Here is a 72,089-nt window from a genome sequence, read left to right on the forward strand (position 1 = left end):
GTACAATGCTATAACTAGGTGTATTTTTCAAAATTGAATTTTATAAGGGAAGCGACATGTTATAATAAAATAATAAATGGAAGTAGGTTGTTGTTTCTTCCATTTAGCCCATTTGTTTCTTATTGCATTCTACTTCCGTCTCTTGCTATTACAGTCAACCTAATTATAGAAAATCATCCAAATACAAAGCAATCTTCACACGTCTAATCAAATGATCAAAGAACTGACTAACCTGAGACTCCAAAGAGTGCTTAACAAAAACATCTATCCAAGGTTTTGTTACTTGAGTTTGTTTATCTTTTCAGCTTGCTTATTGCATAGCTTTCCACTCATTCTGACTAGATCGAATCATGAAGTATAGCCTAATACATGTAATCTACATCAGAGACTTCATATATGAAGACTTACCCATGTGCCACATGGCGATAGATCCTAGTCGGGCTCAAAATTGCTCCCCATATTGATACTCAAGTTTTGTGGGCATGTTTGTTATAAACTCATAAGCTTTGTCTAAACACCCTGCACGACCTAAAAGATCTATAACACATGCATAATGTTGATTTTATGTCACAATTCCACAGTATTTCACACTGTTGAATACTCCACAACCTTCTTCTACAAGTCCAACATGATTGCTTATTGTAAGAAGCCCAATGAACGTGATATCTTTTACACTCGTATCAACTTGTTTCATCAACTAGAAAATATTTATAGCTTCATGTGCTCTACCATGTAATCCATATCCAACAATCATGACACTCCAAACAACAATGTTTTTTGTTTTTGTTTCATTAAAAACTTTTCAGGCTAAGTCTATGCTTCCACATTTTGCATACATATCAATAAGTGTTGTGTTGACAAAACGATTGGTTTTTGTTTCATTAAAGTTTTTAATAGCATGAGTACAACCTCGTTTGACTCCTTTCAAACCCGCATCTGCTAGAATGTCAAGCACACACATTCTTGGATTCATATACAATCCTTGTTCAGTTTTTCGTAATTCAACCCGAAGAAAATAACTTTTTTGTTCTAAGTCTTTGATTGTGAACATTTTCTGCAAATATTCTTTTACTTCTTCGATTAACTGAAGATTAGGATATGTAATAATGTAATGCCTGGGAATTCGGACTAGATGTTTCAAGGATTATAAATTATAAATATTTGTTTTATCAAGCAATTAAATCATCGAATAGGATCATACATACTTATAAAGCTAGCATTTTTCCTTGAATCTCATGCATTTGAAACCCCCCATAAAAATTTGTCAACACCTCATGCATTTGAAACCCCCACACCCTTTCACCTTCAAAGTAATGAATCTCATTCATGTGAACCTTCCAAGACTATTCAACTTATAGGATTTAATTTGACTTTTGAAATTCCCTTCACACAAATGTAGTTAGCCTATAAATACTTATTTCTATAGAAACAAATATCCTAAACGAAAACAAAATACTTCTTTTGTCTAATTAGTGATCCTTTGTTCTCTGTTTTGGTGTAAATGAAAGTCTTATTTTGTCAATATAATATTGAAGTTCAATAATCTATAATAAGCAAGGTATGCATTTTGTGTTTTTAATCAAAACATTTGGTTTTTTTTGTTGGTTTGTTCACATATTGTATTTTTAATCGTGAATAAAAGTAGCTCTTAGGTTTGAGAACTTTCTAACATCTATTTTAAAAATTGACACATGAAATATTTTATTGAGCATATAGGTACGAGCAATTATTTTTTGAAAAGCAAGGCTCTACACCATCCATTTCTTATAAGTTTATATTATTGGGGGTAAAATTGAATTGGTGAATGGAGCAATCAAGGGTGAGGATTTAACTTCAAGTTTTATGATTCTAACTCTGCTTGAAATGTGATATGCATAATTTGTTGAACTTATTTATAAACACTCTGAGATTTAATGAATATTTAAGTTGAAGATTACCCCTCACATTTTGAACAATATGCAAGTTTTTGTGTTGAAGTTTATATTGAGATGTAGAAATTCACTTTAATGAGCTGCTGAGTTTATCTGTTTATGAGGAAATTTGTAGTTTTTAATGAGATGATGCATTGATGTTTTTAAAGATGATGCCAGAAACTTTACCATTTACGGTTGTTAATTGTTGTAGGTTTGTTGTACAAGTTGTATCTCTTGGTTTTTAATTCTATTGTTGTTATCCATTCACATGTTTCATATTCTTGAAAATGATCAATGCAGTGATTTTCTTAAATCAACATTAACAGAGTAAGGAGTCAAACACATTAATTGCAATAAAATAAAATTAGACTTTTATGAAGAAACACATAGCTCGAACAAGCTACCTCCACAGCTTAAACCTACAAAAAATTCTTTATAATTAATAATAGAAATGATAATAAATGTTGAAACTATAAAACAAACACCTAATAAGAAATATTAATACCAAGATTGTTAAAATGTGTATTTTTTTTAGTTATTCACTAATCTTGGTTTTTATTTTATAATAAATGTCATATTAATGCAAAATATTCATTTGAAAGTTACACAAACTCTTGATCTTTCAAGTAATTAACCAAACATACTCGGTTTTTTTAACTTAATTAAATCATTCAGTTTAACCTCCTTAATTTGATTTATTTAATACATTAAAATCAATTATTAGTCTAAGTTCAAACCAACTCTTCATTTTTCAACCTAATATATACATATAACTTATTGGTTAAAATAAAAATGGTTTTAAATCATAACCATAAATCAAAATATCATAAGACTATTTTTCTAATAGTTAAAAATTATGTATATTTTTAAATATAAAACCTAAACTGAAATATATATTTAATTAAACGTCAATGTGAGACTAACCCACTTAGTAGAGGTTTTTCTTTTAGATGGAAGGTCTTGCTTTTTAATCCGGACGTTGATGAATTTTATTAACTTGGTCATAGTAACTTCTAACAACTAAACACCCGTTATAAAAATCAAAATTTTAAACAATATAATTGCACACTGCGCAACGCGTGGGAATTCGTCCACTATACTTATAAATGAAGCATTTTTCCTTTCACCACATTCATTTGAAACTGTCATGACTTTTCAATTTCTTTCTAATAATGATTATAAGTTGGTTAATAAGGTTAAATAAATATCAAACCTAAAATGTAATCACATATAAACTAAATTTCAATATTAAAATAATATATGTACTTCTACTTACAATGTTATATGTTTAACTTTTAACATATTATACTTAACCTATTAGTTTTAATATGATGTTGTATGTAAACCTTTATCATTTTAAAGCTACAACTTTTGAACAGCTTGGACAAAATACTTAAATTGTTAATTTAAATATAACATTACAGTGTCAACTTAAATAACCCAAATAATATTTTTTAAATAGTTAAAAATGATAAATTTTAGTGTCTTTCTAATAATGATTATAAGTTTGTTAATAATGTTAAATAAATATCAAACATAAACTGTAATCATAAATAAACTAAATTTTAATATTAAAATAATATCTTTACTTCTACTTATAAAGTTATGTCTTTAACTTTTAACATATTATACTTAATTTATTAGATTTAATATGTTGTTGTATGTAACCATTATCAGTTTAAAGCTACAACTTTTGAACAACTTGGACAAAATACTTAAATTGTTAATTTAAATATAACATTACAGTGTCAACTTAAATATAAATTTCAGTTTCACTTAAAAACCCAAAGAATATTTTGTGAATAGTTAAAAGTGATAAATTGTAGTGCTAAATGAAAAAACTAAATTGTAATCTTATTTTAACTAAAATATTTCCTAAAGATATTTTTATAATCTATATCATCATACTATACTTATAAAGGAGGCATTTTTCCTATCACCTCATGCATTTGAAACCCCCACACAAATTTCCAAGCACCTCATGCATTTGAAACTCCCACACCTTTTCACCTTCAAAGTAATTAATCACATATCATGAAAGGTTTTATAACTTATATAATATGTTTAATTAAGAGTTAATGGATAGTCTACTATAAAAATGTCATTCTCTTTGAGTAGACACATAAATACAAATCACATACAACATTCACAAAGAAAACAAGTTTAAATGTTTTGTGTTGGTTTGAGGGATTTGGATCATTTTTCGAGCCATGTTATTATGTTAAAGTTTTTAATTTGTAAGTTTGTTATATACTAATTCTTTTTTTGTATTTTTCTTGGTTTAATTATTCTTTTAAAACAATCATTGTATGTTGTGGTTGAAACTTTAATATAAATTAGATTAGATTCATATTATAGATCATATGTTATGGAAAGTGATATAGATAATATTCAATTAAATATTGTATATATGTTTGTATGTTTGTGTTACTTCAAAGTAATAATTAATAAATAATCATGGATATGCAATATTATACATATAAGTCACTTTAAAATGTAAATTGTCTATCTTATCCCTTTATATTTTAGTATATGTTTAACATTTTAATTATAATAAAAAATGTCTTTTAAAAGTTTTATTTCGTTTATAATAGAAAATAAATAAGAATCATCCGTACGTGATACGAGTTACATAAATGATATTTATATATTGCGTACATATTTTATGGACAAATATTATGGGCTTATAATATTTTTATAAAACATTGTTATAAATTTAACAAATTACATTAAATAACATTTAAAAATAAAGTATTATTTAGGATAAATAATCTTAACGAAAGTTATAGTAGTTGTGATGACAATCTGCTTGATCTAAAGAATGCCAAAATCTGACTTTGTACGAAGAAACTATGATTTTTCGAAGTTTCGGTATGACATGGTACAACAGTGTGCAACACATAAATCGAAATGGAAATTGGTTCATTGTTAGCCGAAACAATGTAAACAGGAGTTGAAGTACTCGTAAATACAATACTGTCGATATAGAGAATGTCGAGAACGGAGTTCATGAAGAATTTATGAATTTTGTACGGTATTATCTTCATAGACTGTAAATTTAAAAAGGAATGACAAATAGCCGACGGACTCTATGAGAAAGTTGTAGTACTTGTCGATAGGAATGTGTGGATGTAATAAATGTCGAAAACAAAGCTCGAATGTGAAAGCTATGATTTTTTCGAAAGTTGCAAAAAATACTCGCGAAAACGATCACATGTCACCAGTGGCAGAGCTACATGGGGCGTTGGGGGTACTACAACATCCCAAAAAAATTTGTTTTATGTATATAAAAAAAATTATTTGTAAACATTTCTATATTATTGTACCCAGCTAAAGAAATTATATCATGTTTTTTAATTCACCGGATATCGGGATATGATAACTACATAGAATATTTATTGATAATGTTTGTACCCCATATAAAAATTTCTAACTCCGCCACTGCATGCCACCACCGGGAGGGCGCCATGTGGCACCATGAAGTTGTGCAATTAAAAGTTATGTAGATATAAGATCAGCCTACTCACATGGTTGATCATTCACAGTTTTAGTAATACGTGTAAAGTTAATTTAATGAGAATTGTATCCTTATTACATTTTTTTGTTTGATATGTTTATTTTAGTGATTGCTATCTTAAGTTATTTTTAAAGGGTTATGAACGATTTGAACTAAGGGATTTCTTTAGATAAATGAGTTACATTAAGGGCCAGTGAAATGAAGAAGAAAGAAAGATTATCAAAAATTCATGTTGTAATTGTATTAACATGACGACCAATTATCTAGTGTCATACTGACAAGATAATTGTGAATACAAGATGTTTTATATAGTAAAATAGAGATCATAAGAAACGGGAATGTGATAAATAATCTAGGATATTATGTACTAACTCTACTCTTATTAAATATCCAGAGATATTATACATCCTATATACATCCTAATAGTTGTATGGCATGTAAGCTCCCAAAAAACATGTTGGTTGCACGGTCTGTTTCTCAAATATGAAATGTTTCCCACATACTAAGTTACAGAGAATATAGTATTTTGTCTACGGGTGGGGGATATTGGAAAACTTGACCCATGTCCGACCTGTTCACAAATTTATTTTGTAACAGCCATCATGGGTGGTTTCGCAATAGTGTTTGTGGGAGTTATAGAGGTTACATTGACGGTTTTTAACCATTACAAAAGGGACTATAAATGCATGTTTTGATGTGTTTTTTGAAGTGAAGCCTTTTGGATTTTGAGAGAGACAAAAGAGAGCATTCAATGGCAAATATAGCAAGATTTAGGTTGCGATTTGTGAGGATTTTGCGATACGTGATTATCCTCCGCACCAATGAAATCAACGATCATCCGCTTCCGCATCGCAATCTGGGTATAGTCCGTAGTCGTAATCCTTCACTTGAGGTTAAATATAAAATGAAATTGTCTAAATTTCTCATCCTTGAGGTCAAATAGAATATGATATGGTTAAATTGAAGGTATACTTCTATGAAATGAAGAACATCTCAACAAGATGCTCTAACTTATATTCTCTATTAAAATACATCAATTTAAATACAAATCTAATTATCAAATATATGCAATTAATTGTGCGTGCATATCTGAATTTGGAACATTAAAAACCAACCAAGAAGAAATGGTTATAAATAACAAATATATATCACCAGACTCTTAGAGAATTTCTCCCATAACATATGTTGGACACAACTAAATTCCAAAATTGTGGCCAAGTTATGTTTTGTAAGCTTTTAACTTACCTATGCCTATATGTTAAAAGAACGAATGAGAATGCAATAGTTTCAGCCTTCAGCAGTACTACAGTCCAAAATGGAAATCCAACATGGTTAGTGTCATCAATCCTCTATCTAAACAACTTATACCGTGCGTTTAACTTCATTTTAATTAATATAATTAATATTAATATCATACCATCTGATCTTCTACGTACTTGAAAACATATATTTCATTTTTCAAACAAGGACAAAATCATTTCTTTCTATATAAAGCCAGCCTCTCAGCAAAGAGTTTACTCCAACTTATATTCATATCCCCTATTTCTTATATCTACAACCACTATGTCTATGTCATCCACAAACCAGACATCTCTGGCATGTTTGGTTTTACTCTTCTTCTCAGCAACTTTGCTTTCACACACTGCATCCCGGTTGCTCCCTGACATTTCAAGCTATGAGAGCCACGAGCAATGGATGGCTCGTTATGGACGTGTGTACAAGGATGCTGATGAGAAAGAACGGCGTTCAAAGATTTTCCAAGAGAACGTTCAGTACATACACTCATCCAACAATGGCATGAACAAAGGTTACAAACTAGCAGTCAATGAGTTTGCAGACCTTACAAACCAAGAGTTCACAAGCACAAGGAACCGATTCAAGGCACATGAATGTTCCGCATCCACCTCTGCTTTCAGATATGAAAACGTGACAGCAGTCCCCTCATCGATGGACTGGAGAAAGAAAGGTGCAGTAACACCTATTAAAGATCAAGGCCAATGTGGTAAGCTAGCTAGCAACAATTGTTTTAGGAATTTCACAACTGAAACGTATTGTTTCTTGCTGAATTAAAAACTTCATCACGATATGCTGTAGGGTCTTGCTGGGCGTTTTCAGCTGTGGGAGCAATGGAAGGAATAACCCAACTGACAACAGGTAAACTAATCTCTCTATCTGAACAAGAGCTTGTGGACTGCGACACCAGTGGTGTAGATCAGGGATGTGAAGGTGGTCTTATGGATGATGCCTTTGAATTCATCCTAAAGAATAAAGGCCTTACAACAGAGAGCAACTACCCATACAAAGCAGTGGATGGAACATGCAACAGCAACGAGGCATCAAACCATGCTGCAACAATTACGGGTCATGAAGATGTTCCTGCTAATAGTGAAAGTGCGCTGTTGAAAGCTGTAGCCAGTCAGCCTATCTCTGTGGCTATTGATGCAAGTGGGTCCGACTTCCAGTTCTACTCTAGCGGGGTGTTTAGTGGAGAATGTGGCACGGAACTTGACCATGGTGTTACTGCGGTTGGTTATGGAACGACTGGTGATGGAAGTAAGTATTGGCTGGTGAAGAATTCATGGGGAACAAGTTGGGGTGAAGAGGGGTATATAATGATGCAAAGAGATGTTGATGCGAAAGAAGGAATTTGTGGCATTGCCATGCAAGCATCCTACCCCACTGCATAATTTGTGGATGATCGATCAAGAGGAATTAATATTGTATATTATATCTATAATCTATTTGGGGTTGTGTTAATACAAGGAAACTTATAAACTATGTACATGTATCTGAAAACTAAAGTCTTCAAGCACCTAGAATTTTCAAATTATATATGCATCTCATGAAAATTTGTGAGCTTGGATGTCTTTTCCTAATGCCATTTGCTTGCTTCTCTGAGCATGGCAATTAATGTCAACATAAGAATCACCTATGCAAAAACAAATATGTTGAAGCTGGAAATTTTTCTGAAGGTACAAAGAAAAAAATAAAACATCTATAATTCCAAGCAAAGAGAATTTAATGAATTTTGTGTTGAAAATCAAACTAATAGACACGCAAGGAAACCGACAAATAATATTGAGAATTATATGTCGATTAGTTGCGAATTATAGATCCCATTATTATTATTATTATATTTACCAAGTTTCGTCCAAAACCAGATCAATCGTTCACGATTAGATCTGATTATAAGAAAGGAAGAAGAAGACTGTCATGTTGTTGGACGAAATTAAATGCAAGACAGAAAGTAAAACCAACCTGTAGATTGCTGATCTTGAACTTCAGATAACTGCACGGATCGAACTCCTGTCCTTAAAAGGTTTTTACTTCGCTTCTACTGGCTGTAAGCAACAGAGTAAAACCCCAGGATTTAATGCAGACCTATCGATCTTCCAACAGCACTGGAAATCGACAAACACAAAGCGAATACTCAGAAACCAGGAAAAAACGCAGAGAGTGGGAGAGAGGCTTTCAATTTTCGTGAGGTAGCCAAATGGCTCCTACGGAGCAGTATTTATAGGTATCGAAACCCTAGAAGGCATGACACGGGCCCCCATAGGCCGGCCCCAGAAACCCTAGGGCGACGATTTGCTCTCCAAGCAAGCCGTTTCCTGATCCTTCTAGAATGCCCCGATGACTTATCCTCCACGAAGTCAACGCCGGTCAACCATTTGACCGGATCGGCCTAAATCGCGCCATTTCGTGCACTCGCGGCGTCGGCTAGTGCTAGGCTAGGCTAGGCGCGCGCGTGGACTTGGCCCATTCCTTTGATCCACTAAAGCCTTTGAAGGCCTATCAAGGGAATAAGCTTATAAACCCACAAAAGTTTCTTCCCCCCCCCCCCCCCCACCAATGTGGGATACAAAGGAAATTGCCAACTTGCAAATGCTTTATATATATAAAGTTCCAACAATCCCCCACCAAGTTGGAAAGTTTCCTTTCACTCAGACAGATGATGTCACTTGGGTGTCACGAAGATTAAACCCTAGTTTAATGGGAACAAACAAGAAGAGACTGATTCAATGGTATCCTTATAGGTTTAAACCATGAACCTTAATGACCTCTCTGGTTTACCCCCACACATCACAAGTCATCTTTGTGTTCTTCCTGAGCGCTAATATGGCCATGCGTTATAAACCCTTTTCATGACCCTTTAGAAGATAAACCATTAATCTTCACTTGAGGCGGCACCACCTCTAGATCATATAGGCAAAGTTTTACAACATCTTCGTTGCTTAGATGTCTCCAAAACTTTGTTAAGAGTCGTAACTCAACCTCGTTCTCGGCAACGACGTACTATCCTACCTTACATGGATCTATCAATAATGATAGTACCTTCTACCGTTAGTGACTTCGTTGTTACCCTTTAAACTTGAGAATTAGGAGCACTAATGTCAAGTTGGGTTTCCATCACTAAGCGATTCTATTGTGGTTTTAGACCCATGACTCTCGTGCTAGATGTAACCAAATCTCTCGTCAGAGGTTTGGTAAACGGATCTACCAAGTTTCTACTTGTCTTGAAATAGACAACCTTGATGGTACCACTTTCAATTAGTTGTCTCACAAAATTGTGCCGCAAACCTACATGTCTCGACGTCCCATTATATACCGCATTATATACTTTAGACAGTGTGACCTCACTGTCACAGTACATGGGTATTGAAGGCATAGGGATATCCCACAAACGGATATCCATAAGTAGATCTCGATTCCACTCTGCCTCTTTGCCCGCTGCTGCTAAGGCAATTAGCTCTGCTTCCATCGTTGAATGAGCTATGCATGTCTGTTTCTTGCTCGCCCAAGAAATAGCACCACCAGCTAGAGTATAAACCCAACCACTTGTTGATTTTGAATCACTAGTGTGATCAATCCAACTGGCATCGGAATAACCTTCAAGTATTCCGTTAGATGACGAATACGTCAACTCAAAAGTACTTGTCCTTTTCAGGTATCCTAGTACTCTACCCACTGCCTTCCAGTGCTCCGTCCCTGGATTAACAGTATACTGACTCAGTTTGCTTACAGCGAATGCGATGTCAGGTCGAGTGCAGTGAGTAGCATACATCATGCTTCCAACTGCACTAGCATATTATAGTTGAGCCACTGCTCGACCAGAATTCACCTTGAGTTTCACACTTGAATCAAAAGGAGTGTTGAATTCTTTAATGTTCAAATGTTGAAACTTTGTCAGAACTTTCTCTATGTAATGAGATTGACTCAGAGAAATCTGACCACCTGTCCTTTTCACCTTGATACCAAGAATTGTATCAACTTCTCCAAGATCTTTCATCTTAAAGTTCGAGGATAGGTATTTATTCGTCTCAAGAATACCTTCTAGGTGAGTGCCAATGATCAACATATCATCAACATAAAGACATATAACAACTATGTAATCGGATGTATGTTTAGAATAAATACATCTGTCAGCACTATTGTGCTGAAAACCAAAGGCAGTCACAGTGGTGTCAAATCTCTCATGCCACTGTTTAGGAGCTTTCTTCAACCCGTACAAGGATTTAACAAGTCTACACACTTTGTTTTCTTGTCCAGGTATCACGAAACCTTCAGGTTGCTCCAAGTAAATCTCCTCCTTGAGATAACCATTTAGAAAGGCTGTCTTCACATCCATTTGATGAATGTACAATCCTTTCAAAGCTGATATTGCTATGAGAGTTCTAATAGAACTAATCCTAACAACTGGGGCATAGGTATCAAAATAATCAATACCTTCTCGCTGCCTATAGCCCTTAGCAACTAATCTTGCTTTATAGGCAGATATGGATCCACCTGGATGATACTTTCTCTTGAATATCCACTTGGATCCTATGGGTTTTCTCCCCTTGGGTAGATCAGTTAACTCCCAAGTTCCATTACCCATGATTGAATTCATTTCGTCATTTATAGCTTCCTTCCACAAAGGAGCATCTCGAGAGGGAATGGCTTCAGTAAAGGTCTTAGGGTCATCATCCAAATTAATGGCAAAGATGACCTCTCTCGTCACTTTCTTTTGTGTTCCTTCGACCAAATAAGAATAGAAATCGTCTCCAAAACTTTTCTCAATTCTAGCCCTAGTACTTCTCCTTGGTTCCTCCACAATAGGAGGAGGTGGTAGTAGTTCTCGAGAAGTACTTGTAGGTGTTGTATGACTGGAGTTTTCTTCATCCCTAGAAAACTTGTCCTCAAAGAATTCCACATCTCTGGATTCCACAACAACACCTGATTCAATATCTAATAACCGGTAAGCCTTGCTATTGTGAGCATATCCAATAAATATACTCTTATTAGCCCGTGCTCCCAATTTAGTTCGCTTAGGATCAGGAGTCCGATAATAAGCAACACACCCCCACACTTTCAAATAGTCTAGGTTAGGCTTTCTACCTTTCCACAACTCATAAGGGCTTGTAGGAATCACACGACTAGTGATCCTATTTTGAACATAGCAAGCAGTCAATAGTGCTTCCCCCCACAGATTGTTTGGTTGACCCGATTGGTTCAACATACAGTTGACCATCTCACAAAGGGTTCGGTTCTTTCTTTCAGCCAAACCATTCTATTGGGGAGTATATGGTGAAGTTCTCTCATGTTTGATTCCATTCTCTTCACAGAATGTGTCAAACTCTTGGTTGAAATATTCCCCGCCTCTATCCGAGCGAAGAATTTTGATGTGTTTTTCAAGTTGATTTTCGACCTCAGCCTTATACCGCTTAAATGCATAAAAAGCTTCATCTTTTGATCTCAGCAAATAAACATGTAGATATCGACTGAAGTCATCATAGAATGTGATGAAATACCTTTTTCCTCCTCGAGTAAGGATTCCATTTAATTCATATATATCAGAATGAATCAACTCAAGCAATGATGTATTTCTCTTAACTGATGGAAATGGTTTGTAGCACCTGGTTCCTGGTATGTATTTTATTTAAGTAATGTTGCATTTTTGGCCTGGGACTCGGCGAGTTGAAGGCCCAACTCGCCGAGTAGAAGCGGGATGAGACGCGGGATTTAAGTGATGGACTCGTCGAGTCGGGTCCCGGACTCGACGAGTAGGCTCTGACTGGACAAAACCCTAATGTGAGGGTTTGCACCCTATTTAAACAACCTTATACAGCCTCCATCGCCCCTTTATGCTCCCAGAAACCCTCCATAGCAAACCCTAAGTGTTTTGGTGCAAGATCTAAGGCTTTTGAGTGATTTTTGTGGGTTTTAACCTCAAGGAAGGAGGAAGAACATAGAAGGATCAAGAGGAGACTGAAGGATTCGAGTTTGGTTCATCATTTGCAGTCTTTGAAAGGTATAAAGTCTGTACCTTGCTTGCTTGTTTGTTAGATCCCTTTTTGGGGAAGATTTAGGGCTTTTTAAGCCATATGAGGTAGCCAACCATGATTGCAAACATGGTTGGGGGTCAAGACTTCGGATCTAAGTCTTGGGAAGGGTCACAAGGCAGATTTGGGTTGCTTTTGCACTCAAGGAAGGCCCCATGCAACATAAGAGCCATTTTAGAGCCTTTTAGGCTCAAAAGTCCCATGCATGCACGTAAAGTTCGAAACTTTACGTGCTAGATCGAGCTTAGGGGCTTGGATCTATCTTTTGGTCAAAGGTTGTACATCAGAAATCGAGGATTTAGGATGTGGACGTTATCGACTCGGCGAGTCCGTTCTTGGGACTCGACGAGTCCAAGGCATAAAGTCCCATGACTGTTGAGGGTCAAAAGAACTCAGTTGGGTGTTAGAAAGGTTGTAGAAGGTCCGAAGGAGTGACCCAATGTATTGGACTTAGCCTTAGACCTGGAGTTCATGGGACTCGATGAGTGCTAGAACAGACTCGGCGAGTCCAAGGCAATCTCCTTATGGTTGAAGATGAACTCGACGAGTTGTTCATACAACTCGGCGAGTCAAGGTCAGAACTTGTTCATCAGATGAAGGTGAACTCGACGAGTTGTTCATACAACTCGGCGAGTCGGATGAAGGTTCATTCGATGTTCATATCGAAGAGGAACTCGTCGAGTCGTCGCTAAACTCGACGAGTAGGGTCGTGGATGAGGACAGTTGAAGAGATAGGGACTCGACGACTTGGCGGCCCAACTCGGCGAGTCGGGTCAACTGGAAGTTGACTTTGACTTTGACTTGGACTTGGTCAGGGGTAAAATGGTCATTTTACCCTAAGAATAGATATCAGACTCTGATTAAGTGTTTTGTGGGGGTTATAGCCGGAGGATTTCCGGAGCAGCAGCAGACAGAGATTTCCCGCACAGATTATCAGCAGCTACTCGTTCGAGGTGAGTTACCTTCCAGTAGCGGTGGGTCTACGGCCACAATGCCGGCCCACCAGTAGGAGTTGTATGTTGGATGATTGTCTTTGTGATATCATCCAGGTTTGCTACTACCTGATATGTTATATGCTGGCATGATATGTTATATGTGATAGCAGTAGAGTTCGGTTGTTAGGACCGAAGGGTAGGTCAGGCACCCCAGATATACAAGGCCCATCATTGGCCCAATTTTCCAAATTGGGCCCAACTCCCTAATTGGGCCTCATTCAAAGACCCATTACCAAAATTGGCCCAAAATACTCTTATCCAGAGAGCCCATCAAGGCCCAAGTCCATCTAGTCCAAAGGCGGCCCAATCCCGAAGCCCAAATCGCAAAAGCCCAACAGGGGTCGTACGTTGGGCGTACTCTGCCTTGCACCATCGGGGTGGTTGACTCTGTACGTTGGGCGTATAGAAATTATGCGGGGCGTATGCAGGGTTTTCAAGGTTGTAGAACTCGTTACTCGGTACCTGTTCGGCCGACTACCGAGTAGTGAGTACTCAGGAGTACTCGGGAGTACTCGGATTCGGTAATTCATGTAGAAATATTTTTAGGGAACTTATATATGTCAAAATCATAAGTTAAAATCTTAAGTTGATTGAAATATATAACAAATTAGATACATGTGAATACACAAAAATGGAAAAACACATAATGGTCTCACTTCGTGAATAATTATTGAAAATTTAAGATATATATGTAGTAATAATCACATGTGTGTGTTAAATAATAAATCATTAATTATATTATACATATTAATCACCGAGTTGATCGGGTTTTACAACACTGCTCAGTTCAGTAAGGGGCCGATCGGGGAGTACTCAGGATTATGTAACTCGCTCGGTAAGGGTCCGAGTAGCGAGTACTCGGCGAGTTTTACAACACTGAGGGTTTCACCAAAACCCTAATAAGTGCTTAATGGCTTAAGCACTTAAACCCAAATTTCATATCCATCACCAAAAGTGTCTTAGAACCATAAAGTCTCGAACTTTAAGACTTTGACGTCCAGAAAGCTCTTAATACATGGTCTTAATCCATTAAGACCTTTCTACTACATGCATGGGACATCCTAAGCCATTGGTACATCATTTTTATCACTTAGAACTCTTTATAGGGTCTAAAAGGACAACTTATTTCGTCCAAATCATATCATGCACCAACTTGGGGACTTTGGGACAAGAAATGGTTCCTTAAAGCTAGCATGGAAAGATCTATATCATACAAGCATAAAGTTTGAAGCTTTTTACCTTCTGGAGCTTCTAGGGCACAAAACAACTTCAGATCTACAAGCTTGTTCTCCTTCTCCAACTTCTTGATGCAACACCTTCTTCTCCAACTACTCAAAACATACTATATAAGCTTACACACTCAATGAAAGGATTAGGGTTTGGGGAAAACGGCTCAAAGCTGTGGAGGCTGAGGTAAGGGAGGGTTATGAGCTCATAATGATGCTTATATAGCACTCAAACCCTAAATACTAGGATTTCCTCCTGACGTGAGCACGCTTAGCGTACACAAGTGTACGCCCATAGTACTAAGGCGCGCCTAGTACGCTTGGCGTACTTTATGTACGCTTAGCGTACTAGCCTTGTTCTCAAAGTTGCAACTTTAGCCCTTAGGCTTCTCATGGGTCGACTCTTCTAACCCCAAGGACTACAAATGACAAAATAATAATAGAATAGAGGATTCAGAAATACCTTCAAAATCTCAAGATGTTACATAGAGAGTTGTTTTTCACGTCATTATGTACATACAAAAAGGATATCAATCACAAAAGATGATTTTAAGCCATTTTGTCTGTATAGCTTCTTGAGCAGTTTTCTTTTCCTCATCCCAATAGATCTCAACCACTTCAGGCTTGTATTTTGAAAACCTCTTGATCTAGTATTTCGTGTTTTCAATAGCTTCCTCATTCTAAGGATCTTTGACTATAATCACAACTATCCCTGTCCATGGCCTGCAAAAAAAATAATTTTCTTCAGAGAATGGATCAAAAGGTTTGTGCCCAGCCACTTTCTGTGGTTTTTCGGATTTGTGAGCCAGATCATGCTGCAAGTAGATTGCTAAAGCAAGATGATTTGCCCTCTGTTTTGCACTTCTGTTAGAAGACCCTTTGCCTACCCATGAAGCTTGTTGATGTAGGTCTGTGTACTTGAATTTTTGTTTATTTTTTCCGGCACAGAAAGGACACAGTATACCATTCAGGTATTTAACCTTTAGTGTCCCATCTCTTAGCTCTTATAAGGGTTTGTTTTTTGTACTCAAAAATCTCTAACTCACTGAATTCGGATTCTTGATCAAAATCAAATGGCATTATTAGTAGCCAAGATTGAGAAAAAATCATAGATGCAATAATAGAGCATTAAATATCAGTATATCACAAAGGTATAGGTGGCACGTAAAATCATAACAGGTGGTAAGTAAAGAAACTATTTTACTGAAACAAGTGAAACAGAAAAAGAGATACAATGAGTTTCAAGTAGTCATATACTTATTCTCATATAATACATGAGGGATCAAAATCGATGCCTAGCTAGCCATAGAATGTTAAAACCTTATTCAATTCAAGCACAGTGTGAGTAACAATTCAAGCCGTCTTCCATATCTCATACAAACTATGGTCACTATCAAAACTAACAAAAAGATCTTCAGATTAATTAAGGACTTAAAAAAAGTATAAGATGGAAAGAGATATTTGACTTACTATGGACAAAAATAATTCATCATTCTTCCAAATTAGGTTACCAATACATTAACCTATAACAAGCAATTAAATGAAGAAACTTCATTGAAATCTTTGTTAGGTTCGACTTATCAGGAAATCAAAAGAAGAATCAAATTTGAGATGAAAATGTTGTAAATTTCAATAAACCATGCCAAAATCGAGCAGAAATCACAAAGAGTGAAGATGAAGTTAAGCAAAAATTTAGGTGATAATGTAAGATGTAACATCCGGACTCCCAGGTATATTATTTATTTATTTATTTTTGAGGACTATTGAGCAACTCGACGAGTGGCTGCTACAACTCATCGAGTAGAATCGTGTTTGGCCACGTGGGATTAGTAACCTACTCGACGAGTCAGGGAGTCGACTCACCGAGTAGACGTTGAGTGATGAAACCCTAAATCCCCGGGTTTGGGGCCTATTTAAGGACACTTATAGCCTCATTTGCGGCTCACCAGTTGCCCAACTTCACTGATAGAAAACCCTAATCGTCCATTGAGCTACGAGAGAGTATTTGAGCTAACTTTGTGTGTTTGGTGCATCTTTTGAAGAGAAAGGAAGGATTCCAAGCCAAGGGACGAGAAGAGGTTTCTAGATTTGTGGCTATTTCATCCAAGAGCTTCTGTGAAAGGTAAAAAGTCCACACCTTTCTCATTTTGTTGGGTAGATCTCATATTATTGGAGTTTAGGGCTTTTTCCATCTAATATTGGGACTTTGAGTGCATTGAGTTCATATAGAGATTTGGACATCAGATCTGGACCTTGAGAGGTCCCTAGAGTCCAAAGGTCCTTCCTTGATTCAGCCATTATAGAGATTTTGAGTGAGAAACCCTTAATAGAGCATGTTCTTGGCATTTCAAGCCCTAAGTGCCATGCATGGACGTAAAGCTCGTGACTTTACGTGATAATCGAGCCTTAAGAGTGTAGATCTAGAGTTTGGGAAGGTTTTCTACCTTGAAATCGTCTGAATGGGAAATGAGTCTGAATGGACTCGCCGAGTCGATGAGTTGACTCGACGAGTCGGTTAGGGTTGTCCCTATAAGCTTGATCATACATAGCTCGACGAGTTGGGGGTTAACTCGACGAGCTGACTTGGACCTTCACGAGAATTCTGAGGGAAACGAGTGGACTCGATGAGTCACATGGGTGCACTCGGCGAGTCAGGTCAAACATGGACTGTTGACCCAAGTTTGACTTCTGTTGACTTTAGGGTTTGGTCAACATGATTAATGGAGACCATGGAGGGGTAAAATGGTCTTTTACCCATTCCAAGAGTTAGAAAGAGAAAGAGAGAGAGAGAGAGAGAGAGAGAGAGAGAGAGGGAGAGAGCAACCTTTGGTATATTTTGAGTATGAGTAGAGTATTAAATAGAGATGATTATTCTATATGTTACGCGGAGGCTAGTTCGAGATTCCGTGTACGAGATTGTTACTTGCTAGCTTACGAGTTGATTCTTCTCACTATACTTACCTTGAGTGGTAATCTATGTGTGACCGGAGGATCTTATGTGCATATACTGTGTATTGAGATATCCTGCTTATTGTCTTTGTGATATATATGTTGTGTATTATATTGAGTTGCTGAGTTGAGGGACCGGAGGGTCCAGCTGAGTTGTGGAACCAGAGGGTCCCGCTGAGACACATTGACCAGAGGGTCTTATCTAGGTATAGCCATGAGAGGCTAATGAGATATGTGTGGTATTTTAGGGAACTCACTAAGCTTTGTGCTTACAGTGTTATGTGTTATGTGTTTCAAGTACTTCTCAGGATCATGGGAAGGTGCCGGCTTGATTGTACACACACATCAGAGATTGAGTTATGTTTTGGAGAGGATCCTGGAGTTGTTATATATGCAGTTTTTGGATATGTGTTTGATGATTTGATATTGTGACACTTTTGAGATTTTTGGATTGAGAAAATGTGTTTTTAAATTGAAAAACTTGGTTTGAAAATTTACGTCGTTACATAAGATCTTTATAACCCTAGATCCACCTACGTTGCTTCCATAAAATCCAGACCAGACTCCGCTGCTTCGATATGAGATTCTACTTCCATGTCGGAAGGTGAGTTCGCGGTAGGGGCATTTTCTTGCAGTATAGAGAGGCTTCTAGATCGATGTTGAGATTTTGTTTGCGATGAAGAAAAGAGGAAGGTGGTTTTATTTCTAGGTCCCAAAGGCAGTGAAACAAGTCCTCAATATACCCTATACAAAACGACAACTCTTTTTATTTTACAAACAATATATTTTATTTTTAAAAAAGAAAATTAAAAAAAATCATTTAAATGGTATATTACTTAAAGAAACTTACAAAGGACAAAGTCTCTATTACTAAGCTGCTAAGCTAAAATGTAAAACAAAATAATAACAATAGTTTAGATTCGGTAAACTGTTACTAGAAATGAGAAGCATCCGGCCGGTAATTTGTTACAAGTTTACCAACTGTTTACCAACGGAATTCAGTAGTTTTACCAACAGATTAGTGACAGATTGTAAATTTGTTGATTTCTATCGGTAAACCGTCGGTATATTGTAACCGATTACCGACGGAATGTATTATGTTGCTAAACTGTTGAAATACCATCGCTAAAATCATTATATTGGCTCGAGTATAGATCCTCGGTTTCCAGTAGTATAGGCTCATTCCACCTTCCACATCTATCCGTACTTTCCTCAAGGATTGTTGTGAATCCTCCAAGTCACTCCTTATTTATACATATAACCCTCAACACGACAAGGCTCCCAACACTAAATCTCTTCCTAGGCATTTCCTAGGGAAATCACCACGCCTCTCTCCGCCATCAGGTGCAGAAGGAACTCCCACCAACACCCTCTAGCTCACGAATACAATTACATATCACCGGCACCAGATAACTCTTCGAATGAAAGGTCTCACACTACAACGGTTGGACGTAAACAAGAGTTGCACAATAGAGTTAAAACCTAACCTTATAAAACTATTTACTCTCAATAATATGTAACTTAGCATATTCTCTTACTAGCGAGCTGAAGTTAATGAGAACTCCTAAAAATCACAAAGCAAGCAGCATTCGGCATTAAGTAATTGGAATAAAAATAACCCTAACAGGCCATCCTGTCACTGACTGATTAGTACTAGCATGCAAGCCTATAAGCTTATACAATAGGCATATAAAGGCATCTCTCCTAGCATTATATCATGAAAATCCTGAGCAGATCCTTAGCCCTAACTAGCATGTGATTCACAAATTCACAAATCAAAGCATATCATAAACACGTATGGGTACTTTAGGAAGACTTACATGAGCTCGGTTGATTGCATGCACCACACCCTTTTCTTTTATTAGAAATCCTTTCTATAAAAAATTTCTTTTTTTTAAAAAAAAATTTACCAAACCCTCAGTTTGAGTTCAAATACACCCGAGGGTATGCCCAAATCCCTCAAACTATGGCTCTAATACCAACTTGTACTGTCCCAAAAATTAAGACTAAAAATTTCAATTTTTAAATTAATAAAACCATTATCCAAAACAACATCATGGAAACCATAGTGAATCAGATTGTATCAAAAAACATCCAAGTACGCCAGTGTCATGTAAAATGCAGAATAATGTGGTGTGTGTAATGCAGTCATCCCAAGCTCTTCCCCTTCGAACCAGAAGTACCTGAAACATAAACTGAAAACTGTAAGCACAAAGCTTAGTGAGTTCACCAAAATACCACATACCATACATATCAAACATATAATGGGCCCCGCTCGGAACAGATCTATCAATCACCAGGCCTCGTCTAGCATCGGGCCCCGCCCGATATATATATATATATATATATATATATATATATATATATATATATATATATATATATATATATATATATATATATATATATATATATATATATATATATATATATATATAAACACATGCAAAATCACAAAGATAAATAGAATACTATATAATCATCAGGCCCCGTCCGGTATATATATAAACACATAGCGCATACAAGAGTCACGTAGACAACTAGCATCCTAATCATAACAAACCATAGGATGGAATTGGTGTCTTCGACCCGCAAAACACAGTGAGGAAACTCACCTCAAGTTGTCGAATCTATCAGATAAATTCTCGGTCTGCTGGTCTGGAAAATCGTCGCGCTAACTTCATCAAATAATATTCAATTAATAATTGAATCTCGACCCATTATCAAGAATCTAATTTACTTGTCCAACATCCAGGGTAAAAGATCAATTTACCCTTCTCTTACTTGGCCCTAAACCAGGGCCCAACCTATTTACTCAAAAGGCCCAAATTCCTAAATGACATCCCAAGGCCCAATATGGCCCAACTTCCTAATTGGGCCCAAAATCATCATGGATTTAATCCCAAGAAGGCCCATAGTCCATCCATAGCCTAAAGTCAGAAGTCCAATGGCCCAACAAGGCCCAATCCCTAAAAGCCCAAAATATGGCCCAAACCCGTGAAAGCCAACCCAAAAGTCAAACAGCTGAGTACGCTAGGCGTACTCAGACTTACTCTTAGTGTACTCCTTCTGGGATCAGTATGCGCAGCGTATGTGTTGGGTACACCCCGCGTACTCCGCAGACTACCAAACAAAGTCATTAAGCACTTAATCGGTTCAGCCTACTTACCAAACTCTTAGATCTGATTCTAGAAAGTGACTTAACATGTAAAGTTCGCAACTTTACTCCCGTGCATGACTTAATAAGGTCAAAAACTCAAAAAGAACCATGACAAAGAACCTAACTCTTGCATGGGCCAAAATAACTCATAAAGGTTGCATTTTTATGGACAAGTGACCTCATTTGTGCTAAGATCTAACCCCCATGGCTTCTGGAGTAGACCATAAACTCAAATATAGCTCAAAAGACCCAAAAATGCATAAATAACACCCTTAGTCGGATCTAGAATAAAGAATCATCTAGATGAGAGCTTTTTACCTCAAATAACTTGCTAAGATGAAGATGACTCTGGATCTACAAGCTCAAGCTACTCCCAAGCAACCTTCAAGTGTTCTTCTTCTTCTACTTCACCAAAACTCACTTTCAAGCTCAAAACTCACAAATGATACTTAGGTTTTCATTTTTAGGGTATAGAGTGATGGAGGATGATCAACAGAATGTCCGAGGGTGTTATTAGTTGCTTAAATAGTGAGCAAACCCTAAAAAAATTATGGTTTTCCCTGCATTATGTACGCCATGCTTACGCCCTACGTATGTAGGTGAACCCACGATCCTGAAATGAGCTAGTACGCTAAGCGTACTCATAGAGTACGCCCCGCGTACTAGCTAGGGACTAAATTGAGAGAAATTTTACATAAAGGGTTAAAAAGGAAACATACCAAATCTCGAATGTTACACGAAGATCTTATAAAATTGGAGGATGCTGGAGTTTTGTAGCTACAATGATTTAAAGGAGATGAAAAAAAGGAGAATGACATTGGATTAGGTAACAAAAAAAAGCAATGTATTTATGTTGATTTGTTTACAATAGCATCCTAGATTCATTCTAGGCTATTACAACATTATACTTTCAAAAATCAACACAATTATAGCAATGTCATCCAAATACAATACAAATCTTATTGTTATTGTTATCACTAGATAAATTTTTCAAAGTATAATGTGTTAATAAGAAAAAAAACATGAAAGTACAATGCTATAACTAGGTGTATTTTTCAAAATAGAATTTTATAAGGGAAGCGACATGCTATAATAAAATAATAAATGGAAGTATGTTGTTTTTTCTTCCATTTAGCCCATTTGTTTCTTATTGCATTCTACTTCCGTCTCTTGCTACAGTCAACCCAATTATAGCAAATCATCCAAATACAAAGCAATCTTCACATGTCTAATCAAATGATCAAAGAACTGACTAACCCGAGACTCCAAAGAGTGCTTAACAAAAACATCTATCCAAGGTTTTGTTACTTGAGTCTGTTTATCTTTTCAGCTTGCTTATTGCATAGCTTTCCACTCATTCTGACTCGATCGAATCATGAAGTATAGCCTAATACATGTAATCTACATCAGAGACTTCATATATGAAGACTTACCCATGTGTCACATGGTGATAGATCCTAGTCGCGCTCAAAATTGCTCCCCATATTGATACTCCAGGTTTTGTGGGCATGTTTGTTATAAACTCATAAGCTTTGTCTAAACACCCTGCACGACCTAAAAGATCTATAACACATGCATAATGTTGATTTTATGTCACAATTCCACAATATTTCACACTGTTGAATACTCCACAACCTTCTTCTACAAGTCCAACATGATTGCTTATTGTAAGAAGCCCAATGAACGTGATATCTTTTACACTCGTATCAACTTGTTTCATCAACTAGAAAATATTTATGGCTTCATGTGCTCTGCCATGTAATCCATATCCAACAATCATGACACTCCAAACAACAATGTTTTTCGTTTTTGTTTCATTAAAAACTTTTCAGGCTAAGTCTATGCTTCCACATTTTGCATACATATCAATAAGTGTTGTGTTGACAAAACGATTGGTTTTTGTTTCATTAAAGTTTTTAATAGCATGAGTACAACCTCGTTTGACTCCTTTCAAACCCGCATCTGCTAGAATGTCAAGCACATACATTCTTGGATTCATATACAATCCTTGTTCAGTTTTTCGTAATTCAACCCCAAGAAAATAACTTTTTTGTCCTAAATCTTTGATTGTGAATATTTTCTGCAAATATTCTTTTACTTCTTCGATTAACTGAAGATTAGGATATGTAATAATGTAATGCCTGCGAATTCGGACTAGATGTTTCAAGGATTATAAATTATAAATATTTGTTTTATCGAGCAATTAAATCATCGAATAGGATCATACATACTTATAAAGCTAGCATTTTTCCTTGAATCTCATGCATTTGAAACCCCCATAAAAATTTGCCAACACCTCATGCATTTGAAACCCCCACGCCCTTTCACCTTCAAAGTAATGAATCTCATTCATGTGAAACTTCCAAGACTATTCAACTTATAGGATTTAATTTGACTTTTGAAATTCCCTTCACACAAATGTAGTTAGCCTATAAATACTTACTTCTATACAAACAAATATCCTAAACGAAAACAAAATACTTCTTTTGTCTAATTAGTGATCCTTTGTTCTTTGTTTTGGTGTAAATGAAAGTCTTATGTTGTCAATATAATATTGAAGTTCAATAATCTATAATAAGCAAGGTATGCATTTTGTGTTTTTAATCAAAATAATTGGTTTTTTTGTTGGTTTGTTCACATATTGTGTTTTTAATCGTGAATAAAAGTATCTCTTAGGTTTGAGAACTTTCTAACATCTATTTTAAAAATTGACACATGAAATATTTTATTGAGCATACAGGTACGAGCAATTATTTTTTGAAAAGCAAGGCTCTACACCATCCATTTCTTATAAGTTTATATTATTGGGGGTAAAATTGAATTGGTGAATGGAGCAATCAAGGGTGAGGATTTAACTTCAAGTTTTATGATTCTAACTCTGCTTGAAATGTGATATGCATAATTTGTTGAACTTATTTATAAACACTCTGAGATTTAATGAATATTTAAGTTGAAGATTACCTCACATTTTGAACAATATGCAAGTTTTTGTGTTGAAGTTCATATTGAGATGTAGAAATTCACTTTAATGAGCTGATGAGTTTATCTCTTTATGAGGAAATTTGTAGTTTTTAATGAGATGATGCATTGATGTTTTTAAAGATGATGCCAGAAACTTTACCCTTTACTGTTGTTAATTGTTGTAGGTTTGTTGTACAAGTTGTATCTCTTGGTTTTTAATTCTATTGTTGTTATCCATTCACATGTTTCATATTCTTGAAAATGATCAATGCAGTGATTTTCTTAAATCAAAATTAACAGAGTAAGGAGTCAAACACATTAATTGCAATAAAATAATAATTAGACTTTTATGAAGAAACACATAGCTCGAACAAGCTACCTCCACAGCTTAAACCTACAAAAAAATTCTTTATAATTAATAATAGAAATGATAATAAATGTTGAAACTATAAAACAAACACCTAATAAGAAATATCAATGCCAAGATTGTTAAAATGTGTATTCTTTTAGTTATTCACTAATCTTGGTTTTTATTTTATAATAAATGTCATATTAATGCAAAATATTCATTTGAAAGTTACACAAACTCTTGATCTTTCAAGTAATTAACCAAACATACTCGGTTTTTTAACTTAATTAAATCATTCACTTTAACCTCCTTAATTTGATTTATTTAATACATTAAAATCAATTATTAGTCTAAGTTCAAACCAACTCTTCATTTTTCAACCTAATATATACATATAACTTATTGGTTAAAATAAAAATGGTTTTAAATCATAACCATAAATCAAAATATCATAAGACTATTTTTCTAATAGTTAAAAATTATGTATATTTTTAAATATAAAACCTAAACTGAAATGTATATTTAATTAAACATCAACGTGAGACTAACCCACTTAGTAAAGGTTTTTCTTTTAGATGGAAGGTCTTGCTTTTTAATCCGGACGTTGATGAATTTTATTAACTTGGTCATAGTAACTTCTAACAACTAAACACCCGTTATGAAAATCAAGATTTTAAACAATATAATTGCACACTGCGCAACGCGCGGGAATTCGTCCACTATACTTATAAATGAAGCATTTTTCCTTTCACCACATTCATTTGAAACTCTCATTACTTTTCAATTTCTTTCTAATAATGATTATAAGTTGGTTAATAAGGTTAAATAAATATCAAACCTAAAATGTAATCATATATAAACTAAATTTCATTATTAAAAGAATATATGTACTTCTACTTACAATGTTATATTTTTAACTTTTAACATATTATATTTAACCTATTAGTTTTAATATGATGTTATATGTAAACATTTATCATTTTAAAGCTACAGTTTTTAAACAGCTTGGACAAAATACTTAAATTGTTAATTTAAATATAACATTACAGTGTCAACTTAAATAACCCAAAAAATATTTTTTAAATAGTTAAAAATGATAAATTTTAGTGTCTTTCTAATAATGATTATAAGTTTGTTAATAAGGTTAAATAAATATCAACCATAAAGTGTAATCATAAATAAACTAAATTTTAATATTAAAATAATATCTTTACTTCTACTTATAAAGTTATGTCTTTAACTTTTAACATATTATACTTAATTTATTAAATTTAATATGTTGTTGTATGTAACCATTATCAGTTTAAAGCTACAACTTTTGAACAGCTTGGACAAAATACTTAAATTGTTAATTTAAATATAACATTACAGTGTCAACTTAAATATAAATTTCAGTTTCACTTAAAAACCCAAAGAATATTTTGTGAATAATTAAAAGTGATAAATTGTAGTGCTAAATGCAAAAACTAAATTGTAATCTCATCTTAACTAAAATATTTCCTAAAGATATTTTTACAATCTATATCATATCATACTATACTTATAAAGGAGGCATTTTTCCTATCACCTCATGCATTTGAAACCCCCACACAAATTTCCAAGCACCTCATGCATTTGAAACCCCCACACCTTTTCACCTTCAAAGTAATTAATCACATATCATGAAAGGTTTTATAACTTATATAATATGTTTAATTAACAATTAATGGATAGTCTACTATAAAAATGTCATTCTCTTTGAGTAGACACACAAATACAAATCACATACAACATTCACAAAGAAAACAAGTTTAAATGTTTTGTGTTGGTTTGAGGGCTTTGGACCATTTTTCGAGCCATGTTATTATGTTAAAGTTTTTAATTTGTAAGTTTGTTATATACTAATTCTTTTTTTATATTTTTCTTGGTTTAATTATTCTTTTAAAACAATCATTGTATGTTGTGGTTGAAACTTTAATATAAATTAGATTAGATTCATATTATCGATCATATGTTATGGAAAGTGATATAGATAATATTTAATTAAATATTGTATATATGTTTGTATGTTTGTGTTACTTCAAAGTAATAATTAATAAATAATCATGGATATGCAATATTATACATAATATCCATATAAGTCTCTTTAAAATGTAAATTGTCTATCTTATCACTTTATATTTTAGTATATGTTTAACATTTTAATTATAATAAAAAATGTATTTTAAAAGTTTTATTTCGTTTATAATAGTAAATAAATAAGAATCATTCGTACGTGATACGAGTTACATAAATGATATTTATATATTGTGTACATATTTTATGGACAAATATTATGGGCTTATAATATATTTATAAAACATTGTTATAAATTTAACAAATTACATTAAATAACATTTAAAAATAAAGTATTATTTAGGATAAATAATCTTAACGAAAGTTATAGTAGTTGTGATGACAATCTGTTTGATCTAAAGAACGCCAAAATCTGACTTTGTACGAAGAAACTATGATTTTTCGAAGTTTCGGTGTGACATAGTACAGCAGTGTGCAACACATAAATCGAAATGGAAATTGGTTCATTGTTTGCCAAAACAATGTAAACAAGAGTTGAAGTACTCGTAAATACAATACTGTCGATATAGAGAATGTCGAGAATGGAGTTCATGAAGAATTTATGAATTTTGCACGGTATTATCTTCATAGACTGTAAATTTAAAATGGAATGAGAAATAGCCGACGGACTCTATGAGAAAGTTGTAGTACTTGTCGATACGAATGTGTGGATATAATAAATATCGAAAACAAAGCTCGAATGTGAAAGCTATGATTTTTTCGAAAGTTACAAAAAATACTCGCGAAAACGATGACATGCCACCAGTGGCAGAGCTACATGGGGCGTTGGGGGTACTACAACATCCCCAAAAAATTTGTTTTATGTATATAAAAAAAATTATTTGTAAACATGTTCTATGTTATTGTACCCAGCTAAAGAGATTATATCATGTTTTTTAATGCACCGGATATCGGGATATGATAACTACATAGAATATTTATTGATAATGTTTGTACCCCATATAAAAATTTCTAACTCCGCCACTGCATGCCACCACCGGGAGGGCGCCATGTGGCACCATGAAGTTGTGCAATTAAAAGTTATGTAGATATAAGATCAGCCTACTCACATGGTTGATCATTCACAGTTTTAGTAATATGTGTAAAATTAATTTAAATTGAACTGTATCCTTATTACATTTTTTTTGTTTGATAAGGTTTATTTTAATGATTGCTATCTTAAGTTATTTTTAAAGGGTTATGAACGATTTGAACTAAGGGATTTCTTTAGATAAATGAGTTACATTAAGGGCCACTGAAATGAAGAAGAAAGAAAGATTATCAAAAAATCATGTTGTAATTGTATTAACATGACGACCAATTATCTAGTGTCATACTGACAAGATAATTGTGAATACAAGATGTTTTATATAGTAAAATAGAGATCATAAGAAACGGGAATGTGATAAATAATCTAGGATATTATGTACTAACTCTACTCTTATTAAATATCCAGAGATATTATACATCCTATATACATCCTAATAGTTGTATGGCATGTAAGCTCCCAAAAAACATGTTGGTTGCACGGGTCTGTTTCTCAAATATGAAATGTTTCCCACATACTAAGTTACAGAGAATATAGTATTTTGTCTACGGGTGGGGGATATTGGAAAACTTGACCCATGTCCGACCTGTTCACAAATTTATTTTGTAACAGCCATCATGGGTGGTTTCGCAATAGTGTTTGTGGGAGTTATAGAGGTTACATTGACGGTTTTTAACCATTACAAAAGGGACTATAAATGCATGTTTTGATGTGTTTTTTGAAGTGAAGCCTTTTGGATTTTGAGAGAGACAAAAGAGAGCATTCAATGGCAAATATAGCAAGATTTAGGTTGCGATTTGTGAGGATTTTGCGATACGTGATTATCCTCCGCACCAATGAAATCAACGATCATCCGCTTCCGCATCGCAATCTGGGTATAGTCCGTAGTCGTAATCCTTCACTTGAGGTTAAATATAAAATGAAATTGTCTAAATTTCTCATCCTTGAGGTCAAATAGAATATGATATGGTTAAATTGAAGGTATACTTCTATGAAATGAAGAACATCTCAACAAGATGCTCTAACTTATATTCTCTATTAAAATACATCAATTTAAATACAAATCTAATTATCAAATATATGCAATTAATTGTGCGTGCATATCTGAATTTGGAACATTAAAAACCAACCAAGAAGAAATGGTTATAAATAACAAATATATATCACCAGACTCTTAGAGAATTTCTCCCATAACATATGTTGGACACAACTAAATTCCAAAATTGTGGCCAAGTTATGTTTTGTAAGCTTTTAACTTACCTATGCCTATATGTTAAAAGAACGAATGAGAATGCAATAGTTTCAGCCTTCAGCAGTACTACAGTCCAAAATGGAAATCCAACATGGTTAGTGTCATCAATCCTCTATCTAAACAACTTATACCGTGCGTTTAACTTCATTTTAATTAATATAATTAATATTAATATCATACCATCTGATCTTCTACGTACTTGAAAACATATATTTCATTTTTCAAACAAGGACAAAATCATTTCTTTCTATATAAAGCCAGCCTCTCAGCAAAGAGTTTACTCCAACTTATATTCATATCCCCTATTTCTTATATCTACAACCACTATGTCTATGTCATCCACAAACCAGACATCTCTGGCATGTTTGGTTTTACTCTTCTTCTCAGCAACTTTGCTTTCACACACTGCATCCCGGTTGCTCCCTGACATTTCAAGCTATGAGAGCCACGAGCAATGGATGGCTCGTTATGGACGTGTGTACAAGGATGCTGATGAGAAAGAACGGCGTTCAAAGATTTTCCAAGAGAACGTTCAGTACATACACTCATCCAACAATGGCATGAACAAAGGTTACAAACTAGCAGTCAATGAGTTTGCAGACCTTACAAACCAAGAGTTCACAAGCACAAGGAACCGATTCAAGGCACATGAATGTTCCGCATCCACCTCTGCTTTCAGATATGAAAACGTGACAGCAGTCCCCTCATCGATGGACTGGAGAAAGAAAGGTGCAGTAACACCTATTAAAGATCAAGGCCAATGTGGTAAGCTAGCTAGCAACAATTGTTTTAGGAATTTCACAACTGAAACGTATTGTTTCTTGCTGAATTAAAAACTTCATCACGATATGCTGTAGGGTCTTGCTGGGCGTTTTCAGCTGTGGGAGCAATGGAAGGAATAACCCAACTGACAACAGGTAAACTAATCTCTCTATCTGAACAAGAGCTTGTGGACTGCGACACCAGTGGTGTAGATCAGGGATGTGAAGGTGGTCTTATGGATGATGCCTTTGAATTCATCCTAAAGAATAAAGGCCTTACAACAGAGAGCAACTACCCATACAAAGCAGTGGATGGAACATGCAACAGCAACGAGGCATCAAACCATGCTGCAACAATTACGGGTCATGAAGATGTTCCTGCTAATAGTGAAAGTGCGCTGTTGAAAGCTGTAGCCAGTCAGCCTATCTCTGTGGCTATTGATGCAAGTGGGTCCGACTTCCAGTTCTACTCTAGCGGGGTGTTTAGTGGAGAATGTGGCACGGAACTTGACCATGGTGTTACTGCGGTTGGTTATGGAACGACTGGTGATGGAAGTAAGTATTGGCTGGTGAAGAATTCATGGGGAACAAGTTGGGGTGAAGAGGGGTATATAATGATGCAAAGAGATGTTGATGCGAAAGAAAGAATTTGTGGCATTGCCATGCAAGCATCCTACCCCACTGCATAATTTGTGGATGATCGATCAAGAGGAATTAATATTGTATATTATATCTATAATCTATTTGGGGTTGTGTTAATACAAGGAAACTTATAAACTATGTACATGTATCTGAAAACTAAAGTCTTCAAGCACCTAGAATTTTCAAATTATATATGCATCTCATGAAAATTTGTGAGCTTGGATGTCTTTTCCTAATGCCATTTGCTTGCTTCTCTGAGCATGGCAATTAATGTCAACATAAGAATCACCTATGCAAAAACAAATATGTTAGAAGCTGGAAATTTTTCTGAAGGTACAAAGAAAAAAATAAAACATCTATAATTCGAAGCAAAGAGAATTTAATGAATTTTGTGTTGAAAATCAAACTAATAGACACGCAAGGAAACCGACAAATAATATTGAGAATTATATGTCGATTAGTTGCGAATTATAGATCCCATTATTATTATTATATTTACCAAGTTTCGTCCAAAACCAGATCAATCCTTCACGATTAGATCTGATTATAAGAAAGGAAGAAGAAGACTGTCCTGTTGTTGGACGAAATTAAATGCAAGACAGAAAGTAAAACCAACCTGTAGATTGTTGATCTTGAACTTCAGATAACTGCACGGATCGAACTCCTGTCCTTAAAGGTTTTTACTTCGCTTCTACTGGCTGTAAGCAACAGAGTAAAACCCCAGGATTTAATGCAGACCTATCGATCTTCCAACAGCACTGGAAATCGACAAACACAAAGCAAATACTCGGAAACCAGGAAAAAACGTAGAGAGTGGGAGAGAGGCTTTCAATTTTCGTGAGGTAGCCAAATGGCTCCTAGGGAGCAGTATTTATAGGTATCGAAACCCTAGAAGGCATGAAACGGGCCCCCATAGGCCGGCCCCAGAAACCCTAGGGCGACGACTTGCTCTCCAAGCAAGCCGTTTCCTGATCCTTCTAGAATGTCCCGATGACTTATCATCCACGAAGTCAACGCCGGTCAACCATTTGACCGGATCGGCCTAAATCGCGCCATTTCGCGCACTCGCGGCGTCGGCTAGTGCTAGGCTAGGCTAGGCACGCGCGTGGGCTTGGCCCATTCCTTTGATCCACTAAAGCCTTTGAAGGCCTATCAAAGGAATAAGCTTATAAACCCACAAAAGTTTCTTCCCCCCCCCCCCCCCCCGACCAATGTGGGATACAAAGGAAATTGCCAACTTGCAAATCCTTTATATATATATATATATATATATATATATATATATAAAGTTCCAACAATCCCCCACCAAGTTGGAAAGTTTCCTTTCACTCAGACAGATGATGTCACTTGGGTGTCACGAAGATTAAACCCTAGTTTAATGGGAACAAACAAGAAGAGACTGATTCAATGGTATCCTTATAGGTTTAAACCATGAACCTTAATGACCTCTCTGGTTTACCCCCACACATCACAAGTCATCTTTGTGTTCTCCCTGAGCGCTAATATGGCCATGCGCTATAAACCCTTTTCATGACCCTTTAGAAGATAAACCACTAATCTTCGTTGCTTAGATGTCTCCAAAACTTTGTTAAGAGTCGTAACTCAACCTCGTTCTCGGCAACGACGTACTATCCTACCTCACATGGATCTATCAATAATGATAGTACCTTCTACCGTTAGTGACTTCGTTGTTACCCTTTAAACTTGAGAATTAGGAGCACTAATGTCAAGTTGGGTTTCCATCACTAAGCGATTCTATTGTGGTTTTAGACCCATGACTCTCGTGCTAGATGTAACCAAATCTCTCGTCAGAGGTTTGGTAAACGGATCTGCCAAGTTTCTACTTGTCTTGACATAGACAACCTTGATGGTACCACTTTCAATTAGTTGTCTCACAAAATTGTGCCGCAGACCTACATGTCTCGACTTCCTATTATATACCGCATTATATACTTTAGACAGTGTGACCTTACTGTCACAGTACATGGGTATTGAAGGCATAGGGATATCCCACAAACGGATATCCATAAGTAGATCTCGATTCCACTCTGCCTCTTTGCCCGCTGCTGCTAAGGCAATTAGCTCTGCTTCCATCGTTGAATGAGCTATGCATGTCTGTTTCTTGCTCGCCCAAGAAATAGCACCACCAGCTAGAGTATAAACCCAACCACTTGTTGATTTTGAATCACTAGTGTGATCAATCCAACTGGCATCGGAATAACCTTCAAGTATTCCGTTAGATGACGAATACGTCAACTCAAAAGTAATTGTCCTTTTCAGGTATCCTAGTACTCTACCCACTGCCTTCCAGTGCTTCGTCCCTGGATTAACAGTATACTGACTCAGTTTGCTTACAGCGAATGCGATGTCAGGTCGAGTGCAGTGAGTAGCATACATCATGCTTCCAACTGCACTAGCATATTATAGTTGAGCCACTGCTCGACCAGAATTCACCTTTAGTTTCACACTTGAATCAAAAGGAGTGTTGAATTCTTTAATGTTCAAATGTTGAAACTTTGTCAGAACTTTCTCTATGTAATGAGATTGACTCAGAGAAATCTGACCACCTGTCCTTTTCACCTTGATACCAAGAATTGTATCAACTTCTCCAAGATCTTTCATCTTAAAGTTCGAGGATAGGTATTTATTCGTCTCAAGAATACCTTCTAGGTGAGTGCCAATGATCAACATATCATCAACATAAAGACATATAACAACTATGTAATCGGATGTATGTTTAGAATAAATACATCTGTCAGCACTATTGTGCTGAAAACCAAAGGCAGTCACAGTGGTGTCAAATCTCTCATGCCACTGTTTAGGAGCTTTCTTCAACCCGTACAAGGATTTAACATGTCTACACACTTTGTTTTCTTGTCCAGGTATCACGAAACCTTCAGGTTGCTCCAAGTAAATCTCATCCTTGAGATAACCATTTAGAAAGGTTGTCTTCACATCCATTTGATGAATGTACAATCCTTTCAAAGCTGATATTGCTATGAGAGTTCTAATAGAACTAATCCTAACAACTGGGGCATAGGTATCAAAATAATCAATACCTTCTCGCTGCTTATAGCCCTTAGCAACTAATCTTGCTTTATAGGCAGATATGGCTCCATCTGGATGATACTTTCTCTTGAATATCCACTTGGATCCTATGGGTTTTCTCCCCTTGGGTAGATCAGTTAACTCCCAAGTTCCATTACCCATGATTGAATTCATTTCGTCATTTATGGCTTCCTTCCACAAAGGAGCATCTCGAGACGGCATGGCTTCAGTAAAGGTCTTAGGATCATCATCCAAATTAATGGCAAAGATGACCTCTATCGTCACTTTCTTTTGTGTTCCTTCGACCAAATAAGAATAGAAATCATCTCCAAAACGTTTCTCTATTCTAGCCCTAGTACTTCTCCTTGGTTCCTCCACAATAGGAGGAGGTGGGAGTAGTTCTCGAGAAGTACTTGTAGGTGTTGTATGACTGGAGTTTTCTTCATCCCTAGAAAACTTGTCCTCAAAGAATTCCACATCTCTGGATTCCACAACAACACCTGATTCAATATCTAATAATCGGTAAGTCTTGCTATTGTGAGCATATCCAATAAATATACTCTTATTAGCTCGTGCTCCCAATTTAGTTCGCTTAGGATCAGGAGTCCGATAATAAGCAACACACCCCCACACTTTCAAATAGTCTAGGTTAGGCTTTCTACCTTTCCACAACTCATAAGGGCTTGTAGGAATCACACGACTAGTGATCCTATTATGAACATAGCAAGCAGTCAATAGTGCTTCCCCCCACAGATTGTTTGGTTGACCCGATTGGTTCAACATACAGTTGACCATCTCACAAAGGGTTCGGTTCTTTCTTTCAGCCAAACCATTCTGTTGGGGAGTATATGGTGAAGTTCTCTCATGTTTGATTCCATTCTCTTCACAAAATGTGTCAAACTCTTGGTTGAAATATTCCCCGCCTCTATCCGAGCGAAGAATTTTGATGTGTTTTTCAAGTTGATTTTCGACCTCAGCCTTATACCGCTTAAATGCATCAAAAGCTTCATCTTTTGATCTCAGCAAATAAACATGTAGATATCGACTGAAGTCATCACAGAATGTGATGAAATACCTTTTTCCTCCTCGAGTAAGGATTCCATTTAATTCACATATATCAGAATGAATCAACTCAAGCAATGATGTATTTCTCTTAACTGATGGAAATGGTTTGTAGCACCTGGTTCCTGGTATGTATTTTATTTAAGTAATGTTGCATTTTTGGCCTGGGACTCGGCGAGTTGAAGGCCCAACTCGCCGAGTAGAAGCGGGATGAGACGCGGGATTTAAGTGATGGACTCGTCGAGTCGGGTCCCGGACTCAACGAGTAGGCTCTGACTGGACAAAACCCTAATGTGAGGGTTTGCACCCTATTTAAACAACCTTATACAGCCTCCATCGCCCCTTTATGCTCCCAGAAACCCTCCATAGCAAACCCTAAGTGTTTTGGTGCAAGATCTAAGGCTTTTGAGTGATTTTTGTGGGTTTTAACCTCAAGGAAGGAGGAAGAACATAGAAGGATCAAGAGGAGACTGAAGGATTCGATTTTGGTTCATCATTTGCAGTCTTTGAAAGGTATAAAGTCTGTACCTTGCTTGCTTGTTTGTTAGATCCCTTTTTGGGGAAGATTTAGGGCTTTTTAAGCCATATGAGGTAGCCAACCATGATTGCAAACATGGTTGGGGGTCAAGACTTCGGATCTAAGTCTTGGGAAGGGTCACAAGGCAGATTTGGGTTGCTTTTGCACTCACGGAAGGCCCCATGCAACATAAGAGCCATTTTAGAGCCTTTTAGGCTCAAAAGTCCCATGCATGCACGTAAAGTTCAAAACTTTACGTGCTAGATCGAGCTTAGGGGCTTGGATCTATCTTTTGGTCAAAGGTTGTACATCAGAAATCGAGGATTTAGGATGTGGACGTTATCGACTCGGCGAGACCGTTCTTGGGACTCGACGAGTCCAAGGCATAGAGTCCTATGATTGTTGAGGGTCAAAAGAACTCAGTTGGGTGTTAGAAAGGTTGTAGAAGGTCCGAAGGAGTGACCCAATGTATTGGACTTAACCTTAGACCTGGAGTTCATGGGACTCGATGAGTGCTAGAACAGACTCGGCGAGTCCAAGGCAATCTCCTTATGGTTGAAGATGAACTCGACGAGTTGTTCATACAACTCAGCGAGTCAAGGTCAAAACTTGTTCATCAGATGAAGGTGAACTCGACGAGTTGTTCATACAATTCGGCGAATCGGATGAAGGTTCATTCGATGTTCATATCGAAGAGGAACTCGTCGAGTCGTCGCTAAACTCGACGAGTAGGGTCGTGGATGAGGACGGTTGAAGAGATAGGGACTCGATGAGTTGGCGGCCCAACTCGGCGAGTCGGGTCAACTGGAAGTTGACTTTGACTTTGACTTGGACTTGGTCAGGGTAAAATGGTCATTTTACCCTAAGAATAGATATCGGACTCTGATTAAGTGTTTTGTGGGGGTTATAGCCGGAGGATTTCCGGAGCAGCAGCAGACAGAGATTTACCGCACAGATTATCAGCAGCTACTCGTTCGAGGTGAGTTACCTTCCAGTAGCGGTGGGTCTACGGCCACAATGTCGGCCCACCACTAGGAGTTGTATGTTGGATGATTGTCTTTGTGATATCATCCAGGTTTGCTACTACCTAATATGTTATATGCTGGCATGATATGTTATATGTGATAGTAGTAGAGTTCGGTTGTTAGGACCGAAGGGTAGCTCAGGCACCCCAGATATGTCTGACGGTATGTGATGATATGTTATATGCTAGCATGATATGTTATATGTGATAGTGGTAGTAGGAGGGGAATAGTCCCCAAGTTCGGTTGTTAGGACCGAAGGGTAGTTCGGACACCCCAGATATGTCTGATAGTATGTTTATGTTATGATATATGTGATAGTAGTAGTAGGGGTGGAATAGTCCCCGAGGGTCGGTTGTTAGGACCGATGGGTAGGTCAGCACCCCATAACGGCTTGACATGGGTAGATCGGCACCCCATAATGGCCGTATGGCACCCCAGAATGGCCGTACGGGTAGGTCGGCACCCCAGAATGGCCGTACCGGGTAGGTCGGGCACCCCAGAATTGCCCGGCAGTATGTATGCTATATGATTGTATGGTATGTGGTATGATGGGGGGAAACTCACTAAGCTTCGTGCTTACAGTTTATAGTTTTGGTTTCAGGTACCTCTTCAGCGAGGGGGAAGGAGCTGGCGCGGTAGCAGCACATCATACACACTCGCATTGATTTTCCGCATTTGAGATATTCTGGGATTGTACTCTGACATGATGCTATTTTATGACTTGGGTTTTCAGACATGATATATTTATGTGGTTTTCTTATGAATGCTTTTATAATCAGTTAATTAAAATGAAATTTTTGGACTCGAAATTTGGGATGTTACAAGTTGGTATCAGAGCCCTGGTTTGAGGGATTCGGACACACCCTCGGGGGTGTCTGGACTCAAATCGAGGGATTAAAAGCTTTTTACAAGAAAATGGTTTTCTAAAAGATAAGTTAAAGGAGTTTTGAGAAAGAACGAAGTGTGTGATGTGCGCGACCGGCCGAGCTCAAGTAAGTATTCCCGAAAGTACCCATACAAGTTTATGTTATGTTTATCAGCTTCAGTAAAACAGCATGCTAGAATAGGAATAAGGATCTAGGAATGATGTCGTATGTGCCTGCTTTATGTGTTTCAGCTTATGAGAATTGCATGCTAGTATTGAGTAGACAGCAGTAGGATAGCCTGTTTAGGTTATACCTGATAGTATGAGCTTAGCATTGTATGCTAGTACAGTTTCCTGTTATGAGAATAGGATTGCTTGAGATCGTTCCCTTTGTCTGAATGTTGCACGCTTTGTGCTAAGTGGGACTTTGAGTGATGGGTGTTAGCCATTAGGTGGATACGTCACGTCACATGTGATCAAGGTTGAATAATCTCAGAGTGTTGGATTTGGCCCTATTGCGCAGCTCTTGTCTGAGTCTAACCGTTGTAGGGACGAGTCTTTTACTCGAAGGATTATCTGAGCCTCGTCATATGTGATGGTATTCATGTGATGACTAATTGGCATTACGAGGAGGCCTTCAGCAGCTGAGGACTGGTTTGGGTAGAGTCAGAGATTTCCCTAGGGCAAGCCTAGGATGAGAGTAGCAGAGATCAGTAGTAGTAGAAGGGACTTGGTGGAGTCGAGGCGGTTCTTGAGGAGAGTACGGATAGATGTGGAAGGTAGTATGGGCCCGTACTACTGAAAACAGAGGATCCGTACTTGAATCAAGGAAGGCTGAGGCAAGACCAGGGAACTTGTGATGGGTGTGATCCTTCTAGATGTATCAGTATCACTGACGGTTGTCATTATGTATTTCAGAATGGTGGTACTACGTCCGAGGCCAGCAGTTGGCAGCTCAAGAGAGGGATCGGGTTCAGGCTCAGGTTCCGAACCAGTGGATGAGAGGCTACGCGAGTTCATCGCGTCCGAGATCACTAGAGGCATCCTTGATGCAACCCCGGTTATATTTGGGTCGATCAAGGAAGGGATTGTCGAGCTGATGGAGGATCGCCTCCGAGCGTTCAGGAGCAACATGGCGACCAGCCAGTCGGGATCATGCACACTGTCCTTTAAGGACTTCAGGGGCAGTGGTGCGCCGGATTTCCATGGGGCGAAGGACCCCATTGTGGCCAGACGGTGGATTGCAGACATTGAGTCTGCACAGTTGACCAGCTTCTGCCCCGAGGGGTTGAAGGTGAGATATGCAGCAGGGTGCTTGAGAGACAGGGCCAGGGATTGGTGGGAGTCGGTTGGTGACTCTCTGGGAGCCTCGGCAGTTGAGGCTATGACATGGCCGGACTTTGTGTCCCGGTTCAGGAGTGAGTTCGCGCCAGCTGTAGAGCTTCAGCAACTGGCCAGGGAGTTTTTGGATATGAGACAGACTTCGGAGACTGTGGCGGAGATCACCGCCAAGTTCCGGGAGAGGGCGTTAATGGTGCCCCAGTATGCGGGAGATGAGGATATGAGGAGGACCCGCTACCATGACATGCTACGAGCTGACATTCGGGAGCATGTTAGTTTTTCAGCTTGCCCTACCTTGGATTCCATGATTGTCAGGGCAAGGGAGAGGGAGATTGATCTGGAGCATATCTGGAAGAGGAAGGTAGAGGAGGGACAGACGACTGGGGCTTCGGGGAAGAAGCCCAAGGGATCAGATGGTAGGCCGAAAGGCCAGTCAGGACAGGGCCGCTGCAGGAAATACGGCAGGCCGCACGAGGGGGCGTGTAGGTTGGGATCGTCGGGCTGCTACAAGTGCGGCAAGACTGGGCACTTCAGCAGGTATTGTACCGCCCCTGCACCCACTATTCCGACATCTGAGTTGTTATGTTTCCACTGCAACCAGAGGGGCCACAAGAAGGCCAATTGCCCCCAGTTGACAGCAGCAGTGCCAGTGAAGGCGCCAGCTCCAGTGACCCTGCGGATTACTGATGGCCGGCAGGGCAAGGCAGAGGCTCCAGTGGTGAGGAGCCGGGCTTTCCAGTTGACTACCGAGGAGGCACGCGCCGCACCCGATGTGGTGACGGGTATGATTCTTTCCCTCTGATCTATTTATATGATGTTTATGATATTGATATGTGCTCTGTTTAGGATCGTTCCATGTGAACGGTATCCCAGTTTAGGTATTGTTTGATTCGGGTGCTACCCGATCATTTGTCTCTCTTGCGCTTAGCAAGGAGTTTCCGGAGTCATCGGGCACGTTGGATTGCCCTCTAGAGGTCGAGATTGCGGACGACCGGTCAGTGCGAGCATCAGAGGTCTACCGAGATTGCGTCCTGCGACTGTTTGAGGAGCGTTATCTGGTAGATCTGGTTCCCATACCTTTGCGGGGGAATAAGGTTATTATCGGTATGGATTGGCTAAGCCCCAATGGGGTAGTGATTGACTGTGCGCAGCAGTTGGTGCGGATCAGGACCCCAAGTGGGGGAGAGCTGGTGATTCAGGGCGAGAGGCCACAACAAGGACCAGCTTTATGTTCAGTAGCGAGAGCTAGGCGTTACCTTCAGCAGGGTTGTGCAGGATTTGTTGCCTATGTGATGGATACCCGGGAGATGGGTAAGGCAACGGTGAGCGATGTGCCCGTGGTACGAGAGTTTGCTGACGTATTCCCCGAGGAGTTGCCTGGGATACCTCCGGAGAGGCAGGTAGAGTTCAGGATTGAACTAATCCCTGGTGCGGCTCCGATAGCCAAGGAATCATATCGGTTGGCTCCTCCTGAGATGCAGGAGTTGTCTACACAGCTGCAGGAGCTGTTAGACAAGGGTTTCATTAGACCGAGCAGTTCACCCTGGGGAGCCCCAATTCTATTTGTGAAAAAGAAGGACGGGTCGCATCGGATGTGCATAGATTATAGGGAGCTGAATAAGGTAACGGTGAAGAACCGTTACCCACTCCCGATGATTGATGACCTCTTTGACCAGCTACAAGGAGCATCTTGGTTCTCCAAGATTGATTTACGTTCAGGGTATCATCAGATGAGGGTCAGAGAGGAGGATGTGCAGAAGACTGCGTTTCGGACGCGTTATGGCCACTATGAGTTCGTGGTGATGCCTTTCGGGCTCACCAATGCTCCTGCCACGTTCATGGACCTCATGGACCGCGTGTGTAGACCGATGCTGGATCGGTCAGTGATAGTTTTCATTGATGATATCTTGGTTTACTCCAAGACGCGAGAGCAGCATGAGGAGCATCTACGAGAGGTTCTGGAGACTTTGAGAAGGGAGAGCTTGTATGCTAAGCTCTCCAAGTGTAAGTTCTGGTTGCGCGAGGTGCAGTTTCTCGGGTACCTTGTCAACCAGAACGGGATATCAGTGGACCCGGACAAGGTTGAGGCCGTGATGAGGTGGGAAGTTCCGAGGTCTCCATCTGAGATTCGGAGCTTTCTGGGATTGGCAGGTTACTATTGAAGATTCATTCAGGACTTCTCCAAGATAGTCGTGCCCCTGACCAGGCTGACGAGGAAAGCCGTGGTCTTTCGCTGGGGGCCTGAGCAGCAGGCCGCATTCGAGACACTGAGACAGAGATTGTGCGAGGCGCCAATCTTAGCCCTTCCAGAGGGCATGGAGGATTTTGTGGTATATTGTGATGCGTCCATCTCAGGTTTGGGCGCGGTACTGATGCAGAGAGGGCATGTTATTGCATACGCTTCGAGGCAGCTGAAGCCTCACGAGGCGAATTACCCGACGCATGATTTGGAGCTAGGGGCTGTTGTTTTTGCCCTCAAGATTTGGCGTCATTACCTCTATGGTGTTCGTTTTACCATTTACACGGACCACAAGAGTTTGAGGTACCTCATGGATCAGCCGAACCTGAACATGAGGTAGCGTCGGTGGCTGGATGTGGTGAAGGATTATCATTGCGAGATCCTCTACCACCCGGGGAAGGCCAATGTCGTGGCCGATGCGCTTAGCCGCAAGGCAGCGCCAATCAGGGACATCTGTCTGAGGATGACAGTGGTGACTCCACTGTTGGAGCGGATCCGGGAGGCTCAGCAGGAGGCTATGAAGGAGGAATATCGGAAGAGCGAGCGTATAGTGGGCCAGGTTTCCTCCTTCGACTATGATAGCCGAGGGTTATTGACTCTTCACCGTAGGGTGTGGGTCCCTTATCATGGAGGCGTGCGCCAGATCCTGATGGAGGAGGCACACAAATCCAGATTTTTAATCCATCCCGGAGCGACGAAGATGTATAGAGATCTTCGTCCTGATTATTGGTGGCCCTGCATGAAGCGGGACGTAGCATGGTATGTGGAGCGGTGCTTGACCTGCAGGAAGGTCAAGGCCGAGCACCAGAGGCCACACGGCAAGATGCAGCCGTTAGATATTCCCTTGTGGAAATGGGAAGATATTACCATGGATTTCATTACCAAGCTTCCCAAGACTGCACAGGGAATGGATTCGATTTGGGTAATCGTGGATCGGTTGACCAAGAGTGCCCATTTCAGACCGATCCAGGAGAGCATTTCGGCTGAGAATTTGGCCGACATCTATATCCGAGAGGTGGTAGCTCGGCACGGAGTGCCAGTTTCAGTGATTTCCGACAGGGATGTGCGGTTCACTTCCAGGTTTTGGAAGAAGTTTCATGACGAGCTGGGTACTCGTCTGCATTTTAGCACCGCCTTTCACCTGCAGACGGATGGTTAGAGCGAGCAGACCATCCAAACGCTAGAGGATATGCTGCGGGCATGTGTTTTAGACTTCGGAGGTAGCTGGGATACCTACCTTCCGTTGGCGGAGTTCTCGTATAATAATAGCTATCATGCGAGTATCGACCGTCCTCCCTTCGAGATGTTATACGGGAGGAAGTGCAGAACCCCGATATGTTGGGGTGAGGTTGGCCAGAGGGTCATGGGGAGCATCGAAGTGGTGCTCAAGACGACAGAGAGGATTCAGCAGGTTCGGAACAGACTTCAGACTGCTCAGAGTCGGCAGAAAAGTTATGCCGACAAGCGTCGATCGGACCTGGAGTTTCAGGTCGGGGATATGGTTCTCCTGAAGGTGTCGCCATGGAAGGGCATCATCCGATTCAGGAAACGGGGCAAGTTAGGTCCCAGGTATATTCGACCCTTCAGGGTTATAACCGAACTCAGTCAGATTCATAGCACTTTTCACGTCTCCCAGTTACAGAAATGTTTGGTGGACGACTCGGCAGTGGTACCATTAGAGGATATTCAGGTCGATGACAGCCTGAATTACATTGAGCGGCCTGTATCGATTCTTGACCGGAAGTCGAAGGATCTGAGGAACAAGAGGGTGGAGCTCGTGAAGGTGCAATGGCAGCACCGGAAGGGCTCGGAATAGACCTGGGAGCCGGTGGATGAGATGATGGAGCATTACCTAGAGCTATTCCAGGATCGAACAGCAGACTTCGAGGACGAAGTCTAAAATAAGTGGGGGAGATTTGTAGCACCTGGTTCCTGGTATGTATTTTATTTAAGTAATGTTGCATTTTTGGCATGGGACTCGGCGAGTTGAAGGCCTAACTCGCCGAGTAGAAGCGGGATGAGACACGGGATTTAAGTGATGGACTCGTCGAATCGGGTCCCGGACTCGACGAGTAGGCTCTGACTGGACAAAACCCTAATCTGAGGGTTTGCACCCTATTTAACCAACCTTATACAGCCTCCATCGCCCCTTTCTGCTCCCAGAAACCCTCCATATCAAACCCTAAGTGTTTTGGTGCAAGATCTAAGGCTTTTGAGTGATTTTTGTGGGTTTTAACCTCAAGGAAGGAGGAAGAAAATAGAAGGATCAAGAGGAGACTGAAGGATTCGAGTTTGGTTCATCATTTGCAGTCTTTGAAAGGTATAAAGTATGTGCCTTGCTTTCTTGTTTGCTAGATCCCTTTTTGGGGAAGATTTAGGGATTTTTAAGCCATATGAGGTAGCCAACCATGATTGCAAACATGGTTGGGGGTCAAGACTTCGGATCTAAGTCTTGGGAAGGGTCACAAGGCAGATTTGGGTTGCTTTTGCACTCAAGGAAGGCCCCATGCAACATAAGAGCCATTTTAGAGCCTTTTAGGCTCAAAAGTCTCATGCATGCACGTAAAGTTCAAAACTTTACGTGCTAGATCGAGCTTAGGGGCTTGGATCTATCTTTTGGTCAAAGGTTGTACATCAGAAATCGAGGATTTAGGGTGTGGACGTTATCGACTCGGCGAGTCCGTTCTTGGGACTCGACGAGTCCAAGGCATAAAGTCTCATGACTCTTGAGGGTCAAAAGAACTCAGTTGGGTGTTAGAAAGGTTGTAGAAGGTCCGAAGGAGTGACCCAATGTATTAGACTTAGCCTTAGACCTGGAGTTCATGGGAATCGATGAGTGCTAGAACAGACTCGGCGAGTCCAAGGCAATCTCCTTATGGTTGAAGATGAACTCGACGAGTTGTTCATATAACTCGGCGAGTCAAGGTCAGAACTTGTTCATCAGATGAAGGTGAACTGGACGAGTTGTTCATACAACTCGGCGAGTCAGATGAAGGTTCATTCGATGTTCATATCGAAGAGGAACTCGTCGAGTCGTCGCTAAACTCGACGAGTAGGGTCGTGGATGAGGACGGTTGAAGAGATAGGGACTCGACGAGTTGGCGGCCCAACTCGGCGAGTCGGGTCAACTGGAAGTTGACTTTGACTTTGACTTGGACTTGGTCAGGGGTAAAATGGTCATTTTACCCTAAGAATAGATATCAGACTCTGATTAAGTGTTTTGTGGGGGTTATAGCCGGAGGATTTCCGGAGCAGCAGCAGACAGAGATTTCCCGCACAGATTATCAGCAGCTACTCGTTCGAGGTGAGTTACCTTCCAGTAGCGGTGGGTCTACGGCCACAATGCCGGCCCACCAGTAGAAGTTGTATGTTGGATGATTGTCTTTGTGATATCATCCAGGTTTGCTACTACCTAATATGTTATATGTTGGCATGATATGTTATATGTGATAGCAATAGAGTTCGGTTGTTAGGACCGAAGGGTAGGTCAGGCACCCCAGATATGTCTGACAATATGTGATGATATGTTATATGCTAGCATGATATGTTATATGTGATAGTGGTAGTAGAAGGGGAATAGTCCCCAAGTTCGGTTGTTAGGACCGAAGGGTAGTTCGGACACCCCAGATATGTCTGATAGTATGTTTATGTTATGATATATGTGATAGTAGTAGTAGGGGGTGGAATAGTCCCCGAGGGTCGGTTGTTAGGACTGATGGGTAGGTCAGCACCCCAGAACGGCTTGACACGGGTAGGTCGGCACCCCAGAATGGCCGTACCGGGTAGGTCGGGCACCCCAGAATTGCCCGTAAGTATGAATGCTATATGATTGTATGGTATGTGGTACGATGGGGGAAACTCACTAAGCTTCGTGCTTACAGTTTATAGTTTTGGTTTCAGGTACCTCTTCAGCGAGGGGGAAGGAGCTGGCGCGATAGCAGCACATCATACACACTCGCATTGATTTTCCGCACTTGAGATATTTTGGGATTGTACTCTGACATGATGCTATTTTATGACTTGGGTTTTCAGACATGATATATTTATGTGGTTTTCTTATGAATGCTTTTATAATCAGTTAATTAAAATGAAATTTTTGGACTCGAAATTTGGGATGTTACATGGTTTCTTAGTGAACTTTGATTTCACACATGTTTCAGATTTTTCAAAATCGTTCGTGTCATATTTTAACATTCCTTTAGTTTTCATTTTTTCAATATTTTTAACATTAGTGTGAGCTAAACGTTTATGCCATAAAGAAATTGAACAAACAAAATAACCAGAAAAGTTCACTTCATTCACATTAGCAACCAATCCACCAATTACATCATTATCAACACTTGACACACTAGCAACACTAGAACTACCACTCACAACACTATGACCACTCACACTACCCTCATCACTAAGGCACAAACGATACATCCCTGAATAATTGTTCGCCCTCCCAACATATCTTTTGCCTTTAGTGATCACAATTTTGCCTCTCTCAAGCACCATCTTGAACCCACCCTTGTCAAACTTGTCTGCAAAAACCAACCCTTTCGAGACAGTAGGGACATGAAGAACATCTTGAAAGGTTACCCATTCACCACGTGTGAACTTCACTCGAACATCACCTCTTCCTTGAACTTCAGCTCTGTGGCCATCAGTACAGACAACTACCGTCCCATGAGGCATTGGGCGGTAAGTACGGAAGCTCTCTCGTTGCCCACAAACATGCACGGTGGCTCCAGTGTCCACGAACCATCCTCGAGCACTGATTGCTCGGGTAAGGGAGGAGATCATAAAAATCTCTCCAAGGTTCATACTTGCCACCATGTCAGTCACCTGCTCGACTGCATGTGCTACCGGTCCTGATTTGCGATCCTTGCATTCTCTCGCATAGTGCCCAATCTCTCCGCATATGTGGCAAGGTCCGGCCCTCTTCGGCTTTGAGTTAGGATTCTGATGTCCCGATTTCTTGAAGTTTTGTTTCTTGGGTCCCAAGTTCTACTTGTTTTGTCCCCCGGACTTGCCTTTGTGACTAGAACCCCCAGCTAACACGTGATGCACACTCGATCCGACTTTACCACGCTTGTCCCTGATGCGAGTTTCCTCCTCAATGCGGAGGTGTTTCATCAGATCATCCAAGGAGTAGTCCTCAGATTTATGCATCATTCTCTTAGAGAAATCTTTCCACGAGGGTGGCAGTTTTGCGATGATCGCACCAACCTGAAAGAGTTCTGGAATAGAGATGGAGAGTGGGTTTAACTTGTTGACCATGACTTGGAGCTCATGCACTTGCTCCATGATTGATTTGTCATCAGCCATTTGAAACTCTAGGTACTTAGACACAAGGTACTTGTTGGTACCTTCCTCATGTGCCTTGTACTTAAGTTCCAACGCATTCCATAGCTCTCTTGGATCTTTGACCGGCGCGTAAAGATCATAGAGCCGATCAGATAGGGAGTTTTTAATGTGACTCACACAAAGTTCCTCAGACTCTCTACGCAGAGTCCTTTGCTTTTCCAGTTCTATGATGACCGCTGGGTCCACAGTTTTCCCCGCCTCGGGAATTAGATTAGCAGGAATTGGTGCCAGTTCTGGGTCCAACACAAAGGCAAGCTTCAAGACATGAAGCATGAAATTGACCCTTTCGGCCCAACGGGTGTAGTTCTGACCATCGAATTGGTCAAGTTTGGCAAACTCTTGGTTCATGAAGTGGAGGCTAGCAGTAGTGTCCATTAGTCTGTTGATTGATCACAATAATAAAAAACCTTTAAGAATGTTGAAAATCAAACTAATAGACACGCAAGGAAACCGATAAATAATATTGAGAATTATATGTCGATTAGTTGCGAATTATAGATCCCATTATTATTATTATATTTACCAAGTTTCGTCCAAAACCAGATCAATCCTTCAAGAGATTATAAGAAAGGAAGAAGAAGACTGTCCTGTTGTTGGACGAAATTAAATGCAAGACAGAAAGTAAAACCAACCTGTAGATTGTTGATCTTGAACTTCAGATAACTGCACGGATCGAACTCCTATCCTTAAAGGTTTTTACTTCGCTTCTTCTGGCTGTATGCAACAGAGTAAAACCCCAGGATTTAATGCAGACCTATCGATCTTCCAACAGCACTGGAAATCGACAAACACAAAGCGAATACTCGGAAACCAGAAAAAAACACAGAGAGTGGGAGAGAGGCTTTCAATTTTCGTGAGGTAGCCAAATGGCTCCTAGGGAGCAGTATTTATAGGTATCGAAACCCTAGAAGGCATGAAACGGGCCCCCATAGGCCGGCCCCAGAAACCCTAGGGCGACGACTTGCTCTCCAAGCAAGCCGTTTCTTGATCCTTCTAGAGACTAGAATGCCCCGATGACTTATCCTCCACGAAGTTAACGGATCGGTCAAACCGGCTTGACCCGAACTCGTCAAAAATAAAAGCTCCTCAGCTTCCAACGACCAATGCCAAGTGCGCATTGCGGCGTCGGCTAGTGCTAGGCTAGGTGTGCGCGTGGGCTTGGCTCATTCTTTTGATCCACTAAAGCCTTTGAAGGCCTATCAAGGGAATAAGCTTATAAACCCACAAAAGTTTCTTCCCCCACGAATGTGGGATACAAAGGAAATTGCCAACTTGCAAATCCTTTATATATATAAAGTTCCAACATTTTGTTTTATCTTGTTTCACTAATGTCTTATGGATATAAGATTTATCTGTTAAATAAGACTACATAATGCCAACAATAGAATTTGATGAATGTTAAAGTCTTTAAATGACAAGTTATTTACCGTTTTTCCATTTTGTTAATACGAGTATACATAAATAAGGCTGTCTTCTAGTATATTCCAAAATCATTTTTCCCTATTATTTGTCAAGATTTATAATTTTCACAATTTTAACCATTTTAGCATTTTAAAATGCATAATTGTAACTTTTTCAAAGTATGTTTCTTTAATCGATATTCTTGTCAATATTATATAAATTCAAATACCCATAAGAGTTTTATCCAACATATATAGAAGTATTTTACATATTCTATCAATTACAAAGAAAATAATTCATCTTTGTGTATAATAAAAAGTTCCTGTAAATTACATGTTGGCAATTACCCGTAACACTAATTAAGTCACTAACACAGGAGCATCATTATAGCCATAATGGAAAAACTCAATCGAATCAGAGACTTCAGACATGAAGACTTACCCATGTTAAGATAATTAAAAACACAACAATCAAGCAATACATTCACATTTCTTTACTTCCATTTCCATATACACCTTATCAAACAATCAAATAAAAGACTCTGATTCTGAATCCAGTTAAATAAGCAACGACCCACTCAACCAAATTCCTCACCAATAATCTCCACAAGAACACTCTCCATCCTTCAAATGATGAAACCGATTAGCATCCCTAACAACTATCTCCCTCTTTTCAAGTCTTGAAATCAGTTTAATAGCAGCATGACAATTCACACATGCACGTAAATTTTTAGTTATCCTAAGTGTAGTTCCAAAAGGAGTACTAATAATCCCATAAGCAATTGCCAATCTTTCACTATGATTCCACAAACTCTCCTCCATGTCTTCATAACTCAAGTCATGTAAAACAGACTCCATATCTGCAACAAATCCAGCCTCTTTCAATCTCCTATCCAACCTCTTATGCTCCTCAAATATTTCATCCGATCTTGGATGCGATCTATCCCCCATACGAAAAACATGAAGCTTCCCTTCAATCTCTATCATACTACACCCCATGTCTTTACTCAATCCTCTCTCCTTCATCAATACACGAACCCTAGCTACACCACTCCACATATACACTGAAGCATAGAGATTTGACAGCTGTACATAATGTCCTGTATTGTAAGGGTCTACTGAGAAAAGCTGCTCAGCAGAATATTCTCCTAATGCCACATGGCGATAGATCCTACTCGCACTCAAAAGTGCTCCCCATATTGACACACCAGGTTTTATTGGCATGTTTGTTATAAACTCATAAGCTTTGTCTAAACACCCTGCACGACCTAAAAGATCTACAACACACGCGTAATGTTGATGACGTGGCACAATACCATAGTCTTTCATACTGTTGAATATTCCCCAACCTTCTTCTACAAGTCCTGCATGATTGCATGATGTAAGAAGCCCAATGAAGGTGACATCATTTGGACTCATATTAGCTTGTTTCATCAAGTGGAAAAGATTTATGGCTTCTTGTGCCTTCCCATGTAAGCCATATCCAACAATCATGGCACTCCAAACAACAATGTCTTTGGTTTTTGTTTCATCAAAAACTTTTCGGGCTAAGTGTATGCTTCCACATTTTGCATACATGTCAATAAGTGCTGTGTTGACAAATACATCGAATTTATAGTTACTTTTGTCAATGTATTCACCCATCTTTCTTGCTTCTTCAAGTGATCCCAAATGGGCACAAGCCAAGATTGTAGAGCAGACTGTTACAGAATCTGGTGTTAACTTTTTTGACAACATTTTTTGGAAAAGTGTTATAGCTTCGTTGGAGTAACCGTTTTTTGCAAAGCCAGAAATCATGGTGTTCCACATAATCACATTAGATATCTCCATTTCATCAAATAGTGATTTTGCAATCATAACATGCCCACATTTTGCATATAAAGTAGTGAGAGCTATCCGTAAGTCGGGTTCAAATTCAAGTCCCATTTTGATCACACAAGAGTGAAAAGATTTCCCTTGTCCCAAATCTTCTATGTCAGTATAGGCACTGATAACACTAACTAAAGTAATCCAATCTGGTTGCATACCATAACTCCTCATTGTTTTAAAGATTCTTAGAGCTTCAACTGGTTGTCCATTTTGAGCATAAGCTGAAATGATGCTAGTCCATGATACAATTGTCCTATCACCCAACCCTTCAAAGACAATTCTAGCATTATCAATTCTACCACACTTAGCATATACAGCCACAACCCCATTCTGCACAAACACATCTGCTTCAAACCCACGCCTGAAGATCTGCCCATGTACAGCCTTACCAACTTTCAAGGCAGCAGCTCCTCCACACGCCTTAAGTACATGAGGCAGTGTGAAGCAATCTGGCCCAACACCTACCTTTTGCATTTGGGTGTATAACGTAATAGCTTCTTTAAACATGTTTTGCTTGGAATATCCCCGAATCATGGCGTTCCATAGAAACACATATGGTTCAGGAAATTTATCAAACAGCTTGCGTGCATATGATATCTCCCCTAGATTAGAGCTGATATGGATGAATTTCGTGACAATGAACCCATTGCACTGAAACCCATTTACAATTATCCGGGAATGAATTTGATGGAGATGTCTCCTGCAAGTTGATCTATCAAGAAGAGAGGTGTAGAAAGATTCGGAATTGAAGTCGCTATCATAGATATTCCAACGGTTGGTCAGTTCGTGATCTGTAAATGGTTGGAGGTTTGACGTTTGAATCTTTGTGGATAGATAGATTCGGGGAAAGGTCGTCAATGTTTTTGGAATAGCGAGACTTCGAACCATGTTAGAAAGAATTGTGACGATTTTATTTTATTTTTCAGAAACCGCGAAAGTAACTAAAATATTTTGAAGTGGGCAAAATAACCGCTTACAAATATCTCATAATTGGTTTATATGTAGAGTAAAACACAAAACAAACGTTTCTTTAGTTTTCAAGGTGTAAGCACCAAAAAAAAAAAAAAAAACTATATTTTTTTCAAAATCTGGTCTGACCATCAATTTTTAATATAAGTTTCAAAAAAAAATCATTGTTTTTTCGGTAAAACATTGCAGCACGGCCACTGTTAGTTATTAGAGCCGTTTTTAATTACGAAAAAAAAACTATATTTTTCCAAAAGTTCGGTTTAACCACCAATTTATGGGTGATTTTTTTAGTACAAATACAGATAATAGTGGTCGCGATAAAACTTTTATTTAAAAATGTATGGTGTTTTAGCACAAATGAAAATTAGGTATTTAAACCGGAAAGAACAACAAAATATAGTAGTTTTTCCGTCATTAACCCTTCTTTTAAATAGCTAAAAATTAAGAAAAACTACTTCCTTTTGCCATTTCGTAATTCCTCAACCAATTCGTAGCGTACACATATAAATAGTCAAATAACATCGTATTGCCTTGCGAAATGTTCATCACCTTGATAACTGTTCTTCATACAAAGAAATGGCAATTTAAGAAAAAAATATTTCATAACGTCAAAATACTATATTCTATAATATTTTACATGTATAATCATAAGAATAACTAAAAATGGTCCGGAATACATTTTGTAGGGGCTAAGAGCATTTCTAGGCTAGCTACCTTTTGATAAACTCCTACATCACTAACTTGAACATGTGATCCGCTTTCCAACGAATTTACTACATCTCACACGTTTTTACTTATATAAGGGAAGAAAAACCGTTAGACTAAAATGTTTAGCCCCCTAAAACATTGTATATCTACACAATAACATGTACAAACCACGTACACCGCTTTTAGATTCCAAAACACTATTTCACAACAATGTCATTTATTCACCATTTGGCATATGACACTTAGCACCCATTTTCGGACCAACCCATCATCGTTCCAACCAAAGAACAATATACAACGTATTAACTATCATTCCTTTCATTCTTATTTCGGTTCCGACAACACTTATTTTCAATTTTTCCTGTTTAGGCAATCTACTTTCACATATAGTGATTTTCGCAAACATCTTTCCATTTATAAGTGAGTGTTGTCTGACACAATTTCATTAATCATAAGTGAGTGTTTTTTAACACCATTTCATTACCAAATTCAGCAACTTCATCACTAATTTACCTCATCAAAGTTTTACATCCAACACTAAAAGCCAACAATTTGATCTTTAGTAATTAAATCATCTTGCTAATACTCATATGTGAACTACCCATTTATCTCCAAATATTAATTTCAGCATACATTTTCAATTTATGAACAAACCCAATCTAAATAAACTCTACGCATGAAGCTTAATTGTATTTGAGATCAATGTGCTATAAATGATTTACAACATTTTTAATTGAAACAATCCCTTTTCATTAAAAATAAATAAATAAAAATCTGATATAAGGAGACTTTACATCTATTTGTCTTTTTATTAGAAGGCAAAACGTATGAGATATAACGAGACTTTTACGGTTTTTGGGTTATGCAATTTGCAAATAAATTATTGGTCATATAATTATATTGTTATAGATATATTAAGTTTGTTGATCTTAGTTTAAGCTTAATTAAACAATACAAATGGAAAATTTGGAATATGATAAAGAAAAGTACAAACAATTTGATGTAGAAATGTCAATAACCTCATGACTTTACAAAAAAATGCAACAGCTTTTCGTTATCTCCAAAAAGTGAAATCAAGATTCGAACACATGCAGAAAAATTCAAGAAACTATACAAACCCTAATTTCGATCATGAAGAAGTAGCAGAAACACAGACAATAGATGAACATATGGTATTTGGGGATTGATTTACTGGGGCACAGTAGAAACCTCATACATGGGGAATGCTCGTGCGATTCCATGCACAACGAAACTCTTGGACGAGAACAAATCCGGTGAAGTTATCTCCACTCTATTGATAGAAAGCAACTCCTCAGAAGGATTCTTGACAGTTTCAGTGATTCGAATTTCTGTACCTGGACATAATGTCTTGAGTGATGCTCCTTGCCGCATGGATGCCAAGTGTTTGAAAGAATGCTTCTTCGGAACTATATGAGATTTCACGAATTTCTGCAGTAAAGGTTCAGGCATATCCATCGCTTCGATGATCGGAGGTGCAAAGATCGTCAGTGACTTCAAATTTGGATGCTCTTTGAAAACCCCATCAAGAACAGTGTGCAACCCAATTGCGAAAGGGGCGAACCCGGATGAGTTCAGGAATTTGACCAATATTCCCCATTCAACCTTGTTCTTGGTGAGATTGACTTTAGCAGCGACAATTCCATGTGAAAAATCACTTTGATTCGCGTTGCAAATGGGCAACTGTGTGATTTGTTGATGAAATTTGAAAGAAGCAAAAGGACCACTGACGCCATGAATCGCGACTGGTCCCTGGAGAAACATATCAGGATGAGTAATCAACACGTTGTTGATTTCAAGAACTCGATTCTTTTCGTCTTTTTTAGTGATGGATATCTTTTGTTGTTGAAACGTGGTGGTGATGCAGGTATTGAGGGGTTTATCGAGCAGATCTTTAATGGTGAGTTTGGAAGGGGAAATATGGTAAGTGATGAGTTGTATCGTCATGAATGGAGGTATTGAGAGGTTGGACATGGCGGAGTCAGGAATGGCGAAGATGGTGGACTCCCGTGATGAGAGGAAAAGGTCCGGTGAGATGTGGAGGAGGGTGGAAATGAAGTTGAATCCGTTGGATCGGAGCAATTGGGTAACATTTGATACAAGATCACGTGGTGGATCTTTGTGGTGGCGTACGTGGTGGTGCTGTGAGTGGATGATGATGGCGGTTATGCCGGCGAGAAGCATGGTGGCGAAGATGAAGAATAGGACTTTACCCATATCAGAGAGAAATTACAGTGTACGGAAGAAGAAGAAGAAAGAAGACGACGGATTTGCTAATGAAATGGATGATAGATTGCGGGGAAACTTAAATAAATTATTGCTAATATTTTCAAATGAGCCCCCTGAATATTTTGATTACGTCACATATTTACCCAAGCTATATCCATCTAATATATTTGTCTAATAAAGAATAATTTTTTTTTTTAACATTTACTTTTTTAAAACGGCGATGACCACAAAAATTGTTATATCATTTCTGAATTTAGTAAAACTAGTGCATTTTATTTTTAATTTTATTTTTGTTAAATTTATTGTGACCGATAAACTTATAAATAGAAATGATATAAATAGAAATGAATTGATGATGACGCCTATATGGCTGTATCAGTATAATTTATTATAAACTTATAAATAGAAATGAACCGATGATGACGTCTATAAAGCTATATCAATGTAATTTATTATTCAAACCTAGAAAATATAAAACAGTTTCAATGTTAAATGCATTCATATATATAAGAGTAGATAGTTGACTACTTCTCCATCTTCTGAAATAGTCACTCGATCTTTTGCATCCCCATTTTCTTTTGTTTCAAGCTACGATCGACGCTCAATTGATTTGTACGCAAAACGCGAAAGATGTGGACTTCATGACCAAAACCCTTGTAGAATTTTCATACGATGCTTAATTCTCATGTATTTGAAATAACTATTGAATAGATGTGGTATGTAATGATTGGCTTGCACTCACATTATTAATTGAACTCAAATTACTAATTTAGGTTACATAGAACTTAATTGGTCTAATTTATTCATTAAGTAGTTTTATATAATTCTTAGGAATCAATTGTTCGCACCCAAACAACTAACGACATTTCCTAACGTCACAAACATTTATACGGGTTGTGTAATTTTGGTCATTCCATTTAAACAGCAATGGAAATGGACATGCACACCTCATTTAGAGCAAAAACATCCTAACATACAACTTTCATATATAATTTGATCAAAACCCCTAGGGAATGACTTTTTATTACGTAAGATAGATATCATATAATAAAAACAAGAAAATTTGAGTAAACGGGCCGGCCAAAGGGCAGCAGCAAGGCAATGGCCCAAGCCACCAGTGGGCCTACGCAGCAAAATCTTAAAAATTATTATGGGTACTATGTATTAGTTTTAATTGGGCCAAATATTAATGTCATTGTGACTTGTGAGCGGCTTAGCCTAGTAGGGACTGGGAACGAAGTCACTAACGCCAAAAGATTGAATACGCATGAATTAAAGCGGGCAGTAGCAGAAATCTCAGAGTCACATTCGCCAAAATTGAAGCAATAGGTCATTCAATCAGCGAAATTGTTGATCCGGTTATCCACTTCTGACCTCTTCTCGCGAAATCTTTAATCTCACAGTAGCAAAATTGAAGCAAGCGTTAATCAGTTAATCCATTGATCGTTCTCCACCTCCTCCTTCTGACCTGTTCTCGAGTTCACGTTGTCCGACTATCCTCCCCTCTGGTTGAGTCTCGAATCTTGAGAGTTGAGAAATCAGAAACGGTAGTAGTCATCCGTGTATGTAGTCACGCATCAGGTTGGTTCTCCATTTCTCCTCCTTTTAGTTTTTGATGAATGATAATTTTGAAGAATTTTTTTTTATTGAAATCGATTTATTGTATCTTCTCTATTTCAGACTTATTGATCGATCAAGTTAAAGAGAATTGTAATTCTATAAAGTGATTGTCGGCTCTTTTTTGGTAATAGCTTTATTCTTTTCTGAATTTAAGACTAATAATTTTCTGAATTGGATTTATGTTTAGGTAATAGACTAATAATTTTTGGGAATTGAGTGAACGTGTGATACTTTTGTTGAATTAAGTGAATTTTGTTTTGAATGCAGGAAAAGTTTTTTGAAGCTCTAAGCAGAGTAGGTTTTGTGATTTCTGTTTCCAATTTCTTATTCAACATCAGCCTCTTCCATACATCAGGGGCCGAACAAGACTTAAAACTAGAGGGGCGGAACGTTATCTATTTTTTTTTTACAAGCCATGAGGAGTTTTAATATTAAGAAATACTTTTATATATAAAAATTACTTTAAAATAATTAAAAAACTACGATGTATTTAAAAATCACCATAATTGACGTGTATTATGAAAATAAAAACTAATAACATTAATATTAACATTAACATAAAATGATATAAGATACCAAAATAATTTAGATAAAACAATTAGGTTAAAAGCATACAACACACACTTCAACAATTTAGGAGTTGGACGGCGGAGAAAACTAAAAAAGTAGGCAAGAACATAATCCAGGCAGTAACAGGCTGAGAAAAAGAGAACTAACTGTAATGAGTAAAGTGAGGTCTAAAGAAATATAACCATTACGGTTGACAATAGATCGACGGGTAATGGAAACAGCGATGAGCGGAGAGCCAACGTAGTTCTCTAATGTCCGCTGCTTCTTCAATCTTCTCAATATCTCCTATTTTACGATTTTATCGATTCGATTTAACGTTTTACTCCGATGTGGTAGTGAAATTATATCTAAACTTTTTTTATTTTTATTGTATAATTTCTACTATTTCATGACGCGCCTTCTTTACTTTTGGAATTTGTGGAATTTCGACTGCTATATTCTAGGATTGAACGAATCCATCGGATTTGTTTGCCATTTTTTACCCCACGAATTTCTTGGGCTAAAATTACACCTATATATATTTTTTAAATACATTCTTTTTTTAGATGAAACGAGTACTTTGTCATTTTAATCGATCGATTGATTGAGCTAATTCTTGAAAAAATTGTTGCATAGTAATAAGTTATGGTTACTAGGCTCAAAAGCAGGGCGGCCATGGCCTCCCTTGGCCCCTTAAGCCCTCCGCTACTGTGTATCTTTCAGTTTTTTTTAATGTAGGAAAATATTTTTATGTTGAATGTGAAGCCACAGTTGGTCAAAAATGGCAGGAACAATGTGAAGTTGTGAAGCCACAATTGTTGAATGTGAAGCCACAATTGTTGAATGTGAAGTTTTTTCAAAGGTTGGCTGAAGACCCGGTTGTGTTTTTTGACTACTTCTGATTTCCATCTCTATATAAGAGATTCATTTGTATTTGTAAAACTTGTATCTAGTGTAACACAGAAAGAGTGCAGATTAGCACCAAGAAATGTAAATTCCTAGTTACCGGTGGACGTAGGTCAGAGAAGGACCGAACCACGTTAAATCCCTCATGTTCATCCTTGTGTTCTTGTTTTTCGTGAGCTGTGTGTGTGTTTAGAGTCGTGTGTTAAGTGTCTCGGTCCTAACAAGTGGTATCAGAGCAAGGTTTTAGCTCTAGAAGGTGATTTTCAGTTTTTTGGTAGAAATTTTTTTTTCGTCAAAAACGATTTTGGTGTATACCGTTGGAAAGGTCTCGTTCCGAAGATTCCGAAAATATTTTTTTCTGAATTTTTTGACCACCGGAAGACGTCCAAATCGCCGGTCAAAGGTTTGCCGGAATAGTGACCGGAAAAACCAGTTCCGCCGAAGAAGACGACACTGTAGCGCCTGAACTTGCCGGAGAAGACGACACTGTAGCACCGAAGTTCTGCCGGAGAAGACGACACTGTAGCGGTACTGTAGATGTACTGTAGCACAACGACAGCGGTGACGTCAGCAGACACTGTAGCACGACGTCAGCGGTGACGCCAGCAGACATTGTAGCACGCCGTCAGCGGTGACGTCAGCAGACACTGTAGCAGGCACTGTAGCGACACCGTAGCAAAACTGTAGCAGATTTGAAATTTTGCAATTTGGCCCCTGAATTTCCAGAAAATTGCAAAATAGGTCATTGTTCTTTCAGAAAATGGCAGAAAGCAGTAAGCTTCAGATTGAGAAGTTTGATGGGAAAGATTTTGGTTGGTGGAAGATGCAAATTGCAGATTTGCTCGTGCAGAAAGACTTGGACGCAGTTTTAGGTGAAAAACCGGAGGCGATGACACAGGCAGACTGGAAGACTTTGGATAAGAAGGCCAAGGCATTTATTAGACTGACGTTGTCAAAGGATGTTGCCTTCAACATTTTGAAGGAGACCTCGGCAAAGGGAATCATGGAGCCATTGTCTAATATGTACGAGAAGCCGTCGGCAGCAAATAAAGTCTTCCTGATTCGGGAACTAGTCAACACGAGGATGAGGGAAGGAAGTTCAGTTACAGTACACATCAACAATTTGAACTCGATTTTATCCAGACTTGGGTCAGTGGGAATAAAATTTGAGGACGAAGTTCAAGCTTTACTACTGTTATCATCATTACCTGACAGTTGGTCCGGAACAGTTACAGCCGTTACTAGTTCCGTAGGATCGAAAGAGCTCACTTTTGAGGGAATTTAGGATTTAATTCTAGGCGAAGACGTCAGACGAAGAAATTCCGGGGAATCATCAAGTGAACAATTGAATGCGGTCAGAGGTAGAAGAAATAACAGAGGTAGTGGGAGCGGGAACAGGAGAAGGAGTCAGTCGAGGACTCGAAATGATGTGACTTGTTGGAACTGTAAAGAGGTTGGACATTTCAGGAATCAATGTCCAAAAGACAAGAAAGAAGTTAACTTTGCAGTAGACCATTCAGATGATGATGTTTTGATCTGTAGTGTGGAGAGCAATGTGGATTCCTGGGTTATGGATTCGGGTGCTTCATTTCACGCTACCCACAACCGTGAAGCACTGCGGAATCTGAAAGAAGGGGATTTTGGTAAGGTAAGACTGGAAAACGATGAGGTTCTTGATGTGACGAGCATAGATGACTTAGATCTGAAGACTCCAGTCGGTCCATGGACTTTGAAGGATGTCCGGGTAATTCCAAGTCTGAAGAAACAGTTAATTTCTGTTGGGCAGTTGGATGAACAGGGACACGAGGTTAAGTTCAGGAATGGGCAGTGGAAGGTTGTCAAAGGAAATCTTGTGATCGCTCGTGGACATAAGAGGGGTTCATTATATATGGTTAGTTTACCGTCTGAGGGAGTAACCGTCCCAGTTCAGAAGAAAAACAAAATCCGGTTCATAGAGTCTCGTGGACAGAAGAAGGTTTGCTTTGCAGATGGCAAACCCAGAGTCACAGGTCAGATTCAGGTTGAACGTGTTTGGAACGGTTCAGAAAAACCAGTCAAGGGCATTCATAGCAGTGGGAGCATGGGCTTTGTTTCAGCTAGAATACCCAGAACACAGTGGGTTAAGAGAACCAGTATTCCATCTGTAAAAGTCTCTCCATATTATCTGCTTCACATGGAGAGTGTCGTTTGTTCTCAGGATGTTCCAGGATCGGGCAGTTCATTTCAGTGGGAGCCGGTGGAGACAGAGAACAGGTCAGTGGCAGACTTAGCCATGACTGATGCGTTGGAGCTAACGAAAGCTTCAACTGGCCTTCAGGTTAATTGAAGATAAGGCCAGGGTAACTAGGAAGGAGTTAAGATCAAATACAGATGCACAGTTGAAGCACAGGTGAAGATTGTTCCGTGGCTTCAAGTGGGAGATTGTTGAATGTGAAGCCACAGCTGGTCAAAAATGGCAGGAACAATGTGAAGTTGTGAAGCCACAATTGTTGAATGTGAAGCCACAATTGTTGAATGTGAAGCCACAATTGTTGAATGTGAAGTTTTTTCAAAGGTTGGCTGAAGACCCGGTTGTGTTTTTTGACTACTTCTGATTTTCATCTCTATATAAGAGATTCATCTGTATTTGTAAAACTTGTATCTAGTGTAACACAGAAAGAGTGCAGATTAGCACCAAGAAATGTAAATTCCTAGTTACCGGTGGACGTAGGTCAGAGAAGGACCGAACCACGTTAAATCCCTCATGTTCATCCTTGTGTTCTTGTTTTTCGTGAGCTGTGTGTGTATGTTTAGAGTCGTGTGTTAAGTGTCTCGATCCTAACATTTTATACTTATAAAACAATATATAATTTTTTTTAGTTCTACAAAAAAGATGGAGTGTTTTACTATGTAGATGAATTAACACTTATATCATCATATACAACACGATGAAAAGATCACATTGAAAGTGTTAAAGCAATAAAAACTCAACCTTTTCAAATTGAAAAAGCTTTAATAAAATTGATTAAAGTGAATGATAATGGAAAAGTTTGTAAAGATGTTTACTCATTAATAAAATAGTGAATTTTTTAGTTTTGAATTTATTTTAAATTTAGTAATATGGTAGGGTAAATAGCATAAACGACACTCAGTTTACACCAAAATTCTAATTTGACATTGTGTGTGTTTTTTTTGTCTCAAATTTAACACTGCGTTTTTTAATTTGTTACAATTCTGACCACTTGACCGGTCAACCAGGTTACATGCTGACGTGGCATGATGACGTGTCGTTTTGATGACGTGGCATGCTGACATGATATGCTGACGTGTCAAAATTGAATTTTTTTCCACAAAAAACACTATGTTTTCAATTTTTTCGATTTTGACACTAAGTTTAATTTTTTCTTTTAATTTTGACACTATGTTTTTTTGTTCCAAATCGAACATCATTTTTTCCAATTTTGTTCAATGTTGACAATTTTCTATTTGAAACCATATAAATATTTTTTTTAATACAGTTAAACTGTATAAATACGTTTTTTTCAATTAAAAATCATATTTTTGTATAAATACAAGGTTTTTTTTACATTCAAACCATAATTTTATGTATAAATATGTATTAGTTATATAAAAACCGTATTTTATATTAAATACGCAACTTTAAAATGAGTTTGAAGGTTTGGAGGCGTGTAGTCGATCAAAACCCGGATGTCAAGTTTTCAACCCGTGAAATTTTTGCATCTTATTAAAAGCTAGGGATGAGCAAAAGGACCGAACCGGCTGGAACCGGCCCGAACCGGACCCGACCCTGGAACCGGCTTCGGCCAAAATCAAGAACCGAACCGGCCCGGCGGTTCTACCGGTTCCTAGTTCCTACCGGTTCTTGTCGTGTCTTCAAATGTTGGAACCGGTCCTCGAAAAATAGCATCATACGGTTCCAGTTTTTGTCGGTTCTACCGGTTCCGGTTATATCGGTTCCGGTTTCTACCGATTCTCGGTTCCAAAAATCCACAAAAATAAGGTCCCGGTCCCGGCCCGACCGGTTCCATCGGGTTCCGGTTCCGATGTCGGTTCCGGTTCCGGTACCGGTTCCCCGGTCCATATGCTCATCCCTATTAGAAGCTTATGGTTAGTTTGATTCTCATGATATAACTAATGCATATTTATACATTATGCTTTGAATATTAAAAAAAAAAAAAAAAACACCTTGTATTTAAATAAAAATGTGGTTTTTAAACGAAAAAAATATATTTATACGGTTTAAAATGTAATAAAAAATATATTTATATGGTTTCAAATGGAAAATTGTCAAAATTGAACAAAATTTGATAAATGATGTTCAATTTGGAATAAAAAAAACATAGTGTCAAAATTGAAAGAAAAAACTAAACTTAGTGTTAAAATCGAAAAAAATGAAAACTTAGTGTTTTTTGTGGAAAAAAAATTCAATTTTGACACGTCAGCATATCATGTCAGCATGTCACGTCATCAAAACCGACACATCATCATGTCACGTCAGCATGTAACCTGGTTGACCGGTCAAGTGGTCAGAATTGTAACAAATTGGAAAACACAATGTCAAATTTCAGACAAAAAAAAAACACAGTGTCAAATTAGAATTTTGGTATAAACTGAGTGTTTTTTATGCTATTTACCCAATATGGTATAATATTTTGTTCAGAATTAATTTGGTAAGTAATATGGCATCATTTTAGATTATTTTATATATATTTTTGTTTGTATAACTATGATTTAGTTTGATTATAAAATTTATTTCAATTTTGCTATAACGTTTTTATATAAGGGCATTTTTTCATATCTCGTCTAGGACATTGTAAGCTAATGGACCGGTCCGCTAACCATTATAAATGAGTTTTTTTTTAAATAACTATTTTTTTAGTTTTTTAAAAATGTCCATTTACTCCTTAATGCTTCATTCCGGATTAATTCTTCAAATTTCGGAGGTATTTTTTGGTTTTTTCTACTTTTTTTCCAAAAAAAAATGTTTATTTATGCCCGAAATGTCAACAAGTGATTAATATCACCGTTTTCAATAATATGTCTAATTTTATATCCTAATATTGCGAATAATTCATATTTATTATGCTTTTTTTTTAACTTTTTGTTAGATTTAAGTAACAAACAAATTTTTTTCTCGAAATTCTGGACTTGTTCATAGGATTTCAGACTTGTTCTTAAAATTTCAGAGTTTTTTTCGAACTATGGAATATTGGTCCAAAATCCGAAATGGCAGTCGTAAATGCATTTTTTTTGTAATAAAAAATGTTTTCTCATTCCAGGATACATCTCTCTCTTTCTTTATCTACATGGGTGTGTGTGGGTGGATGGTAAGAAAAGAAGGGTTGAGGTTTAAGCTCTTTTTTAAACTTTCACTTAGACTGGAAGGAGTGGGAGGGAAGCTTCCCTCACTTTTGGTGGGCCATACCCCTTTTTCCCTCACTCTCCTTTCCCTCACCTAAAAGCCAAGGAATGGGTGGGAAGCCCTTCCCTCACTTTTTTTTTTATTAAATAAAATTAATTTTTTTGTTATGAATTATAATTTTTAAATTAATACTAAACATAAAATTTAATTAAAAATAAAAAGCATTTCATTAATTAAAATAAAACTTACATTAAACCTAAAATATAAAAAAGTAGAAAATAAAAAAAAACACACACACACAAACTAAAAATCAAACAAACCAACAACGACCTATGGAAAATATTTTTTCAGAATTTTTTCCCTCTTCTTCATCACGAGCTCGAGAGCCGGTCCCGAAAGATGATCGACGTTTTCCATTAAAAACTTCATGTCTTCCATTTCTTGTCTCTCCGCCCGCTCCCTTTTCCTTGTTTCTTTTTTTTCTTTGTCGAAAGTCAAACGTTCGGAGAAATTTAGATTATATCGATCAAACGACGATGTTATCTTCCGCATTTCGTCAATGTCCACGCTGAAATCAGATGCACTCGAAGAACTCCCTTTTCCCTTTCTCTTTGCTTTGTCCCTACCCATTGGGCGTTCAATTTTTTCTAGCTCGAGTTCGTCGTCCTGATTTAAATCTAGACCGACCCGAGCATCGGAGGAGGTTGTGTAACCACTAGAGCCCGTTTTCGTTCGCTTTGATTGTTGGACTCCAAAAATAAAATCTCGCTCGTATTTTTTCCACCTAGGACTTCGGACCAATAATTTCCAACAATCGTGCCACTTGAATGGTTTTCCGACTTCCTCAAGGTAAAACTGCAACGCTTCTTGAAGTATTTCTTCGTCGCCTTGGCTGCTTTTTCGTTGGGTTTTTAGGTTGTTGTACAACTCGTTAATTTTTGAAACCCACTTTGCTATTTCTCGAAACTTCGAATTAAGTTGATGTTTCGTACGGTAGTCGTCACATTTTCCTAGCTCCTCTCGAAATCATTCTAAAATGCGAAACCAAAAATGTTCTCCCGGTTGTGCGTTTCCCTGAATCGAATCTTCAGAAATATCAACCCAAGCTTTGACCAAAACTAGCTCTTCGTGTGGAACCCATGTTGTCGGCTTTTGTCTTCCCGGTTGTGCGACACCCTCGCGCACTTGTTTTTTCCCTTCACGTCTTTGTGGTGGTGGTGGTGGTTGAGTTTCGGGAACCATGTCTTCTTCTTCCGCGTCATCCGATTCATCGACAAGTTGGTGGTGGTGTTGGGTTTGGGTTTGAGTTTCAGTTTGAGTTTGGGGTTGAGGTTGATTTGGCGATTGTTGATCCGGAAACACAACAAAGTTTGAAAACATTTGCGACGGAACATTTGGAACTTGCATCGGGTAAGATTGGCCAACATTTTGGTATTGGAATTGTAGTGGGGATTGAATGGGAGCATCGAGTTGGGGGCGGTAAACTCCTTGCGGAGATGAATCGATAGCAAAAATGTTGCGAGGAGGGATGTTTATACTCAAACCATGGCTTTTTTTCCTTCGATCGGAAGTTGGGATTTGCTTGTCGGGATTCATTTTCTTTTGTTGATATAAAGTAGAGAGAATAGAGGATAGTGTGATGTTTTTAAGTTATATGTATCTATTTATAGTAGTGGTAAAAGGATAAAAAAAAAAAACAAAACTAGCCGTTACAGCCAAAAAAAAAAATACATTTTTTACCGTTATTCAACGGTTGTTTTTCAACAAAAAAAATAAAAAAAAAGGGCCGGCCAATCGCAGCAAGAGAGAGAGAGAGCGGGAGAGGCTCCCCTCTCCATTTCCCGCACAACCCTTTCCCGCGCCAACGGTGCGGTGTTCCGCCGGGCGGGAAGCTCCCCGCGCCCGCTCCGTCCGGCCTTATTACACAATTAACTGTCCAAAACTGGAAATTGTCTAGCACGCAAGATGGTCTATTTCTCATAGGATCCCCAATTTACATTTAACATTTATTAATTACGAATTTAACCCCCAAAATAAAGGTAAGTGTGTTAGATCAACTTTACATGCCATGATTTCTCTTCTTGAAAGATCACCACTTTCTTAGTGAAGAACACCTACAAATCAAAACCTCTCTAAATTATTTTAATAAAAATATTAATTAATATAACTATGAGAAACTTTTAGCTCTTATCATTGGGTGTTACATCTCCGGTTGATGTAGGATACAAATCCTCAAATTTAGGAGACGAACAAAGCTTCCCTCTAGTAGTATCCATACACGGACAACTCGATCACGATCAAACGGGTGCTAGCCCTCAAAAAGAATTAAATATTACAACTTTAACATTTATTTGTGTGTTTTTTAGATATCTTTCAATATTTATTGGTTAGTTGAACTTCTTGTACAATTCAGTAGGTTCAAATAATGTGGTTCTTAAAAGTTTGCTTCCATTTCTTGGTCTTGAACCTTAAAGAAGATTGGTTCTGTTTCTTGTTTGAGCCGATATGTTTGATGAGTATTAATTCCATTTCGATATATAATTTTGATTCCATTTCTTGTTTTTTTATGAATATATAATTAAAATCTTAAGTTTTATTAATTTTATGGATCTGATAACTTTAAAACTGAAAATAATATAAGGACGAATTTAAGTTTGTAAATAAAATTTCCACATATAATATCACATGTATGTCTGTACAGTTACTCTGTAGGCTGTAAACATGCATAATTGGCTATATTACGTGTTCCAAATCTCTAAATATTATTAAAAGAGAAACCTTATGACATCATCTAAAACAATCAGGGCCGTTGATTGTGTTTTTTATAGGTTTTACACCTTTAGATCAATTTGCTTGTGTCACCTTAATCAAACAAGAAGTCAACCCGTTTGTTTTGAAGCCTTACGCGATGATTTTAAAGTTTCCAAAATCAGATTTCCTTACCAATATATTAGGAAATTGAATGCATGAATTGATAGAGAATAATACTTGAATTCTTTCCAAACTTACAACTACAAAATTGGTTCCTTATTAATGTAAACCTTAAATTTAGGCTCTATTTTCATTCAAAAATGTTTTCCAAATATATATATGTTGAAATCTCGGAAACTATTAATTTCAAATTTCAAAAATTTCGGATATTATTATGAACCAATACATTTTCCAGCATGATATCTTATATTTTAAGTTTAAAGGGATTTAATTGATTACCTACTAATTTTCATCATATTGACTTTTATATATATATATTTCAATTCTTTTTAATAATCGATTTACACAAACATTTTGTCATAATTCCTCCGCAGAAAACAAAAGCAAAAAAAACTTCAACATTCCCATCAGTCTAATTAGTCGAATAAGTGTAAGTACTACTTCCTTAAATCCTTTTAATCTGTAAGTCTGATACTATTTTTGAATTTATATGTTTTTACTCATTCGTATGGTTCTTTGTTGAATACTTATAATTTGGATGTATAGTGTTGTTTTTGAATTTATATATTTTTTTTTCATTTTGTGTTTGTTTCTTGGTTCCATCTTTTTAATCTGTAACTATGATCCTATTTTCGAAAACAGTAAACTCAATGTTAAACTTGGATGTTATATGTAATGGAATTATGATGTTACATGTGTGTGTATACCTTTGTAAAAAATCAATAGACATGACAAGATAGGACATGACATAATATAACAAACGGGTTGTACAAAAGACATGAACGCCCTCATTAGAAAACTTCTATCTTTGTAAATGAATATTTTTTTTCATATGTATGATTACTTTGATTCATTATTAAACAAAGTATGTTGCTATTATGAGTCTCACGCCTAACAAACATTGTAGTTCTTCCATTTGTTTGATTCATTTTTTATGTGACATTTGTGAATATTTCACATATATTACCTCCTATTTTACTTATTGCTTGTCAATTCGACTTATCAGAGCACTTCAATTCATATGTTCTAGATGGAGTACACTTCAGCCAATAAAAATAATTTTGCACAAGATCACCCATCCATCGTCCCTTACTAAATTTTATTTATTTCATTAGTATTGTTATACAAAAGTTTGTGATGAATATGTTACATGTTTTATTTTATATAGTTTCTTGTCTATATTTTTTTTTAAAATGTTAAATCTTGATTTAATGAATGCAGGTCAGCAGGTTGTAAAGGTGCAAGAAGAGAAAATTAATAAATATGGGATGATCATGGCTATGTCAAGCCAAAATAAAATTCTAAAGTAACAAATGCTAAACTAAAAAGGTAAGATTCTGTAATGCATAATACATATTATACTTCCAAAATAAATAACCAAAAACTAATCTCATCCCAAAATAAATTACATTTTAACTAACATCAATAAATTATGATTACACTATCTTGATTTTTAATTATACATTATAGAGAGTCGGTTAAGTAATGCAAAATTTGCTACAACTGGTCTATACCTGATAGTCGAAGGTACATGTTATACTAATTTGAAAATTTTCATTCATTCCAAAAACATTCAATTTTATTCCTTACGACACTTCCTTCCATTAACTTTTTATGATCGTTTGGTGTTATATTCAAGTATCTTCTCAGTAGGTGATTTACATCTTAAATTGTTAAATAGATCCCCTATTCATCCAATTGTAGATTATCGACACCTCCATCTTTTTAACATTCTCATCAATTCGACCCCATTTTATTAATTTCTATTTGAAAATTTTAAGTTTTTTGATATGTTTAGGGTTATCCGTTGAACCCATTGAGCCGGTGATGAAGGAATTCGAGTTTTTAACTGCATGCCCTGGTATGTCTCTACCTTATCACATGTTTAAGGAATAGAACCTCAATTTACCGATTTCCTTAATGGTTTTGTCCCTACTTTAATTACGGTTGGCTACTTTTGTACTAAATGGGTATATAATGAAAATCAAGTTTTTTTTGTTCTTTTATCTGTTTAGCATCGAAGCAACAAGAAAAATTGTTTTTTTAATTCATCTTGAATAACCATTTAATAACTATATGTGAAAGATACGAATACTCAGCAGTTAAGACCACAAACCTTACTCAAACGTCCGCAGATGCCTTGAAGTAAGCATTCTTTTTTCCATTATTTTATCATTATCATAAAATAAAAAAGACATCCACATGTGTTTAAATTGTTTAATCCGTCTCTTAATAACAAGTATGTTGTGTGCCAATTCTATCTTTTGACATTTTCAATGAGTCACGGGCAATATCTAAATCGAGCAAACATAACTGTTTTTATATTTATTGGTTAAAGTTTCTTTATATTTAATATTGTGGGGGTTTTATGTGGTTCATTTTGAAGGAAAATAAATAAGTTGCTATTTTTTGAAATAAACAGTTCTATTTCGTAATATAACCATAAAATAACATTGTATTTTGAAAGTATATTGTCAGATGTTGGATTATACTTGTGTAGACCCATTTTCACGCATGATCGACTATATGTAGTTGTTTCCCGTGTCAGAAGTAACAAATGTTTGAAGGTACTCATATGTGACGAAGAAAGTCATTCAACTAATTAAACAAAAAATGTTGTCTATAAAGAGGTCATTCAACGACTATATATATTTACCGATTTCAATGTATTTTCTACGCATTTCAATAATACCAACAATCCTGTTTTTTTTTATAATTATTCAACAATATCTATATAAATTTATATTTTATTTATGCGTAACGCTGGTCATAATCTAGTATATATATATAATAAAATCAAATCTTTAAATTTAGTGACAAAATAATAGTACCTTAACCTTTAGACCAAAATGAGGTACCACAATCATATATAATAGCAGTGGAGGCATCAAAGCAAATACTCAAAGTTGGGGTTAGAAGTTTGGTGGGATCACGCGGATCTTTGGTACCCACACGCAGACGTACATTTACATCAAAATCAAATTATCAATTAACTTTTACGTATAAAACCGACCATGTTTGATTTTTTTTTCTTTTCTTTTTCCAATTATTTTGCTATTATTCTTGACAAAGTTACATAAATGGTCCATGTGATTTGGTGAAATAGGCACATATAGTCCAACTTCAAGAAAATTGACAAACTCAGTCCTTGTGTTTGGTCGATATTACGATGATAGACCTTCCGACACACGGCGTCTAAAAATGCAGTTACATATCTGTAAAATAACATTTTTACCCTTTGTTCATATTTTTTGTTTTTTTGTAAATATTTCCTAAAACAACAAGGACCATTTATGTAAAGTACTCTAAGTATCAACCTATCACGATCATATCCTCAAACACTTTACTGAAGGCTTTAAAAACTTCAATTTTGGGTTTTTTATAGCTTGATCTGTCGCCGACAAAGAGGATGGATGAGGTTGATGTGTTGCCATCTTTAATTTATGTTATGTCGTCGTGTTGGGATCAAAGGATGTGAAACGGGAAGAGAAAGGGGAATGTGTTGTACTTTGGCGGCGACAAAGCGAAGAGGAACAATGGTATTGTGATCGGACTCTAATGAACTTAATTATCGCCTCTGAAAATGACGAGAAGGAACCAACACACTCTCATGATAATATCGAAAAGAAGTCAAATCTCTATTCACTAGTCGATAGTGGAAATCGGAAAAGATCACAAATGAGGTGTTCATCTCATTCATGATGTCTTTGTCGTGTTCATCTCGTTCGCTCACAAACCCGGGGAAGACATGTAACGATTGTGTTTTCATCTCGTTCTTTATTTTTCAAGATTTTTAGAGGATTTGGTTGCAATGGATTTAATAGATCACTTTTTGGGTTCTATCCCATTCCTTATTGTAAAGTTCACATATTTGGATACAATTATTAGTTTTTACTTTTTGATGTGATTCTGACTTTGTAGCGAAAGGAAGAAGAAAAAAGAGAGCAGACGATGGTGATGAAGGTCGACACAAATGGAGGTTAGTGGGTGACTTTTGATTTCGAGTAGATGAAAGTTAGGGTAAGTTACATAAATGATCCATACTATATGGGGAAATATTTATAAAAACAAAAAATACGAAAAATAAAAAAATAAAAAAATATTTTTATAGTCACTTAAGTTAAAGGGCACCGTAATCAGATTTTAAAAGATTAAGGACCATCTTCGCAATATCAACAAAATACAAAGACTAAGTTTATTCATTTTTTTAAATTAGACTATATGTGTCTACTACGCCAAACCACATGGACCAATTATGTACTTTTGTTTTATTTCTTTTTGCAATTAAATTACTTATATAAACTTTACTCTGCTTTATAAAATCACAAAAATATAATTAAATAATCAATTACAAGATGACCATATTCTTCGCTCGATTCGATGGGTCAAGATTTTTAGCATGATGGTCGGTGCGGTGATTGCGGTGGTGCTCGTCGGTGGAATGTCAGTTACAACAAATTCGTAATCGGCATACGACTGATACGAGACAAATTCACTGCTCATATTTATAAAAAAAAAATTAATATAAATTTTGAGTTCAAAGTAGCTAATTAATCTACTATTAACATATGTGATCACTAAAAACATAACAAACAAAAAAAAACGAAATTATTTGTAGATGATGATATCTTCAATGGTGTTCCCCTTCTCTTTTACGAGTGACCCGAATGTAGCAGTAAACCGCTGCAAATGCGATAGTGACAAGTCCGCCGACTATCACTCCGCCGCCGGCAACCGACGAGTGATGATGCTTTTTCGTCTGGAGATCATGATCAAGGTCTGATCCATCCGGCGACTCCGCAGGCACTAAAGAAGCTGAATCTGGAGCAAGAGCTGGTAATGTTTGATCTATTTCTCTTGACTGTTTAACGATGGGTCTGGCGGTGGTTGGTCGGAAAATCAAGATTCCAGAGAAGAAGAAGCAAAATAAGACAAGTTTTAAGTGAGCCATGTTAGAGACTTGAGGAAGAAATGGGAAACGTAGGTTACATGTTTACAAGTGAGGTGTTTAAATAGCGAGAGTAATGAATAGAAGGAAGGTGAGAGTGGGGTCTACACCATGGATGTGGTTAACAGTGGTGTTCTAGCTGTTATTCTCTAAATGTCATATTTATAACTGAAAAACACTCGTTTTAGAAAGAGACAACAAAAAAAATCCAAATTTTTTTCTAAGGCTTATAAAATTTAACATATAACTATTTTTTTATATACATAATCGGATTAAAATAATGACTGAATAGTCATAATTCATTAATTCATGAACTGAAAAGAAAATGGTTAAGATCGAAATTAAGTATCACACTAGCTCCTTTGCTAGCGGTTTAATAAAATTTTCGCCGTTCAAAATAAAATTATTACACTAATTTGCGGTTATTACTCATTAAACTTTGTTATAATTGTAAAAGTTCATCAAATTTATTATTTTTATCTAAAGTTGTTCTTATTATCGTTGATAACATATTCATTAGATCATCTGTTATACTCATCGTTAACCACTATAGTGATGAGTGTAATATCAACACCACTAACTACCAATAATCCTATGGGATACCCACCAGTGGCACTGAACTCCACATCATTTTTTTTTATTTTTTTAATTCAAAAATACAATAAAAATACAACTTTAAAAAAAACATTGAATTTTTTTAACTAGTTTTTCATTCAATAATAAAGAAACATTACATTAATATTATAAATTACATTACTTAAATAACCTAGAACTCTAAAAAATTAAAAAATAAAACACAGAAAAAAAAAAACAACTTTGCCTTTTTCACTTTGAGGAACTGGGTATGCATTCATAAATTTAGAATAATCAGGATATATCTCATCACAAAAGGTAGTAACCGTATTTGTACGTATGTCCGTTCACCGTGAATGACATATCAAATGTTTTGTCGGTCCAAATATCGTTGAAAAGAGGAGACTGACCAAGAAGATTAATGTCGTTATTAGACCTTGCAACTCCAAAAAATAAATGTCATATCCACAAATCCTGAGATGCGGCAGCTTTTAGTATTATAGTTGACTCGCCTATATCAGCTCGAGTAAATTGATAATGTCATGCATTTGGACATTTTTCCCAAGTCACATGCGTACAATCTAGACTACCAAGCATACTCGGAAATCTATGTCTCTCTTCATGAGCCAAATGTAATCTCTAAATATCACGTGGAGTAGGTTTATTCAAATATTCTTTGTGAAAAACCTCATACACACATGCCCAAAACCAATCTATACACTCAACTGCAGTCCTTTCAGATACTTTCAAGTACTCGTCAGCTGCAACAAAGGTTATACTGTATCCCAAATACCTAAGAGCAGCTGCACATTTTTGTATACTACTAAAACTCATACTTCCTCTAGCATCGGATTTTTGTTTAAAAAAATCATAACGGACCTCTAAAACGTTACTAATACTTAAAAATATAGCTTTATTAAGACGAAAGCGACGTTCGAACGCATCTTCATTGTAAAGACAAATATCGGCAAAGTAATCACATACCAATAAGTCGTGTGCGGCTTAACAATCTCGATTGATGACCGCTCTTGAATGTGAAACATTCGAACTTTCTTCATCGTGAATGTGTTGCACAACATTGAAGAACGTTGAGATGAATTCTCCATTATCATCTGAATCGAATTTCTTAAAGAAATCGATGTATATTTGTTTTTAAAGATAGAGAGTATATAGAATGGTTTGAGTGTATAAGTTTTGTTGTGTTTATATATAGACAATGTTTAAAATAATAATAATAATAATAATAATGGATGTTGAACGGTAAGAAAATGAAGAAGAAAGCCAATTGGCCGTTTATGTTCGTCGTCTGCACCACAATTGAGCACGACCATGCCCAGCCACGAAAGGTTAGGATGGTGTACACGCAGGACTTTTGTGGCCACATAGACCACGAGTTTGCTCGTTCTCGGTATACCATGTAATGTTGGACGGTGAGATCTCCATAGTATGGGGAGATTCATGTAATGTTGACCGGGTAACGCGTCAAGTAGTGTTGCACGTGTCACATTCATGAAATAAAAGTCCCAAAAATGGTTGACTGAGTTCTCATTTTACTATTGAATATAATAACGTGACGTCATTTTGATATTGTGGCATTTGTATTGTGTAGTGTTGTAACTTTTGTGGAAAACTAACTTTTTATGATAAAAATACAAAAAGAAAATCCATCACTTATTACAAGTTGTTATTAAACGATGCATAAGAAAAATACTCTACGTATTTTGTACAATTAAAAATATTTTACTGGTTTTGCAAACAACATCATACCCATAATCCATGTAGATTTTATACTTGATTAATATGCGTAACAATTGTCTTTATTGTCAGGAATATTAATGACTAACTTTTTTTTCCCGAAATGGTTTTTCAAGTCTTTATGAGTATTTTATATAATTAAGGAGTCTCACGTGATTAGTTTTTTAGTCATATATAGGATAGGATTTACAGAAATACCTTATTATTTAACTTATATATATCACCTAAACAATATATTCTTAAATGTTACTCCATCCGTCCCAAAATTATAGTCCATCTTTTATTTTTGATTTGTCCCAAAATAATAATCCACTTCTAAAAATAAATAACATTTTTATCAAAATACCTCCTCATTATTACTTAACCAACTAAGAATTTAATGGAACATTAAATGCAAAGTAATGATAAAACTGTCATTTTATTAAATAAAGTTAGTGGTAATTAATGTTTTTCTTAATATGTGTGTTTTTTTGTCTGTGAACAATAATATTGGAACGGAGGGGTATTAATTAATAATTATGATATGCAATAAAAGATGTCAAGTTGACAACTATTAGTTAGGTGTTGTGAGAGAGAATGAGAAGTCAAAATCATTTATAATTTATTAATTTGGA

The 72,089-nt window shown here is 37.3% G+C and overlaps 5 protein-coding genes across 5 annotated transcripts; 2 read left to right on the top strand and 3 right to left on the bottom strand.

The window, feature by feature from the left end:
* Positions 1 to 6,999: 6,999 nt before the first annotated feature.
* LOC145162481 (senescence-specific cysteine protease SAG39-like) lies at positions 7,000 to 8,117 on the top strand. The gene is made up of 2 exons (XM_079081615.1): positions 7,000 to 7,432; positions 7,525 to 8,117. The coding sequence occupies exons 1-2, from the start codon at positions 7,000 to 7,002 to the stop codon at positions 8,115 to 8,117; spliced, it is 1,026 nt and encodes a 341-aa protein (XP_078937741.1).
* Positions 8,118 to 29,118: 21,001 nt separating this feature from the next.
* On the top strand, positions 29,119 to 30,236 carry LOC145162482 (senescence-specific cysteine protease SAG39-like). The gene is made up of 2 exons (XM_079081616.1): positions 29,119 to 29,551; positions 29,644 to 30,236. The coding sequence occupies exons 1-2, from the start codon at positions 29,119 to 29,121 to the stop codon at positions 30,234 to 30,236; spliced, it is 1,026 nt and encodes a 341-aa protein (XP_078937742.1).
* A 15,042-nt stretch (positions 30,237 to 45,278) lies between these two features.
* LOC145163825 (uncharacterized) lies at positions 45,279 to 46,013 on the bottom strand. Its single transcript, XM_079082576.1, has one exon. The coding sequence runs from the start codon at positions 46,011 to 46,013 to the stop codon at positions 45,279 to 45,281; it is 735 nt and encodes a 244-aa protein (XP_078938702.1).
* A 1,448-nt stretch (positions 46,014 to 47,461) lies between these two features.
* On the bottom strand, positions 47,462 to 49,853 carry MEF22 (mitochondrial editing factor 22). The gene has a single exon (XM_079085098.1). It carries the CDS (start codon positions 49,793 to 49,795, stop codon positions 47,630 to 47,632), a length of 2,166 nt encoding a protein of 721 aa, XP_078941224.1. The 5' UTR covers positions 49,796 to 49,853; the 3' UTR covers positions 47,462 to 47,629.
* A 1,718-nt stretch (positions 49,854 to 51,571) lies between these two features.
* Positions 51,572 to 52,867, bottom strand: LOC145162483 (fasciclin-like arabinogalactan protein 21). Its single transcript, XM_079081617.1, has one exon. The coding sequence runs from the start codon at positions 52,817 to 52,819 to the stop codon at positions 51,773 to 51,775; it is 1,047 nt and encodes a 348-aa protein (XP_078937743.1). The 5' UTR covers positions 52,820 to 52,867; the 3' UTR covers positions 51,572 to 51,772.
* Between the last annotated feature and the right edge of the window lie 19,222 nt (positions 52,868 to 72,089).

Source organism: Lactuca virosa, chromosome 3, assembly GCF_052849685.1.
Source record: "Lactuca virosa cultivar CGN04683 chromosome 3, Lactuca_virosa_CGN04683_v6, whole genome shotgun sequence".
NCBI lineage: Eukaryota > Viridiplantae > Streptophyta > Magnoliopsida > Asterales > Asteraceae > Lactuca > Lactuca virosa.

What these genes read in the sequence shown, in the direction of transcription:
- MEF22 (XM_079085098.1), bottom strand. Translation starts at nt 49,795, where the DNA reads ATGGTTCGAAGTCTCGCTATTCCAAAAACATTGACGACCTTTCCCCGA.
- LOC145162482 (XM_079081616.1), top strand. Translation starts at nt 29,119, where the DNA reads ATGTCATCCACAAACCAGACATCTCTGGCATGTTTGGTTTTACTCTTC. An exon ending in TAAAGATCAAGGCCAATGTG is followed by an intron (nt 29,552 to 29,643) that starts GTAAGCTAGCTA and finishes GATATGCTGTAG; the next exon opens with GGTCTTGCTGGGCGTTTTCA.
- LOC145162481 (XM_079081615.1), top strand. Translation starts at nt 7,000, where the DNA reads ATGTCATCCACAAACCAGACATCTCTGGCATGTTTGGTTTTACTCTTC. An exon ending in TAAAGATCAAGGCCAATGTG is followed by an intron (nt 7,433 to 7,524) that starts GTAAGCTAGCTA and finishes GATATGCTGTAG; the next exon opens with GGTCTTGCTGGGCGTTTTCA.
- LOC145162483 (XM_079081617.1), bottom strand. Translation starts at nt 52,819, where the DNA reads ATGGGTAAAGTCCTATTCTTCATCTTCGCCACCATGCTTCTCGCCGGC.
- LOC145163825 (XM_079082576.1), bottom strand. Translation starts at nt 46,013, where the DNA reads ATGGACACTACTGCTAGCCTCCACTTCATGAACCAAGAGTTTGCCAAA.